Below are 72,089 nucleotides of genomic sequence, written 5' to 3'. Positions count from 1 at the left end.
AAGCCATCAGTCTAACTCCGTACTACAATAAACAAAAACATGGCCAAAACAAAAAAAACTTTTCGAAATCACCAAAATAAAAGCCATAAATCCAATGTAACAGTGATCATAGGGACTGTGACCGAATTTTTTACAATAAACTACATAAATTATAACACCAAAATCTAGAGCCATAATTTAGGCCACTGAATAGCAGTGGCAGCTAGGGTTGTACAACTCCTCTAGAGCACATTGACACGCGTGCATTGCAAATAATTCAAGTTTAAAACACGCAGCAAAGATTCGTTACAAAAGCCTAGCGGCAGCCTTCACGCATCCTTTGGAAGCTTGCTAACCCACAACATAACCTAGAGACCATCTTTCAGGTCTCTATGGAGACCATCGCATGACAGCGGCATCTGTAGCCGGCCAAAGTGCCGCCTCGGCCGGCTGGGCAATCTAGCCGAGACCGGTGACACTCCCGGAATAGGCCTCAACGCGGCACTCACCAGCGCAACGCTGCGTAGGTGTCGGGGGGGGGGGGTCTTGAGCTATATCCTCCTTCGTGGTGAGGTTATAAACAAAACAATGTCCTCGTGTGGTCGTGGTGGAGGAGGAGATTCGACGTTCCGTGCCTCGAATCACGGGCAGGCGACTCGGCGGGGCTGTTATCACGTGAGGCCTTAGCAGGGCACTTTTATAAATCGTAGTGCGGATAGGCGAACACGCAGTGCGAGCGAGGCTCAGATTCTGTAGAATTGATAAACACTGCCCATAGACTCAACACTGCCCATAGACTCAGCACTGCCCATAGACTCAACACTGCCCATAGACTCAGCACTGCCCATAGACTCAGCACTGCCCATAGACTCAACACTGCCCATAGACTCAACACTGCACCATAGACTCAACACTACACCATAATAGACTCAGCACTGCCCATAGACTCTACACTGCCCGTAGACTCAACACTGCCCGTAGACTCAACACTGCCCATATACTCAACACTGCACCATAGACTCAACACTGCCCGTAGACTCAACACTGCCCATAGACTCAACACTGCCCATAGACTCAACACTGCCCATAGACTCAACACTGCCCCATAGACTCACCACTGTGATCTCTACATTGGGTCAAACTTAACATCTCTTAATGTTCGACTGCTTGTGCACCAGATCTTATTTATTCACGATGTACTTACGAAAAATTCCGCAGACTACCTACTGGATCTCCTCTCTGTTTCAAAGAACAAATTTGACCTCAGGTCTTCGCTCATTTACCAGCTTTACATTCCATATTGCCGTACAAAAACTGGAGGAAGGGCCTTTGCTATTCATGACCCCAGGGTCTGGAATGCTATTGCCAATAAACTGCAACTTGAATCACTACCTATGAGATCTTCACTCAAAACTGCTCTAGAGGAGTTGTACACCCCTAGCTGCCACTGCTATTCAGTGGCCTAAAATATGGCTCTAGATTTTGGTGTTATAATTTATTTATGTAGTTTATTGTAAAAAATTCGGTCACACTCCCTATGATCACTGTTACATTGCATTTATGGCTTTTATTTTGGTGATTTCGAAAAGTTTTTTTGGTTTTGGCCATGTTAATGTTTATTGTAGTACGGAGTTAGACTGATGGCCTTAATCTTAGTTGTATTGTGGTTGTTGTTGTTATTTGACTTGCATCCCACTGGGATTTTTGCACACAGAGTTGGTGTACGGTGCTATTTCAGGAATATTTTGATATTTTTTTCCTGTATTTTCTGTTTGCACAGTCAAATAATCACTTTAAGATGTTTTCTTGTTCATGTTTTTTGTTTGTTGCGGTTGCACCCGATTCAAGAGCCGAATGGCTCACAGGGCTATACCAAATAAATGAACTAATGAACTAAAATGAACTAATATCGAAAGTACATTAACATAATTTATTCATACTATAATTTATTTATTTACGGAGACGCTCATTGTGGGAGGAGCGTGTCTCGCACCCCGAAAGTGACGTCATGTCACCTGCTTCCGCGTGACGTCACGAGATAACAGGAAGCTATCGCTTCCTGCACTGAAATCCGAGGTGAGAAATTCTCATTGCGATTGTGGTTGTTGTGGTGGTGGTTGTGGTGGTGGTTGTTGTTGTTTACCAAGGTAGAGCCTCTCTCTCGTAGGGATGTCAGTTGAGTAGCAGCGAGCGTGGGAATCGATGTCCAGGTTGGAACTTTACAACGCGGGGCCTAGCCACGCGGGGCCTTGCCTCCTGCCCTCGCCTGATTGCGTTCACTTTAATTATCTCGCTTAAGTTTAATTTGTCTTCACCCGGCTCGCCACTTTGTAACTTTGTTTTATTGTAAATATTCACGCAGTTTTTATTTTCTTTTGTTAGCAGGCCAAGCCCGCTTGAGCTGCTATACCGCTCTTGTTATCAGAAGCGACCTGCCCACAACAACACAAGGTGAGGCTTTGTCAACGTGTGTGAATGTTTTGACTTAAAACTTTGGTGACTGCAGGAATTAATATTCTTGGTTCTTTCGGTAAAGTCACGTAGATGGAAAATAAAATTAAAATAACAGATAATAATTTTTCTTTCTTTAAATGAAGCAAAACACCCCACAACGTTTCTATGGCAACATTAATGTTGAAGATGCGAGGGCTTACAGGAATATTTATGACATTTGCCCTCTCATTGCGTGCCATGACAGTGCTGTTTGCACAGTCACACATAGTCACTGTAAGATGATTTTCTTGGTCGTGTTTTTGTTTTGTTGCTTGTTGTGGTTGCACCCGATTCAAGAGCCGAATGGCTCACGGGACTATAACCAAAATAAATCAAACTGAAAATAAAAAAAACTGAAACCGCGTGATGAATTTTGGGAAAGTTTTTCACTGCATCTCCAAATATATATAAGGCAAAGTTGTGATTGTGTGTGTCTGTTCAAAATGTTTAGTGTACTTCCCGACATGCAACAAACTGGAAATTTACCATGTGGGTACTTTCCAGACTGTACACCATACAAACATTATACAAATACACTTTTGTGGTTTTTTTTTGGGGGGGGGGAGCTCAATAATGTATAGATTTTTTGCACGGCTAGTGAGCTGTGACGTCAAATCTGTCACGTGACCCGCGCATGTGGAAGCGTCACGCATTGTAGTGTAGCGGTTAGCGTTGTCTGTGTGTGTGTCTGTGTGCGTGTGTCTGTGTGTGTATCTGTGTCTGTGTGTGTGTCTGTGTGTGTATGTGTCTGTGTGTGTCTGTGTGTGTCTGTGTGTGTGTGTCTGTGTGTGTGTCTGTGTGTGTGTGTGTGTGGAAGCGTAACGCATTGTAGTGTATCGGTTAGCGCTACGCCGCGCTATGAACCCGGCGATCCGAGTTCGATTCCCGCTCACGGCCACCACCGGTGACGATTATTTGAACCGCTTCTGGGCCTCCCCTAGGTCGACTCAGCCTCAAACGAGTAACTGTTGTGGTGTGAACATCGCCACTGGGGAGACAAAGGCGGCCGGACGTGGTGGATCCAAGTCCCGGGTGAAGCCGGGTAGTACAGCTAGTCGTGAATGCATGAATGAATATAGACGTGTAAGTCACGTGTGACTGTATATATTCATTCCTCCATGGCTCGATACTGACGTGTAGATGGTGTGGATATTCTTATTTTCTGTCTGCAGCTGACGCTGGTCTGATGGAGCAAAGGCAGTCAGCGCAGCAGCTCGGTACGACAAGTCAACAATGCGACCAGCGTGCATACAGCACGGATCGGACTGGAAATTTGACACAGCACCAGAGAACTCACACAGGAGAGAAACCCTTCAAGTGCACTGTGTGTGACAAGGCATTTGCATGGCCATCAGTTCTTGAGACACACCAGAGAACACACACAGGAGAGAAACCCTTCAAGTGCACTGTGTGTGGGAAGGCATTTTCACAGTCATCTGCTTTTAAAATACACCAGAGAACACACACGGGAGAGAAACCCTTCAGGTGCAGTGTGTGTGGGAAGACATTTTCAGATTCATCTACTCTTAAAAAACACCAGAGAACACACACGGGAGAGAAATTCTTCAAGTGCAGTGTGTGTAGGAAGGCATTTTCAGATTCATTTGCTCTTAAAACACACCAGAGAACACACACCGGAGAGAAACCCTTAAAGTGCAATGTGTGTGGGAAGGCATTTTCAGATTCATCTCATCTTCAAAGACACCAGAGAACACACACGAGAGAGAAACCCTTCAAGTGCAGTGTGTGTGTGAAGACATTTTCACAGTCATTTGCTCTTAAAAAACACCAGAGAACACACACGGGAGAGAAACCCTTCAAATACACTGTGTGTGGGAAGACTTTTTCAGATTCATCTACTCTTAAAACACACCAGAGAACACACACGGGAGAGAAACTCTTCAAGTGCACTGTGTGTGGGAAGGCATTTTCAGATTCATCTACTCTTAAAAAACACCAGAGAACACACACGGGAGAGAAACCCTTCAGGTGCAGTGTGTGTCAGAAGACATTTTCAGGTTCATTTGCTCTTAAAACACACCAGAGAACACACACGGGAGAGAAACCCTTCAGGTGCAGTGTGTGTGGGAAGACATTTTCATGGTCATCTGCTCTTAAAACACACCAGAGAACACACACGGGAGAGAAACCCTTCAGGTGCAGTGTGTGTCGGAAGACATTTTCAGGTTCATTTGCTCTTAAAACACACCAGAGAACACACACGGGAGAGAAACCCTTCAAGTGCAGTGTGTGTGGGAAGGCATTTTCAGATTCATCTCATCTTCAAAGACACCAGAGAACGCACACGGGAGAGAAACCCTTCAAGTGCAGTGTGTGTGGGAAGGCATTTTCAGATTCGTCTCATCTTCAAAGACACCAGAGAACACACACGGGAGAGAAACCCTTCAAGTGCAGTGTGTGTGGAAAGGCATTTTCAGATTCATCTACTCTTAAAAAACACCAGAGAACACACACGGGAGAGAAACCCTTCAGGTGCAGTGTGTGTGGGAAGACATTTTCATGGTCATCTGCTCTTAAAACACACCAGAGAACACACACGGGAGAGAAACCCTTCAGGTGCAGTGTGTGTCGGAAGACATTTTCAGGTTCATTTGCTCTTAAAACACACCAGAGAACACACACGGGAGAGAAACCCTTCAAGTGCAGTGTGTGTGGGAAGGCATTTTCAGATTCATCTCATCTTCAAAGACACCAGAGAACGCACACGGGAGAGAAACCCTTCAAGTGCAGTGTGTGTGGGAAGACATTTTCAGATTCATTTGCTCTTAAAACACACCAGAGAACACACACGGGAGAGAAACCCTTCAAGTGCAGTGTGTGTGGAAAGGCATTTTCACAGTCATTTGCTCTTCAAAGACACCAGAGAACACACACGGGAGAGAAACCCTTCAAATGCACTGTGTGTGGGAAGACTTTTTCAGTTTCATCTGCTCTTAAAACACACCAGAGAATACACACGGGAGAGAAACCCTTCAAGTGCAGTGTGTGTGGGAAGGCATTTTCACGGTCATCTGCTCTTAAAACACACCAGAGAACACACACGGGAGAGAAACCCTTCAAGTGCAGTGTGTGTGGGAAGGCATTTTCACGGTCATCTGTTCTAAAAAAACACCAGAGAACACACATGGGAGAGAAACCCTTCAAGTGCAGTGTGTGTGGGAAGGCATTTGCAAATTCATCAAATCTTCAAGTACACCAGAGAACACAGAAGCATCAGAAGATCCACAAGCAGTGGAGTCTGAAATCAGCTTGTGAAAGTCAAAGTGCCGCAAATAGCCCATCCCTCATGAAACAGGAACCGGAAGAAAATCCCAGCTTGGACACTTTTAAAGGTATCGAGGTGAAATATGAAGAGGTGATGGTGAAATGTGAAGAAGTGATGGTGAAGAGCGAAGAAGTGAAGGTAAAATGTGAAGATGAAGATTCAACTCCAAAATGGGACCTGCACATCGATGGAGGCAACGTGAAGCAGGAGGAGAATTCTGACTGAGGCAGAGCGAGGCAACTCCCAGCAGTTTGTGGAAGTGGAGGTGTGGGTGGACGTGATCCTAAACAACACAAAGACAAGTGGAGACCCGGTAGATGTGTAAGCCAGAGACGATGTCACTACAATAGATGCACCTTTGTCACAGGCCTTTAATGACAAGAATGTGAAGTTGAACACTCATTTCCTAGGTTCAACCTGCAGAGTAAGAGCGGCCAGTCTTTGTGGACCTGTGGGTTGGGTAGATCTCTAACCAGGAGCGAGAGACAAGCCCCCAAGCATTCACTATATTATAATAATTGCATTTACACGGTGCTTGCTTAACCGCCTCAGCAACTCGGAGTTTTGTATCTCGTCTGAAGCACTCGAAGAGCATCCCCAAGTAGCAGCTGCCCCTGTGTGGCACAAGGTGGTGGCCCTGCACCAGCTTGCACGTGGACAAGAGCCTGTCAGTAGGGGGCGATGATTGATGCGTAATCTCAGTTGTGTAGTTTGTAGGCAATCTTGATTCGAAGCTTTCGTGACTGCAGGAATCCACACTCTTGAGTTATTTCGGTAAAGTCACCACGTGGGTAGAAACATAACAGATCACGGCGTTTAGATCACAACACAAGCAATCGTCATCAGGTGGGACAGCCACAGCAAGAGAAACTGCTGAAGTAGTAGGCGCCTACTCCAGTAGTTTCTTCTTGCTGCTGTGCTTGTCCCACCTGATGACGATTGCTTGTGTTGCCATCAAAACGCGGTGATCTATTATTTGTAGGTAATGTTTAGAATTTGCTACATTTTGACCCAGACGCCAGCATGCAACGGCCTACTCGTTTTGAATGCCACAATAGTACGTTGTACATACACTTTTGATTTAAAGCTTTCGTGACTGCAGGGATTCATATTCTTGTTTTTTTTGGTAAAGTCACGTAGAAGGGAAACAATAAAATAATAAAAATATAAAACAATAGAATTATATTCTACATGACTACCGAAAGAACCAAGATTATGTACATACACTGTTAAGCAGACGGTGCGTATTTTTAAAAATAGCTTCTTGTTAATACGATGTAACCTGATGCATATTTCACTGCAGTAATTCAATTTTGTTAATATGCCTGTCAATAATTAAGAATGAATACTTGTCTGATTGTGCGTGTACATGTAACATTTTTTCTATGAGTGTCAAACATTGATTAAGTGTTCAAATCTAGATTAAGTGATGTTAGGACAAAGTGTGTGTGTTTGAAAGTAACCTGTACAGATATCTCAAGTGAGACACGTTGTTCTTGTGATACAGGTCAAAGGGTACTTTTGTGTTTCACGAAGCGTCGGCCTCTGCAGCAACTCATTGTCTTTGAAATAGGGAGCACGCTCGGATCATTCATCAGTTACAAGGCATATCACTTGAAAGTTACATGTAGCGGAGGAGGTACATTCTCTACAACACGAATTGTAGTTTTGTCTTACGTGTTGACGTAGATTTTGTCTAACTGGGACTAGAAGTGCTCCATGCTGATTCACGTCTGGATGTTCGTACCTATCGGTTGAAGCAAACCCCACTGCTGTTGTTGAGACGCTGTGCACCAATAATGGTCCAACACATTGACGGCCTTTAGGCCAGGAAAGTCGCAACATTTGCACACGAAGGACGCATTCATGCAAGCACCCCATGCTCCGTTTTGAAGTTTTAAAATGAAACATCTTTGAATTGTGTTGTGTTTTGAATTAGATGATTTTATTTCTTCATTAAAAGCTTGTATAAATTTACATCTGGAAGACTTCATTGAAAAGGACATTTCGTGTGAATTTTCTCTCGTCATTAAGTAGATGGCCTTGCCGGGGGTTCGGTTGGATGCGGACACACACAGTGTACACACACAGTGTACACACACACAGTGTATACACACATAGTGTACACACAGTGTACACACACACAGTGTATACACACATAGTGTACACACACAGTGTACACACACACAGTGTACACACACACAGTATACACAGTGTACACACACAGTGTATACACACAGTGTACACACACAGTGTACACACACAGTGTATACACAATAATGTCCACGTTGTTGTAGCTGAGCCCACGCACCCAAGGGAGGGAGCAATGGAAAATGAATCTAAATCAACTTAAACTCCAACCACGCTCTGTGACGTCACCACTCAGCATTACTTCATCGGTGTGAAACGCCAGGGGGAGGTGTACCTCGCTAGTGACGTCATGTCACCCAGTTATTCCACCGCGCTCTTGAACACGACGTCACATACGCTGGGGTCACTGCCGATATCGGTCCAGTGTCACTCCTTATTTGGGCAAAGCCACGCCCAGTGACTGGCGGCTCATTAACATAATGTGTTCGTTAAAGCCGTCGCGAGTTTATTGCCACGGGTTCAGCACTCACGACATTTGGGCGGAACATTAACATAATTTATTCATTTTCTAATTTATTTAGTTACAGAGACGCTCATTGTGGGAGGAGCGTGTCTCGTACCCCGGATGTGACGTCACGTCACCTGCTGCTGCGTGACGTCACGAGGTAACAGGAAGCTATCGCTTCCTGCACTGGAATCCGAGGTGAGAAATTCTCATCGTTGTGGTTGTGGTGGTTGTTGTGGTGGTTGTTGTTTACCAAGGTAGAGCCTCGCTCTCTCGTAGGGATGTCAGTTGAGTAGCAGCGAGCATGGGAATCGATGTCCAGGTTGGAACTTTACAACGCGGGGCCTAGCCACGCGGGGCCTTGCCTCCTGCCCTCGCCTGATTGCGTTTACTTTAATAATCTCGCTTAAGTTTAATTTGTCTTCACCCGGCTCGCCACTTTGTAACTTTGTTTTATTGTAAATATTCACGCAGTTTTATTTTCTTTTGTTAGCAGGCCAAGCCCGCTTGAGCTGCTATACCGCTCTTGTTATCAGAAGCGACCTGCCCACAACAACACAAGGTGAGGCTTTGTCAACGTGTGTGAATGTTTTGACTTAAAACTTTGGTGACTGCAGGAATTAATATTCTTGGTTCTTTCGGTAAAGTCACGTAGATAGGAAATAAAATTAAAATAACATAATGAAAATAAATGAAAATTGTAAATAAAGTAAATAAACTCACTTTTTGATCGCAACACAAGTGGCCTTTATTTAATGTAATTGCATTATCAGTTATTGTTATTTTCTATCTACGTAACTTTACCGAAAGAAACAAGAATACGTGTGTCAATGTCTATCGGTCAAAGACGATAGACGGAGAGACGCGCAAACTCCAAATATACAGCAGGCGTCAGGGTTGTGATCGAACGCACGACTCCCTGTATACCAGGTGAGGTAGTTAACATCTCACCAGTTAGCCTCGGCTATGTTCATTAATCCTCAATTAATTACTTGGTGGAGTGAGGAAGCATTCATGCCAAGCAGATGAAGGTGGCCAGGCGTGATTCTAGACACGCCACCGCCTGTTTACCCAGTGATGGTGTACAGTTTTTTTTTTAGTAACGTCTATTAACTCTGTTGAACACGGAGGTTATAGCGTAACAGTAGTTTACTTTTGTTTTCCTCTGGAACTCTTTATATGAAGGAAACAGGAAGTCAACACAGCACACACATTCAGCTGAAGTCGGAACTGTTCATCCCAGCATTCAAGGACATCTGAGCCTGGATTCACACCTCTAAGTTGTGATTGAACATTAATTTATGCATTTCTGCCTAACACAAATAGTATTGTTTTCAACACCCTTTGCTATGTCAGCTGAATTTAGCTCTCATAAAAAAATGAATGGGTGAACATTCATTTTGAAGATACGAGGCTTCCAGGCATATTTATAACCATTTGCCCTCTCATTCTGTGCCATCACAGCCCTGTGATGAATTTGGGAAACGTTTTTATTACATCCTGAATATATGAATAAGTATAGACGTGTAAGTCACATGTGACTATATATGCATTCCTCTGTGCCTCGATACTGTCGTGTAGATGGTGTGGATATTATTTTTTTCTGTCTGCAGCTGACGATTCCTCTGACGCTTCCTCCGCAGAATTGGTCTGATGGAGCAAATGCACTCAGCGCAGCTCGGTATGACAAGTCAACAATGCGACCAACGTGCGTACAGCTCGGATCGGACTGGAAATTTGACACGGCACCAGAGAACTCACACACAAGAGAAACCCTTCAAGTGCACTTTGTGTGGGAAGGCATTTACTTGGCCATCTGTTCTTCAGACCCACCAGAGAACACACACAGGAGAGAAACCCTTCAAGTGCACTGTGTGTGGGAAGGCATTTTCACAGTCATCTGTTGTTAAAAAACACCAGAGAACACACACGGGAGAGAAACCCTTCAGGTGTACTCTGTGCGGGAAGGCGTTTGCACAGTCATCACATCTTCAAGTACACCAGAGAACACACACGGGAGAGAAACCCTTCAAGTGCAGTGTGTGTGGGAAGGCATTTGCACGGCCATTAGTTCTTCAGACCCACCAAAGAACACACACAGGAGAGAAACCCTTCAAGTGCACCGTGTGTGGGAAGGCATTTGCATGCCCATCAGTTCTTAAAAAACACCAGAGAACACACAAAGGAGAGAAACCCTTCAAGTGCACTGTGTGTGGGAACGCATTTTCAGATTCATGTAATCTTGTAACACACCAGAGAACACACACGGGAGTGAAACCCTTCAGGTGTATGATGTGCGGGAAGGCGTTTGCACATTCATCAAATCTGCAAAGACACCAGAGTACACACACGGGAGAGAAACCATTCAAGTGCACTGTGTGTGGGAAGGAATTTTCACGGTCATCTGCTCTTAAAAAACACCAGAGAACACACACAGGAGAGAAACCCTTCAGGTGCTTTTTGTGCGGGATGATGTTTTCGCAGTCACCACATCTTCAAGTACACCAGAGAACACACATGGGAGAGAAACCCTTCAGGTGCACTCTGCAGGAAGGCGTTTGCACATTCATAAAATCTTCAAGTACACCAGAGAACACAAAAGCATCAGAAGATCTGTAAGGAGTGGAGTCTGAAATCAGCTTGTGAAAGTCAAAGTGCCACAATAAGCCCATCCCTCGTGAAACACAAACCGGAAACAATCCCAGCTTTAACACTTTTAAAGTATCGAGGTGAAATATGAAGAGGTGATGGTGAAGAGGGAAGAAGTGATGGTGAATAGCGAAGAAGTGAAGGTGAAATGTGAAGATGAAGATTCAACTCCAAAATCGTACCTTCACATTGATGGAGGCAACGTGAAGCAGGAGGAGAATTCTGACTGTGTGGCAGAGCGAGGCAACTCCCAGCAGTTTGTGGAAGTGGAGGTGTGGGTGGACTTGTTCCTAGACAATACAAAGTCAAGTGGAGACCCGGTAGATGTGTAAGCCAGAGACGATGTCGCTCCAATAGATGCACCTTTGTCACAGGCCTTTAATGACAAGAATGTGAAGTTGAACACTCAGTTCCTAGGTTCATCCTGCAGAGTAAGGGCGGCTAATCTTTGTGGGCCCGTGGGTTGGGTAGATCTCTAACCAGGAACGAGAGACAATAAACCCCCAAGCATTCACTATGTTATCATAATAATTGCATTTACACGGTGCTTGCTTAACCGCCTCAGCAACTCGGGAGTTTTGTATCTCGTCTGAAGCACTCGAAGAGCATCCCCAAGTAGCAGCTGCCCCTGTGTGGCACAAGGTGGTGGCCCTGCACCGGCCTGCATGTGGACAAGAGCCTGTCAGTAGGGGGCGATGATTGATGCGTCATCTCAGTTGTGTAGTTTGTAGGTAATGTTTAGAATTTGCTACATTTTCACTCAGACGCCAGCATGCAATGGCCTACTCGTTTTGAATGACACAATAGTATGTTTTACATTCACTGTGAAGCAGACTGTGCAACTTTTTTTAAAAGCTTCTTGGTAATACGATGTAACGTGATGCAGTATATTTCACTGCAGTAATCCAATTTTGTTAATATGCCTGTCAATAATTTAGAATGTATGCTTGTCTGGTTTTGTGCATACTTGTAACATTTGATCTGTAAGGGTCAACCATTGAATAAGTGATGTTAGGACAAAGTGTGTGTGTGTGTTTGAAAGTAACCTGTACAGAGAACTCAGGTGAGACCCGTTGTTCTTGTGATACAGGTCAAACGGTGTTTTTGTGTCCCACGAAGCATCTGGAGCAACTCATTGTCTTTGAAATAGGTGGCACACTCGGATCATTCATCAGTTACAAGGCATACCACTTAAAAGTTACACGTATAGGAGGAGGTACATTCTCTACAACACGAATTGTAGTTTTGTCTTACGTGTTGAGGCCACGTGATGTGTCGAAGGCTCTCTGCCAGCTCACAGGACGGACCCAAGTTGCCATGTGCTCAATAAGATGACTGACAGAGGCACCACTGCACCGGCTTGGTGTGGCCGACGCTCCGCTCGTTGTCGTGAGCGTCGCTCATCCGCCCTCCGTTGTTACTGGAGGGCGACTGCCTCCAATTGCCCAGCAGCGTGCTTCACGAGCCTCCTCCACAGAGGCCGATCTTGACACCGCTGGTACCGGTCATCGGCAAGTCCACTCAGCTTCACATCCTCCTGTACAGCATCAGTCCATACATCTTTAAGAGGGTTATCGAAATGCCATGCTACAGACAGATGGGCAGATATGAACGAACAGAGCTAATGCATTAACATCTCAACCTTGGTTGGAAAGTGTTAAAAAGGAATGTCTTATTTGACCTGAACTGCATATTGTTTGTTGCAGTGGTGTGTAAAACTAATTATTACTGGCAAAGACTAATTAGAGAATCCATTGAAATTGAGAGGAACAAGAATAACTTTAATCGCTCTGACAGCTACCGGCTTAGTGCGGCCTGGAAGCGTATTATTAAATAATACACATTACATTTTGATTTAAAGAATTACTAATCTACAACTCATTACTAATCATAACCAATGACTGATTACTAATCGATTATATAATTACAATACCCCCCCCTCCGCCTCTAATCACTGCACCTGATATGAGTTAAGTGATGACGTCACCCTGCTGATCTATATAAAACCGGGAGCAAGCGAGGGCTTTACCATTCTGGCGAATTGCCCGATGATGCTGGATGTATTTACCAGCGAAACGTCGTACTCAAACTGTAAATGTGGATTCACTCTTCAACACACCGGTGGGCTAAAGTAGTGAATTATTTGTCTTTTGTCAACGTGACACTTTTTTTATTTGCTGATTGGCCGTGTCGGGTGGTGGAGGGTTACAACACATTTATAAATAAACGCGATCTAACCCAAAAATCTTTATTATGAATTGTTTGATTTGAGTTAAGGACAATAAAAAAACTAATACAGAGATCGTGCACTCACATCAGTCTGGGATAACGCGTGAGAGGACCTCCTGTAATACTTTGATCTTACCAGATACGGAGACAAATTGGCATTAATGCAGATTTGAGGCTATGCGGATGACTTTGAACCCAATGCACCCTTCAATGGTAATGGACATAATAGAGACATGCTTTGTTCACTTTTCTAAACCCATGCTTTTAAAATAATCTCAAGCAATTTTCTCTGCCAGTCATGTTGCCTGATCTTATTGCACTCACACACACACAAAGATCCCCCATATAGCCTTAACAGACTGTAGGGGCAAGTGCTGTTAGCGAGCACCTATGAAGGCCGGAACAGTACACGAGGGGGTAGGTGGCCAGCACAACGCCCGACCGCCTTTGTCTCTCTAGTGGCCATGTTTACACACCGTACCAGGTACTCACACACTCACACACAAAGATCCCCCGTATAGCCTTCAACAGACTGCTGGGGCAAGTGCTGTTGGTGAGCTCCTATAAACGCCGGCACGCACGGCACTCGAGGGGGAGAGTGGCCAACACCGCACCGGGCCGCCTTTGTCTCCCCTGGTATTTACACACCACACTAGGAAGTCATTCAAGACTACATCGGTGTAGGGAAAACCCAGGACTGGTTTAAATATCTGCCACTGTTGTGTGTCATGAGCAGGAATCCAATTTGGGTCACCGGGTTACGGAGTGCAGTGCTATAGCCACTAAATTACCGCTCCCCACTCGTACACAACAACAAGAACAAAGATCCCCGGTAGAGCATTAACAGACTCTAGGGGCAAGTGCTGTTAGCGAGCACTTATGAAGGCTGGCACGGCACACGGGGTGGGTAGCCAGCACCGCGCCCGGCCGCCTTTGTATCCCGAGTGGCGATGCTCACATCACACTGGGTACTCATCTTTAGGCTGAGTCGACCTAGGGAAGGCCCAGGACCGGTTCAGATAATCGTCACTGGCGGTGTTGGCCGTGAGCGGGAAACGAACCCGGGTCTCCGGGTTCGTAGCGCAGCGTAGCGCTAACCGCTGCCCTACCGCTCGTACAAAGATATGTTTAAACACGCGCACGCAAATACACATTCTGTTTGACTAACACTTCTTTCAAACCGTACGTAACCAAACATTTCCGTTGTAGAGTTTCTGGATAATGTTTGGAATTTCCACAATTTTGACCGTGACACCAACATGCAATGTGCGTTGTGAGTGACACAATACTCTGTTTTACATCCGCTGTGAAGCAGAACAGCGCATATTGTGGTGAATGTTACTGGGGTAGCCAGATGTGCCTGTCGGATTTGAACTTTGAACCTCTGCAACAAATAGAGAATGCGCTACCATATTCCTGTTTCTTCCGGTAAAGTCACGTAGATAGAAAACAAAAAATAAACAAAATAAAAGATTAAAAAATGAAAAAATGTAATACAAATAACAAATAAAAATAATACATTTAAAAAAATTAATTGATGATAAGATGCCATGGGTCTACTGACTCAGATGACTGGCCAATGCACCGCCTTTGCCCTCCACTACACACACACATACATACACACACAGTGTGTGTGTATGTACAGACACACACCGTGTGTGTACGTACACACACAGTGTATACACAATAATGTCCACGTTGTTGTTGCTGAGCTCACGCACCCAAGGGAGGGGGCAATGGAAAATGAAGCTAAATCAACTTAAACTCCATCCCCACTCTGTGACGTCACCACTTAGCATGACCTCATCGGCATGAAGTGCCAGCGGGAGGTGTACCTCGCTAGTGACGTCATGTCACCAAGGTATTCACACTCCCCCAACCCCGTCCACAGCGCTCTTGAGCGTGACGTCACCTCCGCTTGGGTCACTGCCGATATCAACCCAGTGGCAATCCTTATTTGGGCAAAGCTACTCCCAGTGACTGGCGGTTCATTAACATAATGTGTCCGTTGAAGCCGTCGAGAGTTTATTGCGACAGGTTCAGCAGCCACGCCCCATCCCTCGACATATGGGCCGGGCTCATTTACATAATTTATTCAGTTACGGAGCTGCTCATGGGAGGGGCGTGTCTCCTACCCTGGAAGTGACGTCATGTTACCTGCTACCACGTGATGTCGCGAGGTAACAGGAGGCTGCCGATCCGCGCTTGCACTGAAATCCGAGGTGAGAAATTCTCATGGTGGTAGTGGTTGTTGTTTACCAAGGTAGAGCCTCTCTCTCCCTCTCGTAGGGATGTCAGTTGAGTAGCAGCGAGCATGGGAATCGATGTCCAGGTTGGAACTTTACAACGCGGGGCCTAGCCACGCGGGGCCTTGCCTCCTGCCCTCGCCTGATTGCATTCACTTTAATTATCTCGCTTAAGTTTAATTTGTCTTCACCCGGCTCGCTACTTTGTAACTTTGTTTTATTGTAAATATTCACGCAGTTTTTATTTTCTTTTGTTAGGCCAAGCCCGCTTGAGCTGCTATACCGCTCTTGTTATCAGAAGCGACCTGCCCACAACAACACAAGGTGAGGCTTTGTCAACGTGTGTGAATGTTTTGACTTAAAACTTTGGTGACTGCAGGAATTAATATTCTTGGTTCGTTCGGTGAAGTCACGTAGATAGAAAATAAAATAAAAAATAACAGATAATAATTTTTCTTTTTTTAAATGAAGCAAAAAACCCCACAACGTGTCTATGGCAACATTAATGTTGAAGATGCGAGGGCTTACAGGAATATTTATGACATTTGCCCTCTCATTGCGTGCCATGACAGTGCTGTTTGCACAGTCACACATAGTCACTGTAAGATGTTTTTCTTGGTCGTGTTTTTGTTTTTTTGCTTGTTGTGGTTGCACCCGATTCAAGAGCCGAATGGCTCACGGGACTATAACCAAAATAAATCAAACTGAAAATAAAAAAACTGAAACCGTGTGATGAATTTTGGGAAAGTTTTTCACTGCATCTCCAAATATATATAAAAGGCAAAGTTGTGATTGTGTGTGTTGTCTGTTCAAAATGTTTAGCGTACTTCCTGACATGCAACAAACTGGAAATTTGTCATGTGGGTACTTTCCAGACTGTACACCGTGCAAACATTATACAAATACACTTTTGGTTTTTATTGGGGGGGGGAGCTCAATAATGTATAGATTTTTTGCACGGCAAGTGAGCTGTGACGTCAAATCTGTCACGTGACCCTCGCATGTGGAAGAGTAACGCATTGTAGTGTAGCGGTTAGCGTTGTCTGTGTGTTTGTGTCTGTGTGTGTCTGTGTGTCTGTGTGTGTGTGTGTCTGTGTGTGTCTGTGTGTGTGTGGAAAAGTAACGCATTGTAGTGTAGCGGTTAGCGCTACGCTACGCTACAAACCCGGCGACCCGAGTTCGATTCCCGCTCACGGCCACCACCGGCGACGATTATTTAAACCGCTTCTGGGCCTCCCCTACGTCGACTCAGCCTCAAACGAGTAACTGTTGTGGTGTGAACATCGCCACTGGGGAGACATAGGCGGCCGGACGTGGTGGATCAAAGTCCCGGGCGAAGCCGGGTAGTACAGCTAGTCGTGAATATATGAATGAATATAGACGTGTAAGTCACGTGTGACTGTATATAGTAATTCCTCCATGGCTGGATTCTGACGTGTAGATGGTGTGGATAATCTATATTTCTGTCTGCAGCTGACGCTGGTCTGATGGAGCAAAGGCCCTCAGCACACCAGCGCGGTACTACAATTCAACAATGCGACCAGCGTGCATACAGCACGGATCGGACTGGAAATTTGACACAGCACCAGAGAACTCACACAGGAGAGAAACCCTTCAAGTGCACTGTGTGTAACAAGCCATTTGCATGGCCATCAGTTGTTGAGGCCCACCAGAGAACACACACAGGAGAGAAACCCTTCAAGTGCACTGTGTGTGGGAAGGCATTTTCACAGTCATCTACTCTTAAAAAACACCAGAGAACACACACGGGAGAGAAACCCTTCAAGTGCACTGTGTGTGGGAAGACTTTTTCAGATTCATCTACTCTTAAAACACACCAGAGAACACACACGGGAGAGAAACCCTTCAAGTGCACTGTGTGTGGGAAGGCATTTGCACAGTCATCTGTTCTTAAAAAACACCAGAGAACACACACGGGAGAGAAACCCTTCAAGTGCACTGTGTGTGGGAAGACATTTTCAGATTCATCTGCTCTTAAAACACACCAGAGAACACACACGGGAGAGAAACCCTTCAGGTGCAGTGTGTGTGGGAAGACATTTTCAGATTCATCTACTCTTAAAAAACACCAGAGAACACACACGGGAGAGAAACCCTTTAGGTGCAGTGTGTGTGGGAAGGCATTTTCACAGTCATCTGCTGTTAAAACACACCAGAGAACACACACGGGAGAGAAACCTTTCAAGTGCAGTGTGTGTGGGAAGACATTTTCAGATTCATCTGCTCTTAAAACACACCAGAGTACACACACGGGAGAGAAACCCTTCAGGTGCAGTGTGTGTGGGAAGACATTTTCAGATTCATCTACTCTTAAAACACACCAGAGAACACACACGGGAGAGAAACCCTTTAGGTGCAGTGTGTGTGGGAAGGCATTTTCACAGTCATCTGCTCTTAAAACACACCAGAGAACACACACGGGAGAGAAACCTTTCAAGTGCAGTGTGTGTGGGAAGACATTTTCAGATTCATCTGCTCTTAAAACACACCAGAGTACACACACGGGAGAGAAACCCTTCAAGTGCAGTGTGTGCGGGAAGGCATTTGCACATTCATCAAATCTTCAAGTACACCAGAGAACACAGAAGCATCAGAAGATCCACAAGGAGCGGAGTCAGAGTCTGAAATCAGCTTGTGAAAGTCAAAGTGCCGCAATGAGCCCATCCCTCATGAAACACGAACCGGAAGAAAATCCCAGCTTGGACACTTGTAAAGGTATCGAGGTGAAATGTGAAGAGGTGATGGTGAAATGTGAAGAAATGATGGTGAAGAGTGAAGAAGTGATGGTGAAGAGCGAAGAAGTGATGGTGAAGAGCGAAGAAGTGATGGTGAAATGTGAAGAAGTGATGGTGAAGAGTGAAGAAGTGAAGGTGAAATGTGAAGAAGTGATGGTGAAGAGCGAAGAAGTGAAGGTAAAATGTGAAGATGAAGATTCAACTCCAAAATGGGACCTTCACATCGATGGAGGCAACGTGAAGCAGGAGGAGAATTCTGACTGTGAGGCAGAGCGAGGCAACTCCCAGCAGTTTGTGGAAGTGGAGGTGTGGGTGGACTTCTTCCGAGACAATACAAAGTCAAGTGGAGACCCGTTAGATGTGTAAGCTTGAGACAATGTCGCTCCAATAGATGCACCTTTGTCATAGGCCTTTAATTACAAGAATGTAATTAGTTGTAATGTGTGTTAGTGATTATATGCTATGTTAGTAATCCGTTAATTAGTATGTGTTTCCCCTATAAGGAATTGTAATGTGCATTAATATTCTTAGCTTCCTCGGCAAAGCCACGCCAAAGGGAAACAACAAAACAACACACATAGATATTCTATTATTTTATTGCTTCCCCCCCAACGTGACTCCACCGAAAGAGCCAAGAACATGAATCACTGCAGTCACGAAAGCTTTAAATCAAAGTGTAATGTGTATTATTTAATAATACGCTTCCAGGCCGCACTAAGCCTGTAGCTGTCAGAGCGATTAAAGTTATTCTTATCCCTCTCAATTTCAATGGATTCTCTAATTAGTCTTTCCCAGTAATAATTAGTTTTACACAACACTGCAACATTGTCAAAATCAATTGAGTGTCCTTGTTGACAAGCATGTTCTGCCACTGCCGACAGTTGTGTTTGAGATAATTTAATATTTCTCTGATGTTCTTTTAGTCTTACGCTGATGTTACATCCCGTCTGTCCAATGTAGCATCTGCCACATAAACAATCCGATATACACCTGTTGATAATTTAGGTAATGCTTCTTTAGTGCAAGATACTAGTTTTTGAATTTTGTGTACTGTACCAAATCTTACTGTAATGTTTTGCTTTTGCAAAACACGGACTAATTTGTCAGTTACTCCTGAGATATATGGAATTTTTATTGTTTTAACAATCTGGTCGCTTTCAGCAGTATTGCTTTGCGATCGTGATTTGGCATTCAGCGCTCTGTTAATTTGAGCATTATTGTAGCCATTCTGTCGTAGTGCGTCTTTAACGTGTTTAATCTCTCTCACTAGACTCTCACCATCTGACACTGTTTTAGCCCGATGTATGAGCGTCTTGATAAGAGAGGATTTCTGAGCTGGATGATGATGTGATTCTGCATTCAGATAGGCATCAGTGTGCGTTTGCTTTCTGTAAACGCTGTGTGTTATTTTACCGTTTAGGCCATGTCCAAGCAAAATATCTAGGAATGGGAGTGTGTTATTCACCTCCATTTCCATGGTGAACTGGATGGCCGGGTTTTGTGCATTGAGATGATTTAGAAAATCATTAAGTGTATCTTTACCATGTGGCCAGACAACCAAAGTGTCATCCACATATCTAAACCAAAAGGATGGTTTTAATGTGCTCGAGGCAAGTGCTCTTATTTCAAAGTTTTCCATGTACAAATTTGCTATAGCAGGGGATAATGGAGAACCCATTGCTGCTCCTTACTTTTGTTTAAAGAAATCCCCTCTCCATAAGAAGTAAGTGTTATTTAAACAATGGGCAGCAAGTTTCGGAATATCTTTTGGTAAACTGGTATTCTTTACTAGTGTATCAAGTAATTTAAGCGATTCGTCCACTGGAACCTTAGTGAATAGAGAAATCACATCAAAACTTACCAGAATATCATCAGGAGTAAGTTTAATATCTTTAATCACATTCACAAGATGTTCTGAATTTTTTATGAATGAAGATGTCCTACCGATGTAGGGCTGTATTTGTTTGGTTATATATTTTGCTAATTGATATGTGGAAGAGCCAATTGTACTGACTATGGGTCGTAATGGGATGCCGATTTTATGAATCTTTGGTAGCCCATAGAGTCTAAGTGGTTTTGAGGCCCTTGGCTTAATTTGGTATTGCTCATTTTTAGGGATTAATGAATTTGCAATTATTGCAGTGGTCTTACATTCTAAAGTATTAGTTGGATCTCGTTTAATTTTAATGAGGTACTTTCCTCTAGTAAATTTCTAATTTTATTATCATCGGCTCGTGACATCACTACAGTAGTGCGGCCTTTATCAGCTGCTAGGATTTGGATATCCTTGTTTACACGCAGCTCTATTAAGGCTTTTGCCTCGTTAGAGCTAATATTTACTTTTGGAACTTTGCTATTCTCAATTATTTTAGCAACCTCATGTCTAGTCATATCTGCCTCATTATGTTGAAGGAGTCTAACTGCTGATTCTACCTCAGTAATTATCTCATCCACTGGAATTGTGCGTGGGGTAATGGCAAAGTTAAGGCCTTTAGAAAGGACAGAGACCATGTCACCGGTTAATACAGTGTTAGTCAAGTTCAGTACGGTTTTGTTTTTTAAATTTTTGGTTTTTAGTAGGGATTTGTTTATTATGTAGTCTAGAAAATGTATTAATTGGGTTAGTTTTTGTTAGTTGAAACACATTATCAGCCGATTGTTGTGTTATGTTATCGATTATATTCCAATAATGCATAGATACACTATTGCTTATATCTAAGTGTAACTGCTTTAGCGATTCCGAAATGTAAGATAATTTACTCCTATTGTGCTGTATTTTCTCTATTAATAATTCGCTAGCTTTGTGTAGTATTTGGTTAGCTTTAGAAGACTTTATGTGATGTGTTATTTTAACTGCGTTTGGTCGCGAAAGCCTACGTGTTAAACTGAATGAATACTTGTCTGATTGTGCATGTAACATTTTATCTGAGGGTCACACATTGAATATGTGATGTTAGGACAAAGTGTGTGTGTCTTGGAAGCAGCCTGTACAGAGAACTCGGGTGAGACCCGTTGTTCTTGTGATACAGGTCAAAGACTACTTTTGTGTTTCACGAAGCGGCTGCCTCTGGAGCAACTCATCGTCTTTGAAATAGGTAGCACACTCGGATCATTCATCAGTCACAAGGCAAACCACTTAAAAGTTACACGTATAGGAGGAGGTACATTCTTTACAACACGAATTGTAGTTTTGTCTTACGTGTTGACGTAGATTTTGTCTAACTGGGACTAGAAGTGCTCCTTGCTGATTGACGTCTGGATGTTCGTACCTATTGAAGCAAACCCCACTGCTGTTGTTGAGACATTGTGCACCAATAAGGGTCCAACACATTGATGGCCTTCAGGCCAGGAAAGTCACAACATTTGCACACGAAGGACGCATTCACGCAAATACCCCATGCTCCGTTTTGAAGTTTTAAAATGAAACATCTTTGAATTGTGTTGTGTTTTGAATTAGATGATTTTATTTCTTCATTAAAAGCTTGTATCAATTTACATGTGGAAGACTTCATTGAAAAGGACATTTCGTGTGAATTTTCTCTCGTCATTAAATAGATGGCCTTGCCGGGGGTTCGGTTCAATGTGGACACAAACAGTGTACGCACAGTATACACACAGTGTATACTGTGTTAAATCTCTCTCGTAACGTTGAGCGTAGGGGATCAAACCGGCCTGCAACCACAGTCACCTGGGGTGGTTTACTCTCCCCCCACCCCCCGGTTGTTGCAGCCTTTCCAGAATTCCTGCCTAAATTAAAACGTCGAGTTTAAATTTCGCTTTAAAGCTTTCGTGACTGCAAGGATTCATCTTCTTTGGTTCTTTCGGTAAGGTCACGTAGACTGAGAATAAAATAATAAAATAACACAATAAAATTATCACGACGTTTCGGCCACAACGCAAGCGCCCGTCTTCAGGTGAAAGGTGCAGACCTGTCGGGACAACAGAGCTTCAATGTCTGTCATCCCGTTAGGTCTGTACCTTTCACCAGAAGACGGCCGCTTGCGTTGTGGCCGAAACGTCGTGAGACTTTTATTGTGTTATTTTGTTGTCGAGTTTGCATGCTAAGATTGGTCCACAGCCACACACCAAGATCCTACAGGGACGTCTCTCTCTTTAATGTGGAACACCGGAATGGAGTGAAATCACAGCTGACGCATCTGAAGGCATTCCTGTATTCCCCCGGGGAACGTTTCACCCCACACGTACGTGTGTGCGTATATACGTCACTTTATAAAATGAGTGCAAACCTGCAAGGGAGGAAATATTAATATAATTATGTGTAAGTTGAAATGGATTTTTGTTGTTGTCAAGGACAATGTATGCCATTTGAGCCTCTGATGCAGCCGGACGTCATCAGTAAATGTCAAAGCAGCCAGACGAACTTCCCTCAACACGAGCAGCAGAGAGATTGTCAACACCGCTGGCGTTTCCCTTCGTACCCCAACTCCCATCGCTCGCCTCTTTTATTTTTACGCACAATTAAAGAGTCATTGCCTGAAACGCCGCCGACTGCATACACGTTTAAACATTTTGATTTAAAGCTTTCGTGACTGCAGTGATTCATATTCTTAGCTCTTTCGGTAAAGTCACATAGAAGGGAAACAATAAAATAATAAAATAATATATCTTCTTTGGTTCTTTCGGTAAAGTCACGTAGAATGAGAATAAAATAATAAATTAATAAAATAACGCAATAAAATTATCATATATTTTATTATTTTGTTTCCCTTCAACGTGACTTTACCGAAAGAGCTAAGAATATATACGTTTAAACATTCTAAGGCCACGGTGTTGTTAAACGTTTTGCTGTCGTGGGTAATTATAACCGTCATCAGGTTGCGAGTTTGACATTTAAAATGTTTATTGCCGCATGAGCCGAGTGGAGCGGAGGCGCAGTGGTTAGCACACCGCCCAGGTTCGATTCACCGCCCACGGCGGCGCGCATCAGTGGCAATATTCGAACCGGTCCTGGACCGACCCACCTACCCTTCACTCCCCACACTTCACCAGCCCCCACTGGCCAGAGTGGTCAAATATGGTGAATCACCCCCCCACCACCACCATCACGACCGACAACAACGGCGTGCGGAAGGGGTGAAGTGACCGTGACCACCATCCAGCAGTGGGTCAATCAAGGACTGACTTCAATCTTTATTTAAAGATTTCGTGACTGCAGGAATCCATACGTAGTAGGTAGAAAATAAAAAATATATATTTTATTTTATACGTACGTATAAAATAAAATGTTCATTCGGTAAAGTCACGTAGTAGGTATAAAATAAAAAATATATGTTATTTTATACCTACGTATAAAATAAAATCTTCTTTCGGTAAAGTCACGTGGCTTTTCCGAAAGAACCAAAGCGTAAGGACTGACTTGGTCCTTACATTACGGAACACGTGACAAGCCACAGCAATGAGCATCACCCCCCCTGTCCCCCCCACCCCACACACACTTCCGCTCACACACATCACTTCCGCCCACGCCCCTCACTTTCACTTCCTGCCCACGCCCGTCACTTTCTGCCCACGCCTCACTTCCTGCCCACGCCTCACTTCCGCCCATTTACGTCACTTCCGCCCACGCCCATCAACTTTCACTTCCTGCCCACGCCTCACTTCCTGCCCACGCCTCACTTCCGCCCATGCCTCACTTCCTGCCCACGCCTCACTTCCTGCCCACGCCTCACTTCCTGCCCACGCCCGTCACTTCCGCCCACGCCCCTTGGCTCTGCTGTTCGGTGGCTGAGCACGTGGGTGGGGTGGGGGTGGTGGTGGGGATGGGGAGTTTCCCACAAGTCGACGAGAAGCGAGCGAGTGGCGAGCGGCACATCCGAAGGGCGACTCCACTCACAGTCGCCCGGGGCTCCGCACCGCCTCCACGCCCCCCGAGGTAAGAGACGGGACGCGGCGAGGATGGAGCGGTGGGGACGCCCGCGCCGTTCCTGGCCGTGCCCCCCGGTGGTCGACTCGGCCTCGAGTGAGCTCCTCGTCGGGTGCGGCCCTGGCGCTTGGTCCGCCCTCCCACCTCGTGCAACCTTTCCCCGGCCTTCGCGGCCCTGCTCGCCGGCAGCGCTTTGCCCCCGGCGGTCTTGCCGGAGGCTACCCGTGGGATCTTTGTCTTTGGGTACATCGAGCGTGACCTGAGACAGTGGGGGCCGAAGTTTGACTCCCTGCCGCGGTGAACGCGACGAGCGGAGAGAGCCTCGTGGCGTGTACACAAATCGATTAAAAAGCACCATATTCTTAGTTTTTTCGGTAAAGTCACGTTGAAGAGAAACAACAAAATAAAATAACAAAATATATATATTTTCTCTTCAACGTGACTTTACCGAAAAAACTAAGAATATGAATTACTGCAGTCACGAAAGCTTTAAATCAAAATTTAAAAAGCACCAGTCGGAATTTCGATTTAAAGCTTTCGTGACTGCAAGGATTCATCTTCTTTGGTTCTTTCGGTAAAGTCACCAACACGTAGAATGAGAATAAAAATAATAAATTGATTAAATAAAATAACACAATAAAATTCTCACGACGTTTCGGCCACAACACAAGCCGTTTCAATGCTAAATCCTATGCTAATTCCTTTGTCAAGGCGCTCTGTTTCTTCTCACACAGCTTAAAGGTCGCGGTCTGAGCTTGGCTTTGTTCGCTCCAGCGCTGTCCTCCAGACAGTCTCGTCCCTTCACCTGATGAAGGCCACTTGTGTTGTGGCCAAAACGTCGTGAGAATTTTATTGTGTTATTTTATTTTATCAATTTATTATTTTATTCTCATTCTACGTGGTGACTTTACACAATACCTCCAGTCAAAATGTAAACAAAAAACATACTATGATAATATATAATGCATTGACCTTGAAACTGGTTGGTCCACACCAAGGGACGGCTTTCTTTCTAAGGGACAATGCCACATATATTATCATAGTATGTTTTTTGTTTGCATTTTGGCTGCAGGTATTGTGGTTAATGCAGTAGACATGATTCCTTGTTAAAAGGTTTCAGTTTTGTTGCCAGAAAAAAAGGGGAAAAACCCTATTATTATTACAAATCGTGCGATTGATAAAGAGTTGGAGCCGTGATTGGAATACGTGATTGTAGCGTTTCGCCAAGGCGAAATGCCAAAGTCGCTCGCGACACTGCCCCAGGCTTGGGGCTTGAGTCCCCTGCTGATGTCTCTCTGTGCGGCAGGATGTGGCGATCCACTCGGCATACAACCTCGCACTCCCCACCAAACATTCCCCGTATCCCTCCCCCCACCTCGATGTCCCAAGATCCCCGTCCTCTCATCCACCCCCCCCACCACCACCACCACGATCCGATTGTGTCGAGAAGATTCCAGAAGAATGGATTATTTAATAAAGAATTAAAGCTTTCGTGACTGCATAAATTAGTTGCTGTTTTTTTCGGTAAAGTCACGTATGTAGGAATACCATAACGTTATATTAAAATAAATCAATCACGACGTAAAGGTAACTTCCCCGTAGAAGTGTGTTAATAAAGAATTAAAGCTTCTGTGACTGCATAAATTACTCATTGGTTTTTTCGGTAAAGTCACGTATGTAGGAATACCATAACGTTATATTAAAACAAATAAATCACGACGTTTCCTCCTGCCCCGTCCGTTCTCTCTGGCCCCTCCCCCAACCTTCACTTCTTATTTAAGGCTTCCGTTTCATCCGACCTCACTTCTCTGTCCGTCCTTGCCTCTTGGTGTCTCTCTATTTCTGACTTGTACCTCGTATTTGTTCACTCTGTCTATGCTGGTATGTTCAATCCAGAGGTTGAACACGAAATTTAACACTCTTCTGAAATTCGTGGTCCGCCAGGTAAGTGTCTGTGTTGTTGACCTGACTGGTTGTGTATCACGTAATTTTCCTTAGGTTTGTTGAATTCTCGTCTCTCCTTGTTGTATTTGCCTCCGTGATTCGTTTCTTACGCCTGATGAGGATCGCTTGTGTTGCGGTCGAAACGTGATTGATTTGTTTTAATATAATGTTATGGTATTCCTACACACGTGACTTTACCGAAAAAACACAATGAGTAATGTATAATTTGTCTCATTGTTTTATCCCCGTTGTCTGTGAACTCGCGTTTGAACTCTGCGGTTTTCCCTTCGTCTCGTTGCGCCCCCGCGCGGTCCGTCTCTTTGCCGAACAACAATTGTGGTGATCGCATCGGTGCCCATCGAATGGTCGGCGATGATACCGCCCCCCCCGCCTTGCTGATCTCGATGCGGCGGTCATCGTTGTCGTCAGCCACGCGGTCATCGTTGTCGTCAGCCACGCTCGATCCTTGGCGGAGATGAAGACCCTCCCGTCAACCCACGGCCGTCTCTCACCGGTCGCTGGTGACGACGCACCAGCGATGTAACGCGACGCACGGCATCTCCCGCCCGCCTGTGCTTAAACACAAAACGTGCGCGCTCCTCCCGCACCCCCCCCCCCTCGCAGATCGCATCGGGGCTACGCTAGCGATGACAATGATGACGACGATGACGACGACGATGTTGCTGCTGCTGCTGGTGGTGATGACGGGGGCGGCGGCGTCGGCAGACGTCTCGCCGATGCCTTCACCGTCCCAGCCGCCGTGCGGGCTGTGTCCCCCGGGCCACCACGTCTCGCTGCCGTGTTCCACCAAGGCCAGCGAGCAGCAGCAGCAACAGCTCCTCCTGGAGGACGCGTCCGACGTGGAGGCGCGTTGCACGCCGTGCCCGCCGCGCCACTACACGCAGTTCTGGAACTCCCTGGACCGGTGTCTCTACTGCGGCCCGCCGTGTAAGGAGGGCCAGCGGCTCGCAAAGGAGTGCAGCCCCACGCACGACCGCGTGTGCGAGTGCGAGCCGGGCACCTTCCTGATGCTGCCGCAGGAGTTCTGCGAGCGGCACAGCGGCTGTGCCGCCGGGCACGGCGTCGTCACCAAAGGCACGCGCGGGGTGGGGGGGCGGGGCGGGGTGGGCGGGGAGGGGCTGGGCTACACCACGTGTGTCGTTGCCATTCGTCCGGCGATCGATTCGCCCGTGACCAAAGACGCCGCTCAATCGTTGCGTCCGATTTAATTAGTTGAATCGATAAGGGTTCGTTCCGCGTGGCCTCCCCCGTCAACAGATCCCTGCGGCGAAAAACGCATGAACGCCCAAACTCCCCGTTCATGCATTCTTCATTCATTGGCTAGAGGTTAAATCGTTCGCGCATTATTCCTGTTGGGCGCTGGAGATTGTTCCAATCTCCAGCGCCCATCGGGATAGAGCTCCTTCGCGCGCAGCGCGAGATTTCTACCCCACTCAGAAATCAATTGGTTCCTACTTTCACTCCTTTGATGATCATTCATTTGTAAACGTATTTACTGTGCCCCGCCGGCCAGTGCTCGTCAAGTCGGGGGGAATCTTATCTCCACTCTCCTATCTCCCAGTTATCTCCCAGCACCAATTTATGCCTATTCTTCTTCTTTCGTTCTTTCAGTAAAGTCACGTAGAAAGAGAATAAAATGATAAAATAACACAATAAAATTCTCACAACGTTTCGGCCACAACGCAAGTGGCCTTCAGGTGAAAGGAACAAACCTGTCGGGACGACAGAGCTACAATGAAGAAGGCCACTTGTGTTGTGGCTGAAGCGTCGTGAGAATTTTATTGTGTTATTTTATTATTTTATTCTCATTCTACGTGGTGACTTTACCGAAAGAACCAAAGAAGATGAATCCTTGCAGTCACGAAAGCTTTAAATCGAAATCTATGCCTATTCTCTTCTCATCTTTCTCTCTCTCTACGCATCTCTACATTTTGTCCCGCGTCTCTGCCCGCCCGTGCGCCCCCCCCCCCCGTCTCGCGTCTCCGTTGTTCCGCAGGATCCCCGCGCGAAGACACGCGCTGCGCCCCATGCCCTCGGGGATTCTTCTCCCCCGAGGCGTCGGCGGACGCCCCGTGCCGCCCACACACAAACTGCTCCGGCCCGGGCTCCATGGAGCTGCTGCCCGGGGCCTCCACGCACGACGCGCTCTGCTGGTCGGGCGCCCGCGTGGAGTCGCGAGCGTGGGGACGCGGGGCCGGCAGGTGACCGCTCTCTCGCTCGCTTTTTTTTCCACACGGACGCGTCGTTTTAGCGGCAACCGTAGATCGACGGCGTCAAATGTTGATTTAAAGCTTTCGTGACGGCAGTGGATTCATATTCTTGATTCTTTCGGTAAAGTCACCACGTAGAAGGGAAACAATAAAATAATAAAATATATATTAAACAATAAAATTCTCACGACGTTGCGACCGTAACGCAAGCGGTCATCATCAGGTGTGAAAAAACCAACGGTCGTGAGAATTGTATTGTTTTATATATATTTTATTACTTTATTGTTTCCCTTCAACGTGGTGACTTTACCGAAAGAACCAACAATATCAACGGCATCGTCGGAGGACCGCGCTACTGGCCTCGGAGGGCAGCCGGTGCGGATGCCGCACGTGCCCACTGGGGAGAGTGCTCCGGGCTGGACACGCGTTCGCAATCTGGTCCACGGTCACGTATTTATCCGTTTAAAAAGACTACTACAACCGCAGTACATTTTGGATGTGTGTGTGCGTGTACGTCTTTGAGAAATTGTAACGTAATTGTGAAGAGGTCGCCGGTGCATTCTCCACGTTGCAGGAATAGAAAACGATAGGAATGTTCGCCACTTGAACGAGACGCTAAATTCCACGCGATGGCGCGTGACCGACCGGTAGCACAGCGAGAGGTACGCTGACGCGGTCTCGCTGGCTACAGAAGCATTTTCTGAGTCCATACTCTTTGGTTCTATTCGGTAAAGTCACGTAGGTAAAAATAAAACAACAAAAATCACGACGTTTCGGCCACAACACAAGCGGCCTTCATCAGGTGAAGGGACCGGGCTGTCTCGAGGACAGCGCTGGAGTGAAACACAGCCACGCTCAGACCGCGGACCTTTAAGCTGAGTATGGATCCTTGCAGTCACGAAAGCTTTAAATCTAGAATGTTCTGAGTCGCCAACCCGGAACGGATCTCGGTTGCCTGACTGCAAGCTGGCACGACGCCCGCGCCTCCCAATTAGCGAACGAGCTGGCTACGTGCAGTGCGAAATAAGTACGGTGAAAAGTCCACCTTGCGAAAGGTGATCCCGGAACAACGCGCTTTACATCTCCTTCCCTTCCTTCCGCTGCAGAGCCTCCGTCGCCGCCGCCGCCTCGTCCGCCGCCCCGGCCAGAGGGCCCGTGCGACGCCGCGACCCTGCGGTTCGCGGGCGGCGTCCGCCGCCTGCCTCTGTCGTGCCTGGCCCACCGCGGCGCAGGGAAGGCCGCCCACGTCCGGGAGCTGCTGCTCGGCGCCATGGGCGACGCGGGGCGGCGGCGCGGGCGCGGGCGCGGGAAGCAGGGGGGGAGGAGGCTGGAGAAGCACGTGAAGCTGCTGCTGCTGCTCCGGGTTTGCGCGAGGAGACCGCCCCGCCGGGAGGAGGGTCGGTGAGGATGCACGGTTCGCCGTTGCGGAGAAAGACGTGGTCGAACAAGATGGGGGTGGGGGGGGGAAGGGCCTTTTAAATGGTCGTGTTGTAGTAGTCACGAACCGAGCGTGAGGGCTCAGAAACATTGATATAGCAACCATTTAAATCAATGTTTCAGCTGCCCAGCCGTGATTATATTGGGTTAAGTTCGGCGAGTTGACCGCGCAAAATTGCCATCTTAAAAGGTGATTTGTTCGAATAATTCTGGGTTTCAGAATTTAAAATGTTGGTTTGATCGCCATGCGCGTAGGGAAGCCGTGGCTCCTGGTGGTAGTTCCGCGTGACATGCTGCTGTGGGCCGTTGGGCAAACTGCAGAAACATTTTTGGGAAAGAGATGACAGTTTTATATAAGCTGTAGCCGGAGTCTTTCAAGCCCGTCGATTGAAGCCCTCTAAATTATCCAATATAGAACACTCATCGCATTAATGAAATCGACTGTAGAGGGTTAAATAATTACACGATGAGTGGTGATGATGAGGTATGATTAATTAAATTACATTCCATAGCTTGTAACAGAGGACACACATTAAGGTTATCGCATGCCACAAACTGCTTTGGGGGCAACATAACAGTGACTAACTTTAATAAGCCCACATTATTAACAAACGCTTCCTCACGACTGAAACCTTTAATCGCTGAACATTTCAGACAATTTGCCCTGTTATAAGGTGCAGAAGAGTACGGCGTAGTTACGAACAGCGACCACCGTGACAGCTAAAATGTTACAAAAATCTCCGATTTGAAGAAGGTTCATCGATAAACACATTCTCCTGCGGAGGGAGCTGGTAGGAACGTTGGGTTGCTCGGTCAATGGCCAGGGTCAACGGCAGTGTGGTGTATTCCACAAATAGGTCCGACTGTGAGGGCGGGCACAAGCCGGCGTGAGTAGGTTAAACGTTGAGTTTTATAAGGGCACCACGGGGTGACCAGTCCCTCCCCACCCAGCCCCACCCCTCCCACCCCCCACCCAGCCCCTCCCCACCCTCCCCTCCTCACCCTCCCCACCCAGCCCCTCCCCTCCCATTTTTGGATGCACGACGGACGGACACAACAATAATCCCCTGTGGGCTGGTGGTGTAATAACCAGGAGGTTCCTGCCAGTACAAGCATGTGTTTTTCACGTGAAGAGAGAATGGAAATATATTTCAGCAGTATTCACAATCTCTCCTACAAGCAGGGCTCTCAACGTTTCCCTAGAATGCGTGCTGGCTTGGAGTTAGGAATTATTAGCAGAAGGCACTGCACCCAGAGAGTGTGAGATACACCCATCGTAAGAGTCCATGTTGTTGTGTAGGCCAATTAGTTTAAAGGGCAATGCATTACCGAAGGATATTTGTTTGAACAGTTTACCGCAAGTATGTGTGGTTAATGCAGACTGGATGCCTTGTAACAGGGGTCCGTTTCGTGTTTGAACATCTTAACACCTGCCGCCTTATTGCCAGTAAGGGTAAATCCTCCTTTTTGTATTATTCCATCGCTATGTTTATTGCTCCAAGTATCCTTACAATCAATCCAATGAGAGCTTTATACAAGAACAATAAGGATACACGAGGATATGGTTTGTCAAAGTTCCCAGAAGAGTGTTGATGTGAACAAAAATAACAAAAAAAGATTTCGTTGGTGAGATTTCTAGAGAAACATTTCTGGAGCAGAGCGTAATGTACCTCTAAGTACTGGGGGACTGGTTAACGCAGTTCCTCCACATGTTTGTTGACAGCACAGTATGTTTATAGTTGCGTGTGCACGCGCGTCACATGACGTGTGCACGCATGACTTTTTTGGAATGTTCAATGTGTTTTTGTAATTGTCACGGATGGTTACGTGTCGACTGTTGAAACCTATGAATAAAAGTTGCACGAAATGTCCGCGCGTTCAAAATTCCTCGCCAATTCGGAGCGGATCCGAAATCCGCAAATACGTCGTCAGCTACGATCTGTCGTTTGCCGGCTGAATGCCTCCCTTCAATCGTGGCTGCGGTGGCAAAAAAGCCACCGAGCTTTTTCTGCCCGTGAGCTGTGATCTTACCGCCCCGTCTGCGTTCATCGGTTATCGCCCCCTTATCGCCGTGCCGCCCTGAACAAACTCAACAGAAGGCCTCCACGGTAATATTATATTGTCCTGAGAGGAGTTACGGTCGTCCTGAAGCCAACTCTACCAGAGCGAGAGAGAGAGAGAGGAGGCAGTGTGCGTAGAGTTGTGGTGGGCCCCCGAAAGTTCACCGCGACAAGTCAGGGGCCCCGATGCTGATGGGAAGATCGCCAGTTGGGGTAGACACGTGGCTGCGCCTCACCACGTGACCTCTTGACCCGCACGACTGAATCCGCATTCCTAAGGCTACGCGAGCACCCCGCACCCTTCCCGTGCGCTTACAAGAACAGAACCCACATCCCCCAGTAGCCCCCCCCCCCCAGCCTTAACAGCATGTTAGGGCAAATACTAATAGGAATCCACTGGAGACAGAGCCGGATTAAGATTGTGTAAGCCCCCTGGGCTACAGGTACCGTGAGGCCCCCTGGTAAAAACTGTTGAAAAGGAAAACAAAGTTAAAGAAAAATAAAATGTTTTTTTTTTACAAGGCTAACAACGAATAAAATTCGGCATGCGCAACTGAAATCACTTTTCACTTCGTCTCTGGAGGCGCTTCAGCTGGACGAGGCCCCTGGGCTGCAGCCCCTGAAGCCCCCTGCCCCCACGCCCGAATCTGGCCCCGATGTTGGATGTTGGTGGATGAGTGAGCGAGTGAGGACGAGTGAGTGAGAGAGAGAGAGAGGGGAGTGTGAGTGAGGACGAGTGAGTGATGTAAGCGCTATCGGTTCATCCGGCGGTTGTTTATTTTAGCGTTTCGGCGGCAAACGTGCGACCGGGGCGACAAGCTCGTACGTGCGGAACGTTGCAAATTACGCGGCTGTGGAAACTTTAGCTGACGTGGAAATAAGTCGATAATCATTAACATTATGAGACCTCCTTTGCCAAAAACAAGATATAGGAATAGGTTTTACCCTTTTAACTGGCACAAAAACTGACACCTTTATTCAAGGCATCATGTTTGCAATGACCACAACACAAGCAGTCAAAATGCAAACAAAAAAGACAACTCTGATAATAATATGCACTGTCCTTGAATTTGATTGGTCCACACCCGAGACAGCTTTTCTTAGAGCCTAGTCTCCATTGGTGTTGGACCAGAAGACGCCAAAAGGCGTACAACTCAAAAACAGCGCACTATCAGAGTATTGAGGGCTCGGGGTGAGCATTAACATTACGAGACCTCCTTTGCCAGAAACAAGATATAGGAATAGGTTTTACCCTTTTAACTGGCACAAAAACTGACACCTTTATTCAAGGCATCATGTTTGCAATGCATTTCTGAAATGATCGTCTGATGATGAAAACTAATTCACTTACAACTGATTTAAAGCTTTCGTGACTGCAGTAATTCATATTCTTAGCTCTTTCGGTAAAGTCACGTTGAAAGGAAACAATAAAATAATAAATATATTATTGTTATATATTTTATTATTTTATTGTTTCCCTTCAACGTGACTTGACTGAAAGAGCTAAGAATATAATATTACTTAGAACTGTTTTTGTCCTTCCCCCCCCCCGCTCCCGCATCTCCGACTAGCGCACGGTTGGCATCGTGCTCACGCGCACCTACGTGTACGCACCTGGCCGAGTCGGTGGGACACCCTTCACCAAACACACACTGCTGCATTCCGAGGTGGGTTGACCGCCGCTCCCCCCTCCCTCCCCGCGCTGTCACACGCCACGCGGGGAGGAGCCGCGTGCCGCGGCGGTCTCCGCCAGCACGGCCTGCAGCAGGCCGATGTAGCGAACCGTCGCGCGCAGTGTCGCCGCCCGCGACGGCCGGAGGCGGTCCGGCGGCAGCAGGCGATGCAGGAGCAGGAACGCGCGGTTCAGGTTTCGCACCTGAGGGCACGGACACGCAGACGGACGGACGCGCGCGGACACGCCGTCAGTGCCGGGGATGGACGCCGCTTGGCCCTTGAGCGGCGGCGCTCGAGGGCCAAGCGGCGTCGAATTTAACTCGCTCCGCCACCCGTGGGCGAGGACTCGGTTCGACCAGACTTCAACCGTCTCGCGTCACCCCGTGCCGCGTTCCAACAACCGCATGGCAGGCCACGATAACGCAAAGTCATAGTAATAGGTTTTACCCTTTTAACTGGCACAAAAACTGACACCTTTATTCAAGGCATCATGTTTGCAATAACCACAACACAAGCAGTCAAAATGCAAACAAAAGAGACAACTCTGATAATAATATTATGCACTGTCCTTGAATTTGATTGGTCCACACGCGAGACGGCTTTTCTTAGAGCCTAGTCTCCACTGGTGTTGGACCAGATGACGCCAAAAGGCGTACAAGGGTAAAACCTATTACTATATCTTGTTACTGGCATAGGAGGTCTCATAATGTAAACGCGAAGTCACTCAAAAGCACGGGGAGAGAAACGGACGCATGGGAGGATGGGCACACGGACGGACGGATCCGAGTTTTAAGTTAAAAAATTATTTGTTTTACGCGGCGTCCTCGTCGCGGGCCATCTCTTCGCGCGACGATGAGCGACTTTACGTTTTACACCTCAGACGTTTGAAAGGGCACCCGCCAGCTCTCCCAGTGGCAGCTATCCTCGTGCTGCACCACGTGACGCCCGGCCTGCAAGTGGGGGCCAGTCGGGAGGAGACTGTTGCTGCTACGTGTGGTCCCAACTGATGTAGGTGCAGTGTCAATGTTTAAAACGTCACCCACATGGACCACGATGGGCTACTCTATTCACGTAATCGCTGGTGTGGCCTTCGAGATCCGAACTGAATCTGGAACGTGCCACCACTGGGCCATATCACCCCCCCTCCCCTCCCCCCCCAAGTTTTGTTTTAGTCTGAGTCAACCTAAGGGGATCGTGGCTTCTCACCCGGATCCTTTCGCGCACGTTCGCTTTGCTCTTCCGAGCTAACGCGGCAGCAGCCGCTGTCCTCGGGGAGGCGGAGGAGCTCCAGCGGGAGGAGCGCGAGGAGGTGGAGCAGACGGCGGTGGAGGAGGTGGAGCAGACGGCGGTGGAGGTGGTGGAGCAGACGGCGGTGGAGGTGGTGGAGCAGACGGCGGTGGAGGTGGTGGAGCAGACGGCGGTGGTGGAGCAGACGGCGGTGGAGGTGGTGGAGCAGACGACGGTGGAGGTGGTGGAGCAGACGGCGGTGGAGGTGGTGGAGCAGACGGCGGTGGAGGTGGTGGAGCAGACGGCGGTGGAGGTGGTGGAGGTGCTGGAGGTGCTGGAGGGACCCGTGAGAGTCCTGCAGAGCCCAGCTGGAATCTGAGACCCCTTGAGAACCACGCTGGACGACCCCCCTTGCAGCATCCGCTGCTGCTGTGGCTGCTGGTGGTGGTGGACCTGCTGCTGGTGGTGGACCTGCTGCTGCTGGTGGACCTGCTGCTGCTGGTGGTGGTGGACCTGCTGCTGGTGGTGGTGGTGGACCTGCTGCTGCTGGTGGTGGTGGACCTGCTGCTGCTGCTGCTGCTGGTGGTGGTGGTGGACCTGCTGCTGCTGCTGCTGTTGGGGGTAGTGGACCTGCTGCTGCTGGTGGTGGTGGTGGTGGACCTGCTGCTGCTGCTGGTGGTGGTAGTCGACCTGCTGCTGCTGCTGCTGGTGGAGGAGGACCTGCTGCTGCTGGTGGTAGTGGACCTGCTGCTGCTGGTGGTAGTGGTGCTGCAGGAGGACGATATCGACGAGACTTGGCTGGGAGTTGTCTCGCAGCTCGCCGCGCTGCACGGCAGAGAAGAGCTCCGGTGCCGGGGTGCGGAACAACCGGGGTGGCGGCGCCGGGGTGCCCCCCCGGTGGCCCGGTGCTCGGCGCTGCGGAAGGAGAAGCGCAGGGCGAGAGCGAGCGACCCCCTCTCGATGGGGGGGGGGGGTAAATTCGTTGGCCTGCTCTTCCACGCTGGCCAAGACGACTCGGGGAGAGGCGGCGGCCACCCCCACACCTCGGCCCGCCGCACGCGACCTGCCCCGTTGGGCTTCGACTGCCGCACCACAGAGACCGCCACAGAGACCGCGAGTCTCGTGGCAAACAGCAAATACAACACAGCCAACACAATGAACACAGCACAGCGAACACAGCGAACACAACACAGCGAACACAGCCAACACAGTGAACACAGCACAGCGAACACAACACAGCCAACACAGCAAACACAGCGAACACAGTGAACACAACACAGCGAACACAGCACAGCCAACACAGCACAGCGAACACAGCACAGCCAACACAGCAAACACAGCGAACACAGCGAACACAACACAGCCAACACAGCACAACACAGCCAACACAGCGAACACAACACAGCCAACATAGCACAGCGAACACAGCGAACACAACACAGCCAAAACAGCACAACACAGCGAACACAGCCAACACAACACAGCGAACACAACACAGCGAACACAGCACAGCCAACACAACACAGCGAACACAGCACAGCCAACACAACACAGCCAACACAGCGAACACAGCACAGCGAACACAACACAGCGATCACAGCACAGCGAACACAGCACAGTGAACACAGCACAGCGAACACAGCACAGTGAACACAACACAGCGAACACAACACAGCCAACACAGCACAGCGAACACAACACAGCGAACACAGCACAGCGAACACAGCACAGTGAACACAACACAGCGAACACAACACAGCCAACACAGCACAGCGAACACAACACAGCCAACACAATACAGCGAACACAACACAGCGAACACAGCACAGCCAACACAGCGAACACAGCACAGCGAACACAGCACAGCCAACACAGCACAGCGAACACAACACAGCGAACACAACACAGCGAACACAACACAGCCAACACAGCACAGCGAACACAACACAGCCAACACAACACAGCGAACACAACACAGCCAACACAACACAGCGAACACAACACAGCCAACACAACACAGCGAACACAACACAGCCAACACAGCACAGCGAACAGCACAGCGAACACAGCACAGTGAACACAACACAGCGAACACAACACAGCCAACACAGCACAGCGAACACAACACAGCCAACACAACACAGCGAACACAACACAGCGAACACAGCACAGCCAACACAACACAGCGAACACAGCACAGCGAACACAACACAGCCAACACAGCACAGCCAACACAGCACAGCGAACACAACACAGCCAACACAACACAGCGAACACAACACAGCCAACACAACACAGCGAACACAACACAGCCAACACAACACAACACAGCGAACACAACACAGCCAACACAACACAGCGAACACAGCACAACCAACACAACACAGCGAACACAGCACAGCCAACACAACACAGCAAATACAACACAGCCCACACAACACAGCACAGCGAACACAACACAGCCAACACAACACAGCGAACACAACACAGCCAACACAGCGAACACAGCACAGCGAACACAACACAGCGATCACAGCACAGCGAACACAGCACAGTGAACACAGCACAGCGAACACAGCACAGTGAACACAACACAGCGAACACAGCACAGCCAACACAGCACAGCGAACACAACACAGCGAACACAGCACAGCGAACACAGCACAGTGAACACAACACAGCGAACACAACACAGCCAACACAGCACAGCGAACACAACACAGCCAACACAACACAGCGAACACAACACAGCGAACACAGCACAGCCAACACAGCGAACACAGCACAGTGAACACAGCACAGCCAACACAGCACAGCGAACACAACACAGCGAACACAACACAGCGAACACAACACAGCCAACACAGCACAGCGAACACAACACAGCCAACACAACACAGCGAACACAACACAGCCAACACAACACAGCGAACACAACACAGCCAACACAACACAGCGAACACAACACAGCCAACACAGCACAGCGAACAGCACAGCGAACACAGCACAGTGAACACAACACAGCGAACACAACACAGCCAACACAGCACAGCGAACACAACACAGCCAACACAACACAGCGAACACAACACAGCGAACACAGCACAGCCAACACAACACAGCGAACACAGCACAGCGAACACAACACAGCCAACACAGCACAGCCAACACAGCACAGCGAACACAACACAGCCAACACAACACAGCGAACACAACACAGCCAACACAACACAGCGAACACAACACAGCCAACACAACACAACACAGCGAACACAACACAGCCAACACAACACAGCGAACACAGCACAACCAACACAACACAGCGAACACAGCACAGCCAACACAACACAGCAAATACAACACAGCCCACACAACACAGCACAGCGAACACAACACAGCCAACACAACACAGCGAACACAACACAGCCAACACAACACAGCCAACACAACACAGCCAACACAGCACAGCGAACACAACACAGCCAACACAACACAGCGAACACAGCACAGCGAACACAACACAGCCAACACAACACAGCGAACACAGCACAGCGAACACAACACAGCCAACACAGCACAGCGAACACAACACAGCCAACACAACACAGCGAATACAACACAGCCAACACAACACAGCACAGCGAACACAACACAGCCAACACAACACAGCGAACACAACACAGCCAACACAGCACAGCGAACACAACACAGCCAACATAACACAGCGAACACAACACAGCCAACACAACACAGCACAGCGAACACAACACAGCCAACACAACACAGCGAACACAGCACAGCGAACACAACACAGCCAACACAGCACAGCGAACACAACACAGCCAACACAACACAGCGAATACAACACAGCCAACACAACACAGCACAGCGAACACAACACAGCCAACACAACACAGCGAACACAACACAGCCAACACAGCACAGCGAACACAACACAGCCAACATAACACAGCGAACACAACACAGCCAACACAACACAGCACAGCGAACACAACACAGCCAACACAGCACAGCCAACACAACACAGCCAACACAACACAGCGAACACAGCACAGCCAACACAACACAGCGAACACAGCACAGCGAACACAACACAGTGAACACAACACAGCGAACACAACACAGCAAACACAGTGAACACAACACAGCCAACACAACACAGCGAACACAACACAGCGAACACAGCACAGCCAACACAACACAGCGAACACAACACAGCCAACACAACACAGCGAACACAGCACAGCGAACACAGCACAGCCAACACAACACAGCCAACACAACACAGCGAACACAGCGAACACAACACAGCCAACACAACACAGCCAACACAACACAGCGAACACAACACAGCCAACACAACACAGCCAAAACAGCACAGCCAACACAACACAGCCAACACAACACAGCGAACACAACACAGCCAACACAACACAGCGAACACAACACAGCCAACACAACACAGCGAACACAACACAGCCAACACAACACAGCGAACACAGCACAGCCAACACAACACAGCGAACACAGCACAGCCAACACCGCCCCTCACCGGCTGGCCAGGCCAGGGGTGCCCCGGGGGTCGACCCGGCTCCAAAGGCCCCGCGGGTCCCGGAGGCCACTGCCGGAGTCTCGCCGGGTCCGCGGAGGCCACGGGTCCCGGAGTGGTCACGGGGCCCCATGGGTCACGTGACCCCCGGGAGCCGGCGTGCAGCCGCTCCGTGGCGCAGGGGGCGACGGGGCTCTGTGGTGCATCAGAGACGTTCACAAGGCACTGTGGTGCATCAGAGGCGTTCACAAGGCACTGTGGTGCATCAGAGGCGTTCACAAGGCACTTTGGTGCATCAGAGGCGTTCACAAGGCACTGTAGTACATCAGAGGCGTTCACAAGGCACCGTGGCGCATCAGAGGCGTTCACAAGGCACGTCACGTGCATCAGAGGCGTTCACAAGGCACTGTGGTGCATCAGAGGCGTTCACAAGGCACCGTGGTGCATCAGAGGCGTTCACAATGCACGTCACGTGCATCAGAGGCGTTCACAAGGCACCGTGGTGCATCAGAGACGTTCACAAGGCACGTCACGTGCATCAGACACGTTCACAAGGCACAGTGGCGCATCAGAGGCGTTCACAAGGCACGTGGTGCATCAGAGGCGTTCACAAGGCACTGTGGTGCATCAGAGGCGTTCACAAGGCACCGTGGTGCATCAGAGGCATTCACAAGGTACTGTGGTGCATCAGAGGCGTTCACAAGGCACGGCACGTGCATCAGAGGCGTTCACAGGGCACGTGGTGCATCAGAGGCGTTCACAAGGCTCTGTGGTGCATCAGAGGCGTTCACAAAGCACTGTGGTGCATCAGAGGCGTTCACAAGGCACTGTGGTGCATCAGAGGCGTTCACAAGGCACTGTGGTGCATCAGAGGCGTTCACAAGGCACCGTGGTGCATCAGAGGCGTTCACAGGGCACGTCACGTGCATCAGAGGCGTTCACAAGGCACTGTGGTGCATCAGAGGCGTTCACAGGGCACGTGGCGCATCAGAGGCGTTCACAAGGCACTGTGGTGCATCAGAGACGTTCACAAGGCACTGTGGTGCATCAGAGGCGTTCACAAGGCACGTCACGTGATTTTGTTTCTGCTGAAGGTCAACTCGAGGTCAAAGTGATTTGCCGATCAGGTGAGCGGCGGTGCTCATGTCCGGTTTCACAGCCCTGAGCCGATGGTGGAAATTCCATATTCCTCTGGCGGGGGCGATCCCTTTCAACTCCTCCCCCCCCCCCTAACAAAGTGGTCGTTATTTTATCGACCCTGGCAGGACTGGAAAGGCGGCGGAATTAATCTCCTGAAATGTCGGAGATAGGCGCACGCGAATGAAGATGCATACACACACACACGTGCATTCATTCGTTTGCACTACAGATCGGTGAAATAAATGTGCGGTCTTAATGAGGACCTACTGTGCAATGTGTGTTGACGTTCGCGACATCGCGGGGGGGGGGAGGGAGGGGGGGTGGCGAGGGAGCTCCGTTACCTGTGAGCGTTGTGGGATGGCACGGCCGTGCGAGGCGTTGCGCGCCGCCACGCAGCAGATCACCCCGGCCGGGGGTGCCGGCGGGGCGCGCCTGGTGCCTGCCTGGCTCACAGCGGCAGCAGCAGCAGCGCCAAGGGCTTTCACGCCATGCCACAACACCCCACTGCTACCACCACCACCACCACCACCACCGTCACTACCGCTACTACCATCGCCACCATCGCCACCATCAATATTACAACCAGCACTATCACTACCAACACCACCGTCAATACCACTACTACCATCGTCACCATTGCCACCATCAATATTACAACCAGCACTACCACTACCAACACCACCGTCACTACCACTACTACCATCACCACCATCGCCACCGTCAATATTACAACCAGCACTACCACTACCAGCACCACCGTCACTACCACTACTACCATCACCACCATTGCCACCATCAATATTACAACCAGCACTACCACTACCAACACCACCGTCAATACCACCACTATCATCACCACCATTGCCACCATCAATATTACAACCAGCACTATCACTACCAACACCACCGTCAATACCACTACCATTGCCACCATCAATATTACAACCAGCACTACCAACACCACCACTACCACCACCACCATCATCAATACAACCACTACCATCACCACCAATGTCATAACCACCACTGCCACCGTAATCAATACCACCACTGCCATCACCGCCGCCGGCACGTGGAATAAGCCGCCCTACCTGCGGCACGCCCGCACGACTCGCAGCGCCTGGCTGGGGCTCACCGGACCGAGTCTCACCTGGAGGACTCGGGTCTACCCGTGCGGCGACTCGCACCTGGGCTGCCGACACTTGTGTGAGAGGCGCCCCGCAGATTGGCGTCCGACCGTGGCACGCCAGACCGCGCCTCCGCGTCGCCTCCGCTCCTCGCGCCCGCACGAGTCCCGGCGGCGTCTTCGCCGTCGCCCGCACCGCGACCCGCGAGCTCGCCGCCCGCCCGCCCGGCTTGCCAACCGGGCGAACGCGACTCCGGCTTCGGGCGGGGCGCCCGCCGCTCGCCCGCCGCCCACGCCGGCGTCGACACCGGCCGCACGCCCGTCGTGAACCTCCAACGAGCGTGGCCCTTCTGAGAGCCTGGCTGGCACTCAGCCACGCCTGGCTGGCACTCAGACACACCTGGCTGGTATTCACCCACACCTGGCTGATACACAGCCACACCTGGCTGGTACTTATCTACACCTGGCCGATACACAGACACACCTGGCTGATACACAGACACACCTGGCTGATACACAGACACACCTGGCTGATACACAGACACACCTGGCCGATACTCAGCCATGCCTGGCCGATACACAGACACACCTGGCTGATACACAGGCACACCTGGCTGATACACAGGCACACCTGGCTGGTATTCACCCACACCTGGCTGGTACACAGACACACCTGGCTGATACACAGGGACACCTGGCTGTCACTCACCCACACCTGGCCGATACACAGGCACACCTGGCTGGTACACAGACACACCTGGCTGGTACACAGGCACACCTGGCTGGTACACAGACACACCTGGCTGATACACAGACACACCTGGCTGATACACAGACACACCTGGCCAAGGCACATCTAGAGCTACGCGCAGGTAACCCTGCGATAGTGAGACTAGCCCGGTGCCGACACCACGTGACGCAGCGCCTGCGAGTGGCCACGTGGTGCTCGCGGCTGCGGCCTCTCCTCCTCCTCCTCCTGCTAAGGAGTTGGAGTTGGGAAGAGTCTCGCTGGCAGCGCTGCACTGCATGGCGGTCGTGACGCTGCTGCTGCTGCCTCTGTTGCCGATGATGATGCTGTCAGATAGCGACAAGGGCAGTGATGATGATGCTGCTGCTGCTGTTGAGGGCCGATGATGATGCTGCTGCTGATGATGATTGAACTGATGATGCCACTTAATGCTATCGCAGCTGATGATGATGATTGACAAACATGATTGTTATATTCTTTGGGTCTTTCTGTAAAGCCACGTAGATAAAAAATATATATAAAAATAATAACAATATCATATAGCGGGAGAGCTGCTGAGGCAGTAAACATAAATGTGATTCCTGCAGTCACGAAAGCTTTAAGTCATTAATATTATGGTCATCGCAAAAAATCCAAACGGCTCGGCATTGTACGAAATGCATAACGTAACCCAAGAGCTACAGTATTATTACTACTACCACTGCTTAACGCGGTGTTTGTTGTTGTTGTTGAAATTAAGAATGGTCACATTCTCCAGAAAGTGCGTCTATGAATCTGGAGACTACGGTAGAGAACGCACAGAGTTGGGGGTCTGCCACGCGTCCACACCCCACCCCCCACTCGGCTATTTGTAGCTCGAATAACAAACGTAAACGCGAGACAACAGACCGTCCTGCTGGCCTGGTGAAGCTTCACTTTGTGCCCCAACTCCTTACAACATCACCACCACCACCAATGTCGAGTCCAGTGAACGATCATTAACAAGCCCTCCACAGCGCCGGCGGTAGCCACCGCTCCACACACGCACCGAGTGAACAATTCACTATTCACTAGGCGCACTCCTCCTTCAGCCTGCCCGCCTTGATTCATCAATCAGTGGGATTGCGACACTAATTTGCATAATTGATTGGCCGATGCCTTGACGGCCACGTGACGCTGGGAAGCCACGCGCGTGGATGTCAATGATTGCCAATCGGGTTAATGAGTTAATTGCGAGAGCACGTGACGTAGACGCGTGTTTACAATGCATTATTGGCACTTATCTATTATATTCATCACTCGCACGAGTGGGTGGAGGTTTATACATTGTGTCCGTGTGTGTGTGTCTGTGTGTGTGTCTGTGTGTGTGTCTGTGTGTGTTTGTGTGTGTCTGTGTGTGTGTGTGTCTGTGTGTGTGTCTGTGTGTGACTGTCTGTGTGTGTGTGTCTGTGTGTGTGTCTGTGTGTGTGACTGTGTGTGACTGTGTGTGTGTCTGTGTGTGTGTCTGTGTGTGACTGTCTGTGTGTGTATGTCTGTGTGTGTCTGTGTGTGTGTGTCTGTGTGTGTGTCTGTGTCTGTGTGTGTGTCTCTGTGTGTGTCTGTGTGTCCGTGTGTCCGTGTGTGTCTGTGTGTGTGTATGCGTGTGTGCGTGTCTGTGTGTCTGTGTGTGTGTCTGTATGTGTGTCTGTGTGTGACTGTGTGTGTGTCTATGTGTGCGTGTCTGTGTGTGTCTGTGTGTGTGTCTGTGTGTCTGTGTGTGTGTCCGTGTGTGTGTCTGTGTGTGTCCATGTGTGTGTGTCTGTGTGTGTGTCTGTGTGTGTGTCTGTGTGTGTGTGGAAGCGTAACACATTGTAGTGTAGTGGTTAGCGCTACGCTGCGCTACGAACCCGGCGACCCGAGTTCGATTCCCGCTCACGGCCACCACCGGTGACGATTATTTTAACCGGTCCTGGGCCTCCCCTAGGTCGTCTCAGCCTCAAACGAGTAACTGCTGTGGTGTGTGAACATCCCCACTGGGGAGACAAAGGCGGCCGGGCGTTGTGGATCCAAGTCCTGGGCGAAGCCGGGTAGTACAGCTAGTATTTTATAATCAAGGCCATCTGTCACACTTATAACGTACTCGGTACATGCTGTCAGCTCCACTGAAACAAATTACGTAATTATCTTCATTATGAAAATCATGCAGGTCAATCACCGTGGCGTCAATTATTTTGAAAAATATTGCAGAGCATTAATGTAATGGACGATGCCCATTTATTAACGACGTTAACGAACCTATTTGTTATTGATGTTTTAGTTTTTCCCGGTCAGGAAATAAAACAAATTTAAACCAGCTACAACAATCACGGGGATATGACGGTATCTAGCAGATGGATTGTACGATCATCACGGATCGTACGATTGTCGTTGATACGGCGTAGTATCACCACGTCGCGAGGACCCTGTGTAGCGTCGGACATACACAGCACGTGCTGCCCGGTGTCTACTTACCTGTGGTTGGGGGCACAGTCAAATTGGGGGTGCCACCCTGCGCTGGGGAGAGACAGGGAGCCGGGACGTTGAGGGGCCGGGTTCTCCCCCCACCGACCCCGGGTGAGGGGTTGGGGATTTCTTCCAGAGCCATGATGATAAACAAAGGCAGGCCAAGCCCACTTTACCACGCCATTTGCTTAATCGGGACAGTTGCACGCACGCCTCTTAACTATGCTCAGATATATTATTGGTTCTTTCGGTAAAGTCACGTTGAAGGGAAACAATAAAATAATAGAATATATATAAAACAATAAAATTCTCACGACGTTTCGACCGCAACACAAGCAATCATCATCAGGTGTGAAAACCTGATGATGACTGCTCGTGTTGCGGTCGAAACGTCGTGAGAATTTATTGTTTTATATATTTGATTATTTGATTGTTTCCCTTCTACGTGGTGACTTTACCGAAAGAACCAAGAATATGAATCACTGCAGTCACGAAAGCTTCAAATCAAAATTCATGCTCAGATGTGTTTTTGGCATCTTTTTTTCCCCCCAAACGTTATTCCAGAAACGTGCGTTCCGTATGACGTCACGTGACGAAGTGTCCGTCTGGAACTCTCGCGAAGCGGAGCGGCGGCCTCCACCACCCCTCCCCCCGCTCGCGAGGCGGATTTCGCAAGCGTTTCTGAGATTCCCTTCAAATGACCTTCGATTGACACACACACCCACCAGGAGGAGGGGGCACAACACTTCACGTCGATGCCCTGCGACGAGGCGAACAAACAGCATGTTGATTGGACGAGTCGAATTATGGTGAGAAAAAAAATATTTATTTGTGTAGAGCTGGAACTTGGCCCAAATTAAGTGAGAACTATTTTTAGCATGATGGTTAGCGTAGTCGTTGGTGATTTGGCCGACATCAAATGTACACATTTAAGGGTACGGTTTAAACATTAGGCGGTTGTTGCTTGGATTCAAACCCAGGGTCTCGGCGATTCTGGCTCAATGCCCTCGCTGCAGATCCGTCCATCCGTCCGTCCCAACGACACTCAAGATAAACAACTGGAGCTGCTCAGAAATCCATCAGCAAAAAAAGGCATTTTGAGATGAAATTGGGTTTCAAATAGATTTCAGTGAGGAGCCTAAAGGATATCAGTCCATTGTACAACGTCAGTCTCTTAGAAACTCAACCGCATCGGCTTGAAAACAGTAATTGAGGTGCTGCTCAGTTAGTCCTGAAATTTGCGGATAAAATAAAAACCAAACAGACGAATACATGATCATAGGGGTTTTCCCCTTTTCTTCTGGCAACGAAACAGCAGCGTTAAGATGTTAAAACACCAAAACTGAAACCTTTTAACAAGGAATCACGTTGCTGCATTAACCACAATGCTTGTGGTCAGAATGCAAACAAAAACAACACACTCTGATAATATTTGATGATGCATTGTCTTTGAAAACTGATTGGCCCACACCAGAGACAGCTTTCTTAGGAGCCTCGTCTCAGACGGTGTTAGACCAGAGGACGCCAAAAGGCCAAAAATGCGTCTCTGGTGTAGACCCAAGCAGTTTCAAAGACAATGCATCATCATATATGATCAGAGTACGTTTTTTGTTTGCATTTTGACCACAAGCATTGTGGTGAATGCAGCAACGTGATTCCTTGTAAAAGGTTTCAGTTTGGCGTTTTAACATCTTGACGCCGCTGTTTCGTTGCCAGACAAAAAGGTGGACAAACCTACCATCACTTTTTGGCGCTGGCAACAGGAGGTCCCAGGATAAAGACAAATGTTGTCTGACCATTGTCGCGCGTGGCAGGACTTGTAACACACAAACTACATTCCGCTGCAAATCATGAATTACCTCCGTGATAGAGGTGTTTTTTGTGTTAGATCGCGTAAATATATAAATGTGTCGTTAAACCCGCCACCACCCGACGCAGCCAGTTAGTTTGTCCCGTGAACAGAACGTGGCCCAATTCGTCACTAGCACGGCAACAGCGGTGCGCTGGAGAGCAAAGCCCAAACATGAACAACGTGAACACGACGTTTCGTCAGTAATCACAACAAGCAGCTTCACCGACGTTCGGTGCTTCTCGGCTATCGGCCGTCAGAGGGGCCTGGCCGGATTTCCCTTGCCGCCCCTCTGGGCATCACCGACCGAGACCCCCAGCCGACGTGACTCTTGCGTCACGTGCTGCGCCGCCCCCGGCCGTTCGTTCGTCCGGCCCGGGGAATGAATCTCGTCACTTGGGGACCGCGACAGTCACCAGGGGCCCTTCTTGATGACGGAGTGGCCTTGGCAAATCCCCCCAAGCCTCTACAATCAGCGGTGCAGATTTGTTGTGTGGTAACACCGCAGTGCCGCTGCAATGCCAGCGCTTTTAAAGCGTAGGCCGATCAATGATTTTACTTTCGTCGGAGGATGTCTCTGTTTAAGACAACATCATGGTTTATAATGGCTGCTGTGAATTATACGAAGCATTTCTGAACGGTTTAACACGTAGCAGGCTGTAACGAACATTATCATCCACGAGAGGTTTTTGTGGGGTCAGATCGCGTACAAATATAAATGTTGTGTCGTTAAAACCCGCCACCACCCGACACAGCCAACCAGTAAGGGTTGTCACATGAACAGAACGTGGCCGATTCGTCACTAGCACAGCACGAGTGTGTAGTGTAGTGTATAGTGTAGTGTATATTAGTGTATAGTGTAGTGTATAGGGTAGTGTATATTAGTTTATAGTGTAGTGTATATTAGTGTATAGTGTAGTGTATAGTGTAGTGTGTACTAGTGTATAGCGCAGTGTATAGTGTAGTGTATAGTAGTGTATAGTGTAGTGTATAGTGTAGTGTATAGTGTAGTGTATAATAGTGCAGTGTATAGTGTAGTGTATAGTAGTGTATATTAGTGTATAGTGTAGTGTATATTAGTGTATAGTGTAGTGTATAGTGTAGTGTATAGTAGTGTATAGTGTAGTGTATTGTGTAGTGTATATTAGTGTATAGTGTCGTGTATGTCAGTGTATAGTGCAGTGTATAGTGTAGTGTATAGTAGTGTATAGTGTAGTGTATAGTGTAGTGTATATTAGTGCATAGTGTAGTGTATAGTGTAGTGTATAGTGTAGTGTATAGTGTAGTGTATATTGGTGTATAGTAGTGTATAGTAGTGTATAGTGTAGTGTATAGTAGTGTATAGTGTAGTGTATATTAGTGTATAGTGTAGTGTATAGTGTAGTGTATAGTGTAGTGTATATTAGTGTATAGTAGTGTAGTGTATAGTGTAGTGTATAGTGTAGTGTATAGTGTAGTATACTAGTACAGAACACCGGTTGTGTGTTGGACAGCCAAGCCACGACATTAACAAACTGAGTACCATGACGTTTCGCCATTAATCACAACGAGCTTCAGGTGACAGCTAGCCAGCTCTCCAACACACAACCGGCGTGCTGTACCAGTGACGAATTGGCCACGTTCTGTTTACGTGACAACCCTCACTGGTTGGCTGTCTCGGGTGGCGGCGGGTTCAACAACACAACATTTACACATTTACGCGATCTGACCCCAAAAAACCTCCGTTATTGATGAATTTGTTAACACATTCGCGGGCTTCCGTTGACTTCTGTTCTTCACCGTATGGCTCTGCCTTGAATAACTCACCCACGAGCGAGGAGGGCCTTTGACAGACCGCGCGGTGTTGTACGGTAGAGCGTAGTGACCCGTGAGAGTGCAGCGATCACTCAACATAGACGTTGGACTTCTTTCGCGCCGTACGTGGCAATCCAAACAATTCCTTACATGGGAAAAAAACCAATGAATAACGATTGAATGATTACCAATCTATTATATAATTACAATACCCGCTCCGCCTCAAATCACCGCACCAGACTGGGTTAAATGATGACGTCACCCTGCTGCTGCTCTATTTAAGACCGGGAGCAAGTGGAGAGGGCTTCACCATTCTGGCAAATCGCCCGTTGATACTGAATGTAATTACCAGCGAAACGTCGTACTACTCAAAAAATGTAAATGATGTTGATTCACTCTTCAACACACCGATTGGCTAAAGCAGTGAACTATTTGTCTTTTTTAAACGTGACACTTTTTTTACTGTTTGGCCGTGTCGGGTGGTGGAGAGTTAAAACACATTAAATAACACGATCTAACCCAAAAACCTTGATTGTGAATAATATTGGTCGCGAAAGCCACGTGTTAAACTCAACATAAATAATATGTCGAGAAAACCACGTTTACGCATCTGCGTGAACGTGGACACAACGTTGCGGACATAACCCACCCCCCAAGTCTATCACTGTGGCAGTCAGAGTGATGGCGTTGGGGGCAGGGTGTCTCTTGATTGATGAGGAGCGAGGGACGCACGTGGGGAGGGGGGCAGGGCTTTGTGGAAAGTGGCTGCAGGTGTGTGTGGGATGAGATCATCTCGGGAGCACGTGGACTCGTGATGAGCACGCCGTGATGACTAATTTGACAAACAACAAGATCTATAAAAGGGCCCTCCGCTGACACTGCGGGGGTGTGGATTCCACTGCCTGCCTGCCCGCCTACCTGCCCGCCTGCCTGCCTGCCTACCCGCCTGCCTGCCTGCCCCACCTGCCTGCCCTGCCTTCCTGCCTGCCAGCCTACCTACCTGCCTGCCAGGCTGTGTACCTGCCTGTGCACCTGCCAGGTGAGACTGCCGACGACGGGGAAACTCGTCCACGGCCCGTGGAGCACGTCCCGAAGTGTCGCACCGTTTGCAATCGGAATGGCGCCACATTGCGGGCGAGTTTTTTTTCGTCTTCACGCGAAAGGATTTCGCTCCTTAGCCGCTTCGCCCCGAAGGGAGCGAGCGAGTGGTCAAACTTCCGGCCTTAAAAATATAAATCTGATGAACGTAGGTGGAGTCAATTCTTGACCCGATTTCAGTTCCCTCGCTCACGGCCAACGCCAGTGACGATTATCTGAACCGGTCCTGGGCCTCCCCTAGGTATACTCGGCCTCAAATGAGCACACCTGGTGCGATGGGTAGACCTCGCCACAGGGGAGACAAAGGCGGCCGAGCGTGGCGCCGCTACTCGCTAACGGTACTTGCCTCGACGGTCTAAGGCTTGCACGGGGGACCTTTGTCTTTGTGTGTGCGTGTGCAAGTGTTTCACGGTGGGGAGCATGAAACTCCCCGGCCCATCGCGCTCTTCAGACGATACCGGGGAGACTCATCATCCTCACATGCCCTCACCCCCCTCCACCAGCAGCCACGCTCCATTGAGACTACCGTAGTTTCAAGCATGTAACCCGCAGAAATTCAGATAGCCCGCACCTCCATATACCCCGCATGCATTCATAGATTTAACGTCGTTACCGCAGCTTAATTCCATCGTACCCACCAGAGTGACGGCAGTCGAGTTGGTCACGATCACTGTGGCTAGGAGATGTTAACTCCCTCGCCTGGTACGCAAGCGGTCGTGGGTTCGATCCCGCGTACCACGCGAGGTAATGAACATCTCCCAGCCACCATGGTGGTGATGATGATGATGAGCGAGACGTGAAAACTCAAAACATACGGCAGCGGGCATCGTCAGGGTCGAACCCACGACCTCTTGTGTACCAGGCGAGGGAGTTAACATCGTCACCACCGGGCCGCTTCTCTTCTGCGCAGCGCCGCTGACCACGAGGATTTCGATGGATCCCCTGCGACGTGTGGACTGGTTCCCGCTGGGGCTCTGCGCCTTGGCACAGCTGTGGGCAGTCGCCAGCGCCTCCTTGTGGTGACCGCAAGCCGCCGCCACTGCCGCTGTCTTCGTCCTCACTGCTGCGATGAGAGCTCACAAGTTTCGACGTCGATTTGAGCACCCTTCTTACCTTGCCTCTATTTTGCACACTCAATACGGTTGTTGTACGGGATTTTTTTTATCGTGTGCGTGTATATACATCACATATACAGTATCTAGCGCGGTATATTGGGGCACCATGGTGGCTAGGAGATGTTGACGACCTCGGCTGTTATGCAGGAGGTCGTGGGTTCAATCGCGACCTTGACACATGCCGTATATTTGGAGTTGCTATATTTTCCCCGTGGTCGTCTTAAGAATTTTTATTCCGGGGTCCTCCGATTATTCCCTCCACATTTAGAAGCACGCGTTGAGAGTGTTTGCCTACTGCTGTAAGTGTCAGCGTGATGATCGCCAGGTCGCCGCTGAGGAAAGAGTCACTTGGCTCGGCCGGGGTCTTGCGCGCTAAAAGACAATCGCTTGTTTCCCATCCTGCGCCCATGTAGCGTCCTCCTCCGGCGTGCGGCACGCACACGCACAGTCGGAGACGATGCAGTCGCAGGAGGCACCGTCTCTTATTTCCGTTACACCAACTCCGGCCTCTCTCTCTCGACCACGCTGCCGTACAGCCGCGGCCCAGACACGACCCTGAACCGCGTTGCGTCGACCGAGACGACCAACCGCTGTCCGGCCGCACAATTACCGGTGAAGGCGACAATGAGAAGAAGAGTCCATTCCCAGTACCGGCAGCCCGGAGCGCTCTCACCGCTGCTTTTATATTGCCCCTGGCCCCTGGCCTGGCCTGGCCCCGCCCCTGGCCCTGCCCTGGCCCCGCCCCTGGCCCCACCTCCCTTCTCAAACCAACCAGAGGGTTCCAGGGGCCTCCCTCCCTGTGAGGTCTTCCGTGACCCTTGCCCCGGTTCCTCCGCCCTGCCGGCACGCAGCGGCCGTGTGTAGACTCTCGACGGCGTGAGTGCACTTGCTGTCCACAGCAGTTGCCGCCGCTGGACAGCGGTCGGCGCTGTGTCACTACACAACTTCAGAGAAGAATAACTCGTGTGTGTGTGTGTACATCGTGTAATATTCAAATTTACAAACCTGTAGAAATTCCACAGATATTTGCTCTATTTAACTTTTTATCATGTAGCACTTTTTCAGGAGAGGCCTGGCTATCGCACTTTATAGCTCAAGAAAGTGGCCGATATCATCATCACGTGCTGATTTATAGCAGCAGCCAAATCACTCCAAACGCGTAGAGACGTTGATTCTAAACCAGAGGGACCTGGAGATGAATCCACGCAACCACGGGGAGAGACATGCAAACTCAAAACGTACATGCAGCAGCAGGCATTTTTTAAGGGGTTGGGATCGAACCCACAACTGCCTGCGTACCAGGCGAGGTAGTCAACATCCCCCGGCCACCGTGACTTCCGCCCCCATCCCTCTGCAGGTCGCTCGCACTGTGGGCCCCCAACTTTGACCCCTCCGAGTATCGGCCGCTGTGCATTTGGGTGCCGGGGCTGTCTCCCGCACAGCGCAGAATATGCCTGCGGCACCGGGACCACGTGGCGCACGTGGCCGAGGGCGTCCACCTGGCGCTGTCCGAGTGCCGGCACCAGTTCCAGGGCAAACGGTGGAACTGCACCGTGCCTGGCGCGGAGGACGCACTGGACCTCGTGGCCGAGTCGGGTAAGGGGTCAGAGCGAGCCCGCCACATCCACTCGCACCTAAGGTGCCCGACCGCTTCCCCGAGACACGCACACAGAAGCTTTTTTTGGGGGGGAAAGGGGGTGGGGTCGCCCACCTCCCACCCCTACGCGACTCTGCTTCGGAGTTCCCGCGTTCCTCCTCCAGGGGTTTCCCCCTCCCCTACGCGACTCTGCTTCGCAGAGTTCCCGTCCTCGGGCAGCGGGAGATGTCCGCGGGCGGCCCAAGCGGCCGCCCCGTTATCCCGATGGCAACCGCCTTCGCTCTGGGCCAGTGCCAGGCTGCGGCTCGCTCGCTTCACTGCTCCTGACGCTCCTGGCACGCCTCTTGGGGGTCCCGGACGTCCCACCGGCCCTAGTTCGCTCCCCAGGTTGGCCGCTGTAAAAGCAGCGATCGTAATACCCGTCACCTGATCGTTTCCCTGTCCCGAGATCTATTCCGCGGAGTTGGAGACGGCGCTCGGCTCCTACCCGCGGCGACGATCCCCCTGGTCCCCACTCGTGTCGGTCCTTGAGGGTGGGAGCTCTCCCCAGCCGCTCGTGCTGCTGCCGCTTCTGAGCTGCGCGCCCCCACGCCGCCGATTCGGGGGCTCTCCTTTCGCAGGGCCGCGGAGCCCATTGTTCAGTCCCCGGGCAAATCCCGTGAGAGGGGTCTGTCTCTAAATAGGCGACGTTTTCCCTACCACCTGCTTGGCGTGTTCTCCCCCAAAACCCCTTCCCACACCGGTCTGGCCGCACCGTCTCCAGCTGACGAGAGGCTTCACGCACGACGCCCCCCTGGGAGTCTCCCCAGGCTCGCGCGAGGCCGCGTTCGTCTCCGCCGTCACCGCTGCCGGAGTGGCCCACGTGGTGGCGCGCGCCTGCCGCCAGGGGGCCCTGCAGGGTGCTTGCTCCTGGGTCGTTCCCCACGCCATGAAGCTACCGCCGGATGCTCGGCGGGGCGGCTCCGGAGACGACGTCGAATACGGATACCAATTCGCCAAGTGGTTCGTGGATGCGGGCGATCACAATCGTGGCAGCGGGCAAGGAGGGGAGTCTTTGGCGATGAATTTGCACAACAACGAGGCCGGCCGGCTGGTGAGTGGGTGAACAGGTGGGTTGTGCATGTGTGTGTATTGTCATTAAAAAAACAAATGTAATGGAAAAAAGTTATTTTATGCGATCAATGCAAATTAGGTTCGGCTTTGTCGGCTCGGGTTGTATTACCAATCGTGATTGATGCAATGATTCTCGCTTTAACTTTCACCGGTTATATTCTTGGTTCTTTCGGTGAAGTCATGTAGAAGGGAAACAATAAAATAATAAAATAATAAAAATATGAACATTAAAATTCTCACGACGTTTCGACTGCAACACAAACAATCATCATCAAAATTTGAAGAAAAAAACACAACTTTTTTCAAATTTTCTTGCTGTGGTTTTCACACCTGATGATTGCTTGTGTTGCAGTCAAAACATCGTGAGAATTGAATTGGCTTATATATTTATTTATTATTTCATTTTTCCCTTCTACGTGACTTTACCGAAAAAACCAAGAATATGAATCCCTGCAATCACGAAAGCTTTAAATCAAAATTTTACCGGTTTATGTTTCAAGTACAATAACGTCTGGTCGCAGGATACAGTTCTTACATTTAAGATTATTGTTATGCATGAATCTTGATTTGAAGCTTTCGCGACTGCAGGAATCCACACCCCTTTGGGTTCTTTCGGTAAAGTCATCACGGAGGTAGAAAAAATAAAACGTCCACGCTGCTTTGATCGCAACACCACAAAGCGGTCGTCTTTAGGGCGAAAAAGCATACCCCAGCAGTTGAACTGCTGGAGCAGCGAGAGAGCCGTTACACACAGCAAGAGGTATTGTTGTGGTGAAGGGCACGCTGGGTCTGAGCTGGAAAGGAATTCCATCCCCGGACGCAGGCACAGGTGCCGTCGTGACGTCACCGCCACTTGTTAGCGAACGGCGGTTGGTAGTGGCGATTATGATGGTGGCGGTGAGTGTGGTGGTGGTGGTGGTGACGATGATGACGGTGGTGGTGGTGGTGCTGCAGGCGGTGTACAATCTGGCGTACATGGGCTGCAAGTGCCACGTGTTATTTGGCACCTGCATGCTGAAAATCTGCTGGCAGCAGCTCGCCGACTTTCGCAGCGTTGGGAACTTTCTGAAGGTGAGCTCACGGCTGCAGGTGATGAGACTGCACCCAGAGGAGGTGAGTGTGGGGTGGGAGTGACGAGGATGAAGCCTTCTAGATTTGAAGTTTCATGACCGCAAGGATATTTCGGTAAAGTCACGGAGGTAAAGAAAATAAAAAATAAAAATATTTAAAAAATCACGACGTTTCGATTGCAACACAAGCAATCGTCATCAGGTGTGACAACCACAGCAAGAAATTTTGCTGAAGTGGGAAAGAAGCCGGAGTCAAGGGGTTTATACTGGGCATGGTGGGGGTGGGGGAACCATCACGTCACCATACATAGCAGGCGTTACCAAAAAGATTTCCAAAATCTTAAAAACAAGCACAAGATCCAGGTCCGATTCAGTACAGTACACAACCCCTGATCTAATCCCATCTGTGAAGGATGTCATTCCTGACATGCAATACCCTGGAGTTTACAAACTGAGTTGCATTTGTTTCGATTGTTACATTGGGGAAATGAAATGTCATGTCTCAGACCGTATCCGCGAGATTTGAAATACGGCAGGACTAAATTTTCCGCCGTGGCTGATCACTGCTACAACGCCGTGGGCTCCCATGATATTGTTTTCTCCGAGACCAAAGTGCTCTGCAAGCCGTCTGGCTACCATCAAAGATTTGTTCATGAAGCCATCCAAATATACAAACACAGACATAACTTCAACCCAGAGGACAGATACAAACTGAGCAATCATTAAAATGTGTTATTAACCAAGTAAAATTGAACAGTTCATAGTTGTTCCCTCTTATTTACCGGATACTAGTTTATTTTACAGAGTTAATTACATCGTCAGCGCTTGGCAGTGCGGCTATTTTGTTGCGAGTGCCACCATCCGTGTTGGCGGCAATCGTTGTAGATGCGTGGCTCTCTCCCCACTGGCCCCTCTTCCTGCACCTACAGCCCCGCCCACTCCCCCCCCCCCTACCATGGCCAGTATAAACCCCTTGACTCCGGTTTCTCTCCCACTTCAGTAAAATGTTCTTGCTGTGGTTGTCACACCTGATGATGATTGCTTGTGTTGCAATCGAAACGTCGTGATTACATTTTTTTATCTTTTATTTTCTTTACCTACGTGACTTTACCGAAAGAACCAAGAGTGAGGATGAATCCATAGGAGGGTTACAGACGGGGGTGGGGGGTGGGGGAGGGGGGGGTCCCTCACAGCTAAGGGAGCTCCCCGCATTCACTCAACAACCACCACATCCCCTGATGACGACGATTATGGTTGCCGCAGGAAAAGTACGACAGAAGTTCCGCCGTGCAGCTGGTAAGCCACAACGGTGGGGGCAGTGCCGGAGGCGCCAACGGCGGCAGGGGCGGCGCCGCCCGCTGGCCCCGCCGGCGTCTGGAGGCGGTGAACGAGCGGTTGACGGCGCCCACGGCGAGCGACCTGGTTCACGTGAACGCCAGCCCGGAGTATTGCGAGCGCGACGAGACTCACGGCGTCCCCGGCACGGTGGGGCCGCAGTACAGCATCACCTCGGAGGGGGCCACCGAGGGACGCTCCGTCACGTGCTGTGACAGAGGATACGACACCTCTCAAGGTGCACACCTCACCCCACCCACCCCCCCTCCCCTCCCCGAAAATAAACTAAAACTATTCATTAAAAAGCGGCAACTATTTCATATTACATAAAATCCGTGATCTAATCCCATCTGTGAAGGATGTCATTCCTGACCTGCAATGCCCTGGAGTCTACAAACGAAGTTGCACATGTGGTGATTGTTACGTTGGGTAAACGAAACATCACGTCTCTGACCAGATCCGCGAGCACAAGGCAGATCTGAAACGCTCCAAACATACAACAGCGGTCATTGTCAGAGTTGGGATTGAACCCACGACCCCTGCATATCAGGCGAGATAGTTAACATCTACTAGCCACCGTGATGATGATGAGACGCAGACTCCAAATATGCAGCAGCAGGGGCAGGCATCGAACCCACAACCTCTGATGTCTCTCTCTACATGTGTGTCACATTTCAGTGAAAGGACATTTTCGGAATTTTTCTAATCTGGTATCGAGCAAAAATGTACAACTCAAACGTAGCAGCATTTATTGTTGAAATTACGGACGGCCGAAACACGGAATTGGGAGCCCGCGATCTGAAACGGAGTCAGCCATTTTGATTCCGCTCAGCCACTCGGCTTTCCACAAATAAACCACGGTAAAAAAAATGATCTCGTCCAGGAGCGTGAACCGTTGGAACAAACTCCGGTCATCTTGGTAGCAACGGCTTTTTGGCTCGGCCATCGAACAAAGGCGGTGGTCACTGCATCATTGCGCAGCGCTCTCGGATGTGCTTCTGTGGCCGTCTGGAATGCTCTTCCGATATTAGAAGGCGCTTAGATTTAAAGCTCTTCTTTAGAAGCACTTTTAGTGTTTGCCCTTCCCCCGCACCTCCTGAGCATGGTTAGCTACGTACGGTGTGAAGAAGTTCAGCACGCACACTATACACTGCAATGCACGACTACACATCACACACTATACCAGTGGTTCTTAACCTTGTTGGAGGTACCAAACCCCACCAGTTTCATATGCGCATTCACCGAACCCCTCTTTAGTGAAAAATAAAATGTGATTTTTTTCAAATTCAAGACATAGATATATTTTTTACTGGTACACAAAATGAGCCGTGCATGAACATTACCTTGTTCAAAGAATAAAACCAACACAATGCATAAACTCACAACAAATTACATACCTGGAAATCAATGTGACTTCTGCTGTTGCCTTTGAGAGATCAGTTCAGATATGCGTGGCTTCACCTTGGCAAGTGCCACTCTCATGTCATTTTCACAGCAAAGTCTGTTCCTTTTCTTCGTTTTTATGTCCAGCATCCTCGAAAAGGATTGCTCACAAAGATATGTTGTAACAAATGGTATAAAAAATCCAGGGCTTTCTTAGCAATAACTGGATACTTGTTCATTTGTCGACACCAAAACGTTGAGAGCGTTGTTGTTCTGAAGAGTTGCTGTTGAACCTGGCTCTGCTGAATTTCAATGATTTCGTCGAGGAATTCATCATTGACATCTGCTGTTTCAACAGCAAACGTGAACGGCTGTCTCACCCATGCTGGATATGACTCTCTTGTAGGGAAATATCCGTCGAGAGACTTTGCAAGCTCATCTAAGTGCGTGGCAATTGTTTGCTTCAGTTCCGTGGATACAGAAATATCTCCGATTCCAGACACATCTTCGATCTTACTTGCACAGTCGTCCAGAAGCGGGAAGTTTGCGAAGTTATTGTTCTATGTTCGTCGTTTCCATAACGGTAGCTTTTTTTGAAAAGCCTTCAGGTGTTCTTCCGCTTCCATGATATTGACTCCACCACCCTGCATCTGCTGATTGAGATGATTGAGAGCTGCGAATATATCAGCCATGTACGCTAAAATGAGAATGAACTCAGGATTTTTTAAGCAATCTGCATGGCAGTGTTGGTGCTCTTGCAAAAACAGGGCTAATTCCACACGCATGGCAAAAACACGATTCAGCACCTGTCCCCGGGATAACCACCGAATATTAGAATGGAGCAGAAGTACCTCAAATTCAGAGCCCATTTCTTTACACAGCTCACTGAAGATGCGGTGCCTCAGAGCACTTTTTCGCACATAGTTCACACATTCCACCACAGTTTTTAATACTTCTGCCATTTTTGGAGGTAAGTTTTTTGTTGCCAACGCATGCCTGTGCAGAATACAATGCGTCACAATGATGTGTGGTGCATCGGCCTTTACTAGCGCACCAAAACCAGACTTTCTTCCCAGCATGACTGGAGCTCCGTCCGTACAAACTGCAGAAACCATATCCCATGAAAGATTGTTGTCTCTGAAGAAGTCATCCACAAGCTTCTTCACATCGGCTGCCTTCGTTGTTGTTGTAAGAGGCTTACAAAATAAAAACTCTTCTTTAATCATGTCGTCTTTCACATAGCGTACAAAAACAGCAAGCTGGCTTAGATCAGAAACGTCTGTGGTTTCGTCGAGTTGAAGGCTGAATTTTGCCGGGCTTGAAATCAGATCCGCGACTACTTGAGCCAAGATGTCTTTACTCATGTCTTCTATTCTGTCACTGATGGTGTCATTTGAAAGGGGAATTTGGGATAATTTACCTTCGGCCGCTGTTCCGAGTATCAGATTCGCCATCTTTAATGCAGCTGGTTTCACAAGTGTTTCACCAATGGTGTGTGGCTTGCCCTGCTTTGCGATCAGGTAAGCAACTTCGTACGATGCTGTCAGGATCGGTTTGTTAACAGGTACAAATCCAAGAGCAGGCAGAGAGGCCCTTTCATCGAATCTGGCTCTCTTCACCCTGAATTCAGCAAGTGTTGTGTTCTTGTATTCCCCGTCTCCATGCAGCTTCAAGAAGTGTTCCTTTAGTTTTGCCGGTGCAAGACTAGAGTTGCTCAACTTGGCGTTGCAAATCATGCAGATAGGACGCTCACTCCCATCACGTTCCGTGATACATGAGAATCCATGTTGTACATATTCGTCCGACCACTTTCTTCTTTTGCCCGACATAGTATGGATAAAATATTAAAGAAATCACACGACGTACGACAACAACAGTCACATGTTGACTACTGAGTACGCACTAAATTCCCCGCAGCGCTGATTGGCAAAGCAGTGTTGCATGATCATCTGCAGCCAGTGATGGCCAAGCGGGCCGTGTGTGTCATCACAAATTTACACAATAATTCAAGTGTGTCCGGACCTCCGTGGCGGGGGCTCTGCCGAACCCCTGAGATCGACTCACCGAACCCCTGGGGTTCGATCGAACCCAGGTTAAGAACCACTGCACTATACACTACGCTGCATGCTACACTATACAACTATACACCAATCTACACTATTCTACACTACTGTAATGTCCCTCGGAAAACTTGCCTTTGTTCTTTTTTTTATTAGGGCGCATCGTGCAGATAACATACTTTCATATCCTACGGTACTTCGCTATGACCAGCATATACAGCGCTTGGGCTAGGATAGAAACAAATACTTGGGCTAGGATAGAAACAAAAACTTGGGCTAGGACAGCCACCCAAGCAACGCCGGCACGGAGACGGCGGCGTCAACGGCGATCGCAAGATTGCGATGAAAAAAATCTCGCGGTCAAAAAAAAATATCTCGCGGTCAAAACGACGACGCTTCTCGCGTTCGTTTCGCACTCTCGCCCCATGCTGTTCCCCCCCCCCCCCCAGTCACGGTGGAGAAGCAATGCGGATGCAAGGAACAACTCCACTGGAACGTCGATTGCGAGCTGTGCCCATGGACCGATCAATTCTTGTGCAAGTAGCCTCAAGCCGCAGCCTAGGGGTGGCCTCGGCTGAAATCGGACTCCATCTGGTTTCAGCCCCAGGTCCTGCGGGTGTTTGGTGACCCCCACGAAGTTTGTTTGGGGCACCACGGCATCCAGCATGCCCATCGCTACGAGCCGCGTCACACTATACATTACACTACTACAAACGCTACACGTTGATACGCTACACTTCACTACCCTACTATACACTTGTCAACATCCGCACATGGTGAATTTCCACAATGCAGAAGCACCGTTGTTTTTGACCGTCACCACTTGAATGCGGTTAGTGACTAAGTGGCCTTGTTGTTCCTTTTAACTCCGTTCTTGTTAACGCCGCGTTTTGCCAAATGTTAGAAACATTCACTCGGTACACTGAGGGTTCACAGTGCGGTTCGGTGACCCCTACAAAGTTGTTTAGGGAGCCGCCCCTGCAGCATCCGTCATACCCTTCACTGAGCCGCGTTGCACTGTATACACTTCACGCTACACTTGTAGACAACCTTGCCTATAAAAGTAATTTTCTGTGTGTCTATCTGTGTGTGTGGACGTCGGGGATGCGTTCCTGAGTATCGAAACGGCGTTATACCGAAGCGATTGATAGTGTGATGGTGGTGGTGGTAGTGGTAGTAGTAGGTGGTGGTGGTAGTGGTGGTAGTAGTAAGTGGTGATGGTGGTAGTAGGTGGTGGTGGTGGAGGCGAAGGGGCTGAGAGGCGATGGATAACGAGAGAGGACGAACGGTGATGCTGTCAGCGACGTGAGTGTGGGGGTTGAGGCGACGCAAATCGGGTGGCGAGGTTAATAAAGTGACCACGTAATTTGTGAAGCGACGTTAAATCAGAGTATCACTGTAATTTCTGTGCGTTTTGGATCTCGATTAAGTCGGCTGTAGTGTTCATGATGGCGTATAGTGGTGCACTAGTTCTGCATTGATTGCAAATGATTACCAAGGGGGGGGGGGGAGAGTGGGCGTCATGATGGATACCGTAACGCTCTCCAGCAACGCCTTATCCCACTGGAACAGTTTCATTATCGATAAACTAGAATCGCGCAACATTCACGAGTTTCCGCTCCATCTGTCCACACGCGCAGGGGCGGAGCCATGATTTTGACTTTGGGGGGTTGCTGACTTCAACATTCTGCGATATCCAGTTTATGTTTTCCAATGGGCGCCACAAATGTATGAAACACATTTTATTGGATTTGAACGCGGAGTTTATTATTAGGTCGGAGCCGCTGACGTGGCCGATAAGTTCGAAAGGCTGCCGCTCAAGCAGCCTGCAGGGCAGCACACAGGGTGGCAGCACAAGGTGGCAGCCTGCAGGGCAGCACGAGGTGGTAGCCTGCAGGGCAGCACTAGGTGGCAGCCTGCAGGGCAGCACAAGATGGCAGCACAAGGTGGCAGCCTGCAGCATTTTGCAGCAGCCAGATATCGGGTTATCCCGATTACCGACTTTCCCAAAATTTCAGGGGGGGCTAAGCCCCCCCCCAGCCCCCCCCCCCTGTGGCTCTGCCCCTGCACGCGCGTGATGCCTCCCCAAATCGGTACATCAGATGACAGCAAAAATAACAACTGGGTGCGGAGTGTAAATGATGATAATTTAATTATCCAGGAAGTTACACAGAATGAGCAATGCCTGAATCCTTACCCTTGGGGTTCCTCTAGAAATGGCAAAAAGCCACTGAGAGTGGCCACGTGGAGGAGAGGCTGCTACTCTGTACAGAGCTGGACCGGTACCGCCTGGATCTCTGTGGCATTCGGGAGATCCAGTGGACTGGCTCTGACTCCAATCATCATGAGGGGTGCAGAGTCCTCCACTCAGGGCAGGAGAATGCCAAACAACAAGGAGTGGCTCTTATTCTGAAAAAAAGTAATAAGCCTATTTAATAAGTATTTAATGAGCCTATTTAATAAGTCTATTTATTGAGCCTATTTAATAGGCCTATTTAATAAGTCTAAGTTGCAGAAATAAGCCTATTTAAGAGGCCTATTTAATAGGCCTATTTAATAAGCCTAAGTTGCTGAAATAAGCCTATTTAATAAGCCTAAGTTGCTGAAATAAGGCTGTTTAATAAGTCTAAGTTGCTGAAATAAGCCTATTTAATAAGCCTAAGTTGCTGAAATAAGTATATTTAATAAGCATAATTGCTGAAATAAGCCTATTTAATAAGTCTAAGTTGCTGAAATAAGGCTTTTTAATAAGTCTAAGTTGCTGAAATAAGCCTTTTAAATATGCGTAAGTTGCTGAAAAAAGCCTATTTAATAAGCGTAAGTTGCTGAAATAAGTATATTTAATAAGCATAAGTTGCTGAAATAAGCCTATTTAATAAGTCTAAGTTGCTGAAATAAGCCTTTTTAATCAGCGTAAGTTGCTGAAATAAGCCTATTTAATAAGCCCAAGTTGCTGAAATAAGCCTACTTAATTAGGCTATTTAATAAGCCTAAGTTGCTGAAATAAGCCTATTTAATAAGCGTAAGTTGCTGAAATAAGGCTATTTAATAAGTCTAAGTTGCTGAAATAAGCCTATTTAATAAGCCTAAGTTGCTGAAATAAGCTTATTTAATAAGCCTATTTAATAAGCCTAAGTTGCTGAAGTAAGCCTAATTAATAAGCCTATTTAATAGGCATATTTAATAAGTCTAAGTTGCTGAAATAAGCCTATTTAATAAGGCTATTTAATAAGCCTAAGTTGCTGAAATAAGCCTATTTAATAAGCCTATTTAATGAGCCTATTTAATAAGCCTATTTATTGAGCCTATTTAATAAGCCTATTTATTGAGCCTATTCAATAAGCCTATTTATTGAGCCTATTTAATAAGCCTATTTATTGAGCCTATTTAATAAGCCTATTTCATAAGCCTATTTAATAAGCCTATTTAATAAGCCTATTTAATAAGCCTATTTATTGAGCCTATTTAATAAGCCTATTTAATAAGCCTATTTATTGAGCCTATTTAATAAGTCTATTTAATAAGCCTATTTAATAAGCCTATTTAATACGTATTTAATGAGCCTATTTAATAAGTCTATTTAATAAGCCTATTTAATAGGCCTATTTAAAAAGTCTAAGTTGCTGAAATAAGCCTATTTAATAAGCCTATTTAATAGGCCTATTTAATAAGTCTAAGTTGCTGAAATAAGCCTATTTAATAAGCCTAAGTTTCTGAATGATCCTATTTAATAAGCCTAAGTTGCTGAAATAAGCCTATTTAATAAGCCTAAGTTGCTGAATAAGCCTATTTAATAAGCCTAAGTTGCTGAATAAACCTATTTAATAAGTCTAAGTTGCTGAAATAAGCCTATTTAATAAGGCTATTTAATAAGCCTAAGTTGCTGAAATAAGCCTATTTAATAAGCCTATTTAATAAGCCTATTTAATAAGTATTTAATGAGGCTATTTAATAAGCTTATTTAATAAGCCTATTTAATAAGCCTATTTAATAAGCCTATTTAATAAGTATTTAATGAGCCTATTTAATAAGTCTATTTAATAAGCCTGTTTAATAAGCCTATTTAATAAGTCTAAGTTGCTGAAATAAGCCTATTTAATAAACCTATTTAATAAGTCTAAGTTGCTGAAATAAGCCTATTTAATAAGGCTATTTAATAAGCCTAAGTTGCTGAAATAAGCCTATTTAATAAGCCTATTTAATAAGCCTATTTAATAAGTATTTAATGAGGTTATTTAATAAGCCTATTTAATAAGTCTATTTAATAAGCCTATTTAATAAGCCTATTTAATAAGTATTTAATGAGCCTATTTAATAAGTCTATTTAATAAGCCTGTTTAATAAGCCTATTTAATAAGTCTAAGTTGCTGAAATAAGCCTATTTAATAAGCCTATTTAATAGGCCTATTTAATAAGTCTAAGTTGCTGAAATAAGCCTATTTAATAAGCCTAAGTTTCTGAATGATCCTATTTAATAAGCCTAAGTTGCTGAAATAAGCCTATTTAATAAGCCTAAGTTGCTGAATAAGCCTATTTAATAAGCCTAAGTTGCTGAATAAACCTATTTAATAAGTCTAAGTTGCTGAAATAAGCCTATTTAATAAGGCTATTTAATAAGCCTAAGTTGCTGAAATAAGCCTATTTAATAAGCCTATTTAATAAGCCTATTTAATAAGTATTTAATGAGGCTATTTAATAAGCCTATTTAATAAGCCTATTTAATAAGCCTATTTAATAAGCCTATTTAATAAGCCTATTTAATACGCCTAGTTAATAAACATATTTAATAAGTATTTAATGAGCCTATTTAATAAGTCTATTTAATAAGCCTGTTTAATAAGCCTATTTAATAAGTCTATTTAATAAGCCTATTTAATAAGTCTATTTAAGAAGTCTATTTAATAAGCCTATTTAATAAGTATTTAATGAGCCAATTTAATAAGTCTATTTATTGAGCCTTTTTAATTAGTCTATTTAATAAGCCTATTTAATAAGCCTATTTAATAAGTATTTAATGAGCCTATTTAATAAGTCTATTTAATAAGCCTATTTAATAGGCCTATTTAATAAGTCTAAGTTGCTGAAATAAGCCTATTTAATAAGCCTATTTAATAGGCCTATTTAATAAGTCTAAATTGCTGAAATAAGCCTATTTAATAAGCCTAAGTTTGTGAATGAGCCTATTTAATAAGCCTAAGTTGCTGAAGTAAGCCTATTTAATAAGCCTAAGTTGCTGAATAAGCCTATTTAATAAACCTAAGTTGCTGAATAAACCTATCTAATAAGTCTAAGTTGCTGAAATAAGCCTATTTAATAAGGCTATTTAATAAGCCTAAGTTGCTGAATAAGCCTATTTAATAAGGCTATTTAATAAGCCTAAGTTGCTGAAATAAGACTATTTAATAAGCCTTTTTAATAAGCCTATTTAATAAGTCTATTTAATAAGCCTTTTTAATAAGCCTATTTAATAAGTCTATTTAATAAGCCTATTTAATAAGCCTATTTAATAAGTCTATTTAATACGTCTATTTAATAAGCCTATTTAATAAGTATTTAATGAGCCTATTTAATAAGTCTATTTATTGAGCCTATTTAATAGGCCTATTTAATAAGCCTAAGTTGCTGAAATAAGCCTATTTAATAAGCCTAAGTTGCTGAAATAAGGCTGTTTAATAAGTCTAAGTTGCTGAAATAAGCCTATTTAATAAGCCTAAGTTGCTGAAATAAGTATATTTAATAAGCATAAGTTGCTGAAATAAGCCTATTTAATAAGTCTAAGTTGCTGAAATAAGGCTTTTTAATAAGTCTAAGTTGCTGAAATAAGCCTTTTAAATATGCGTAAGTTGCTGAAAAAAGCCTATTTAATAAGCCTAAGTTGCTGAAATAAGTATATTTAATAAGCATAAGTTGCTGAAATAAGCCTATTTAATAAGTCTAAGTTGCTGAAATAAGCCTTTTTAATCAGCGTAAGTTGCTGAAATAAGCCTATTTAATAAGCCCAAGTTGCTGAAATAAGCCTACTTAATTAGGCTATTTAATAAGCCTAAGTTGCTGAAATAAGCCTATTTAATAAGCGTAAGTTGCTGAAATAAGGCTATTTAATAAGTCTAAGTTGCTGAAATAAGCCTATTTAATAAGCCTAAGTTGCTGAAATAAGCTTATTTAATAAGCCTATTTAATAAGCCTAAGTTGCTGAAGTAAGCCTAATTAATAAGCCTATTTAATAGGCATATTTAATAAGTCTAAGTTGCTGAAATAAGCCTATTTAATAAGCATATTTAATAGGCCTATTTAATAAGTCTAAGTTGCTGAAATAAGACTATTTAATAAGCCTAAGTTGCTGAATGAGCCCATTTAATAAGCCTAAGTTGCTGAAATAAGCCTATTTAATAAGCCTACGTTGCTGAATAAGCCTATTTAATAAGCCTAAGTTGCTGAATAAACCTATTTAATAAGTCTAAGTTTCTGAAATAAGAATATTTAATAAGGCTATTTAATAAGCCTAAGTTGCTGATTAAGCCTATTTAATAAGTCTAAGTTGCTGAAATAAGGCTATTTAATAAGTTTAAGTTGCTGAAATAAGCCTATTTAATAAGGCTATTTAATGAGCCTAAGTTGCTGAAATAAGCCTATTTAATAAGCCTAAGTTTCTGAACTAAGCCTATTTAATAAGCCTAAGTTGCTAAAATAAGCCTATTTAATGAGGCTATTTAATAAGTCTATTTAATAAGCCTATTTAATAAGCCTATTTAATAAGCCTATTTAATAAGCCTATTTAATAAGCCTATTTAATAGGCCTATTTAATAAGTCTAAGTTGCTGAAATAAGCCTATTTAATAAGCCTAAGTTTCTGAATGATCCTATTTAATAAGCCTAAGTTGCTGAAATAAGCCTATTTAATAAGCCTAAGTTGCTGAATAAGCCTATTTAATAAGCCTAAGTTGCTGAAATAAGCCTATTTAATAAGCCTATTTAATAAACATATTTGATAAGTATTTAATGAGCCTATTTAATGAGTCTATTTAATAAGCCTTTTTAATAAGTATTTAATGAGCCTATTTAATAAGCCTATTTATTGAGCCTATTTAATAAGCCTATTTATTGAGCCTATTCAATAAGCCTATTTATTGAGCCTATTTAATAAGCCTATTTATTGAGCCTATTTAATAAGCCTATTTCATAAGCCTATTTAATAAGCCTATTTAATAAGCCTATTTAATAAGCCTATTTATTGAGCCTATTTAATAAACCTATTTAATAAGCCTATTTATTGAGCCTATTTAATAAGTCTATTTAATAAGCCTATTTAATAAGCCTATTTAATAAGTATTTAATGAGCCTATTTAATAAGTCTATTTAATAAGCCTATTTAATAGGCCTATTTAAAAAGTCTAAGTTGCTGAAATAAGCCTATTTAATAAGCCTATTTAATAGGCCTATTTAATAAGTCTAAGTTGCTGAAATAAGCCTATTTAATAAGCCCAAGTTTCTGAATGATCCTATTTAATAAGCCTAAGTTGCTGAAATAAGCCTATTTAATAAACCTAAGTTGCTGAATAAGCCTATTTAATAAGCCTAAGTTGCTGAATAAACCTATTTAATAAGTCTAAGTTGCTGAAATAAGCCTATTTAATAAGGCTATTTAATAAGCCTAAGTTGCTGAAATAAGCCTATTTAATAAGCCTATTTAATAAGCCTATTTAATAAGAATTTAATGAGGCTATTTAATGAGGCTATTTAATAAGCCTATTTAATACGCCTATTTAATAAGCCTATTTAATACGCCTATTTAATAAACATATTTAATAAGTATTTAATGAGCCTATTTAATAAGTCTATTTAATAAGCCTGTTTAATAAGCCTATTTAATAAGTCTATTTAATAAGCCTATTTAATAAGTCTATTTAAGAAGTCTATTTAATAAGCCTATTTAATAAGTATTTAATGAGCCTATTTAATAAGCCTATTTATTGAGCCTATTTAATGAGCCTATTCATTGAGCCTATTTAATAAGCCTGTTTATTGAGCCTATTTAATAAGCCTATTTATTGAGCCTATTTAATAAGCCTATTTAATAAGTCTATTTAATAAGCCTATTTAATAAGCCTATTTAATAAGCCAATTTATTGAGCCTATTTAATAAGCCAATTTAATAAGTCTATTTATTGAGCCTTTTTAATAAGTCTATTTAATAAGCCTATTTAATAAGCCTATTTAATAAGTATTTAATGAGCCTATTTAATAAGTCTATTTAATAAGCCTATTTAATAGGCCTATTTAATAAGTCTAAGTTGCTGAAATAAGCCTATTTAATAAGCCTATTTAATAGGCCTATTTAATAAGTCTAAGTTGCTGAAATAAGCCTATTTAATAAGCCTAAGTTTGTGAATGAGCCTATTTAATAAGCCTAAGTTGCTGAAATAAGCCTATTTAATAAGCCTAAGTTGCTAAATAAACCTATTTAATAAGCCTAAGTTGCTGAAATAAGCCTATTTAATAAGGCTATTTAATAAGCCTAAGTTGCTGAATAAGCCTATTTAATAAGGCTATTTAATGAGCCTAAGTTGCTGAAATAAGACTATTTAATAAGCCTAAGTTTCTGAACTAAGCCTATTTAAAAATGTATATTTAATACGTCTAAGTTGCTGAAATAAACCTATTTAAAAATGCTATTTAATAAGCCTAAGTTTGTGAAATTAACCTGTTTAATAAGGCTATTTAATAAGCATAAGTTGCTGAAATAAGGTTATTTAATAAGCCTAAGTTGCTGAAATAAGCCTATTTAATAAGGCTCTTTAATAAGTCTAAGTTGCTGACATAAACCTATTTAATAAGCCTATGTTGCTAAAATAAGCCTATTTAATGAGGCTATTTAATAAGTCTATTTAATAAGCCTATTTAATAAGCCTATTTAATGAGTCTATTTAATAAGTCTATTTAATAAGCCTATTTAATAAGTATTTAATGAGCCTATTTAATAAGCCTATTTAATAAGCCTATTTAATAAGCCTATTTAATAAGCCTATTTAATACGCCTATTTAATAAACATATTTAATAAGTATTTAATGAGCCTATTTAATAAGTCTATTTAATAAGCCTTTTTAATAAGTATTTAATGAGCCTATTTAATAAGCCTATTTATTGAGCCTATTTAATAAGCCTATTTATTGAGCCTATTCAATAAGCCTATTTATTGAGCCTATTTAATAAGCCTATTTATTGAGCCTATTTAATAAGCCTATTTCATAAGCCTATTTCATAAGCCTATTTAATAAGCCTATTTAATAAGCCTATTTAATAAGCCTATTTATTGAGCCTATTTAATAAGCCTATTTAATAAGCCTATTTATTGAGCCTATTTAATAAGTCTATTTAATAAGCCTATTTAATAAGCCTATTTAATAAGTATTTAATGAGCCTATTTAATAAGTCTATTTAATAAGCCTATTTAATAGGCCTATTTAAAAAGTCTAAGTTGCTGAAATAAGCCTATTTAATAAGCCTATTTAATAGGCCTATTTAATAAGTCTAAGTTGCTGAAATAAGCCTATTTAATAAGCCTAAGTTTCTGAATGATCCTATTTAATAAGCCTAAGTTGCTGAAATAAGCCTATTTAATAAGCCTAAGTTGCTGAATAAGCCTATTTAATAAGCCTAAGTTGCTGAATAAACCTATTTAATAAGTCTAAGTTGCTGAAATAAGCCTATTTAATAAGGCTATTTAATAAGCCTAAGTTGCTGAAATAAGCCTATTTAATAAGCCTATTTAATAAGCCTATTTAATAAGTATTTAATGAGGCTATTTAATAAGCCTATTTAATAAGCCTATTTAATAAGCCTATTTAATAAGCCTATTTAATACGCCTATTTAATAAACATATTTAATAATTATTTAATGAGCCTATTTAATAAGTCTATTTAATAAGCCTGTTTAATAAGCCTATTTAATAAGTCTATTTAATAAGCCTATTTAATAAGTCTATTTAAGAAGTCTATTTAATAAGCCTATTTAATAAGTATTTAATGAGCCAATTTAATAAGTCTATTTATTGAGCCTTTTTAATAAGTCTATTTAATAAGCCTATTTAATAAGCCTATTTAATAAGTATTTAATGAGCCTATTTAATAAGTCTATTTAATAAGCCTATTTAATAGGCCTATTTAATAGGCCTATTTAATAAGTCTAAATTGCTGAAATAAGCCTATTTAATAAGCCTAAGTTTGTGAATGAGCCTATTTAATAAGCCTAAGTTGCTGAAATAAGCCTATTTAATAAGCCTAAGTTGCTGAATAAGCCTATTTAATAAGCCTAAGTTGCTGAATAAACCTATCTAATAAGTCTAAGTTGCTGAAATAAGCCTATTTAATAAGGCTATTTAATAAGCCTAAGTTGCTGAATAAGCCTATTTAATAAGGCTATTTAATGAGCCTAAGTTGCTGAAATAAGACTATTTAATAAGCCTAAGTTTCTGAACTAAGCCTATTTAAAAAGGTATATTTAATAAGTCTAAGTTGCTGAAATAAACCTATTTAAAAATGCTATTTAATAAGCCTAAGTTTGTGAAATTAACCTGTTTAATAAGGCTATTTAATAAGCATAAGTTGCTGAAATAAGGTTATTTAATAAGCCTAAGTTGCTGAAATAAGCCTATTTAATAAGGCTCTTTAATAAGTCTAAGTTGCTGAAATAAACCTATTTAATAAGCCTATGTTGCTAAAATAAGCCTATTTAATAAGTCTATTTAATAAGCCTATTTAATAAGGCTATTTAATGAGTCTATTTAATAAGTCTATTTAATAAGCCTATTTAATAAGTATTTAATGAGCCTATTTAATAAGCCTATTTATTGAGCCTATTTAATAAGCCTATTTAATAAGCCTAAGTTGCTGAAATAAGGCTGTTTAATAAGTCTAAGTTGCTGAAATAAGCCTATTTAATAAGCCTAAGTTGCTGAAATAAGTATATTTAATAAGCATAAGTTGCTGAAATAAGCCTATTTAATAAGTCTAAGTTGCTGAAATAAGGCTTTTTAATAAGTCTAAGTTGCTGAAATAAGCCTTTTAAATATGCGTAAGTTGCTGAAAAAAGCCTATTTAATAAGCCTAAGTTGCTGAAATAAGTATATTTAATAAGCATAAGTTGCTGAAATAAGCCTATTTAATAAGTCTAAGTTGCTGAAATAAGCCTTTTTAATCAGCGTAAGTTGCTGAAATAAGCCTATTTAATAAGCCCAAGTTGCTGAAATAAGCCTACTTAATTAGGCTATTTAATAAGCCTAAGTTGCTGAAATAAGCCTATTTAATAAGCGTAAGTTGCTGAAATAAGGCTATTTAATAAGTCTAAGTTGCTGAAATAAGCCTATTTAATAAGCCTAAGTTGCTGAAATAAGCTTATTTAATAAGCCTATTTAATAAGCCTAAGTTGCTGAAGTAAGCCTAATTAATAAGCCTATTTAATAGGCATATTTAATAAGTCTAAGTTGCTGAAATAAGCCTATTTAATAAGCATATTTAATAGGCCTATTTAATAAGTCTAAGTTGCTGAAATAAGACTATTTAATAAGCCTAAGTTGCTGAATGAGCCCATTTAATAAGCCTAAGTTGCTGAAATAAGCCTATTTAATAAGCCTACGTTGCTGAATAAGCCTATTTAATAAGCCTAAGTTGCTGAATAAACCTATTTAATAAGTCTAAGTTTCTGAAATAAGAATATTTAATAAGGCTATTTAATAAGCCTAAGTTGCTGATTAAGCCTATTTAATAAGTCTAAGTTGCTGAAATAAGGCTATTTAATAAGTTTAAGTTGCTGAAATAAGCCTATTTAATAAGGCTATTTAATGAGCCTAAGTTGCTGAAATAAGCCTATTTAATAAGCCTAAGTTTCTGAACTAAGCCTATTTAATAAGCCTAAGTTGCTAAAATAAGCCTATTTAATGAGGCTATTTAATAAGTCTATTTAATAAGCCTATTTAATAAGCCTATTTAATAAGCCTATTTAATAAGCCTATTTAATAAGCCTATTTAATAGGCCTATTTAATAAGTCTAAGTTGCTGAAATAAGCCTATTTAATAAGCCTAAGTTTCTGAATGATCCTATTTAATAAGCCTAAGTTGCTGAAATAAGCCTATTTAATAAGCCTAAGTTGCTGAATAAGCCTATTTAATAAGCCTAAGTTGCTGAAATAAGCCTATTTAATAAGCCTATTTAATAAACATATTTGATAAGTATTTAATGAGCCTATTTAATGAGTCTATTTAATAAGCCTTTTTAATAAGTATTTAATGAGCCTATTTAATAAGCCTATTTATTGAGCCTATTTAATAAGCCTATTTATTGAGCCTATTCAATAAGCCTATTTATTGAGCCTATTTAATAAGCCTATTTATTGAGCCTATTTAATAAGCCTATTTCATAAGCCTATTTAATAAGCCTATTTAATAAGCCTATTTAATAAGCCTATTTATTGAGCCTATTTAATAAACCTATTTAATAAGCCTATTTATTGAGCCTATTTAATAAGTCTATTTAATAAGCCTATTTAATAAGCCTATTTAATAAGTATTTAATGAGCCTATTTAATAAGTCTATTTAATAAGCCTATTTAATAGGCCTATTTAAAAAGTCTAAGTTGCTGAAATAAGCCTATTTAATAAGCCTATTTAATAGGCCTATTTAATAAGTCTAAGTTGCTGAAATAAGCCTATTTAATAAGCCCAAGTTTCTGAATGATCCTATTTAATAAGCCTAAGTTGCTGAAATAAGCCTATTTAATAAACCTAAGTTGCTGAATAAGCCTATTTAATAAGCCTAAGTTGCTGAATAAACCTATTTAATAAGTCTAAGTTGCTGAAATAAGCCTATTTAATAAGGCTATTTAATAAGCCTAAGTTGCTGAAATAAGCCTATTTAATAAGCCTATTTAATAAGCCTATTTAATA

At 45.8% G+C, this 72,089-nt stretch overlaps 3 protein-coding genes across 3 annotated transcripts; 2 read left to right on the top strand and 1 right to left on the bottom strand.

Annotated features, from left to right (window-relative positions):
- The first annotated feature begins 24,021 nt into the window (after window positions 1–24,021).
- Window positions 24,022–31,601, top strand: LOC142915386 (uncharacterized). The gene is made up of 4 exons (XM_076061219.1): window positions 24,022–24,127; window positions 26,687–27,157; window positions 28,080–28,284; window positions 29,400–31,601. Exons 2-4 carry the CDS (start codon window positions 26,710–26,712, stop codon window positions 29,770–29,772), a joined length of 1,026 nt encoding a protein of 341 aa, XP_075917334.1. The 5' UTR covers window positions 24,022–24,127; window positions 26,687–26,709; the 3' UTR covers window positions 29,773–31,601.
- Window positions 31,602–33,370: 1,769 nt separating this feature from the next.
- Window positions 33,371–44,877, bottom strand: LOC142915368 (uncharacterized). Its single transcript, XM_076061202.1, has 5 exons — window positions 44,745–44,877; window positions 41,602–41,906; window positions 39,265–39,456; window positions 34,671–35,606; window positions 33,371–33,666 (listed from the first exon to the last, which is right to left on the bottom strand). Exons 1-5 carry the CDS (start codon window positions 44,875–44,877, stop codon window positions 33,496–33,498), a joined length of 1,737 nt encoding a protein of 578 aa, XP_075917317.1. The 3' UTR covers window positions 33,371–33,495.
- Window positions 44,878–45,736: 859 nt separating this feature from the next.
- On the top strand, window positions 45,737–60,231 carry LOC142915367 (protein Wnt-5b-like). The gene is made up of 8 exons (XM_076061201.1): window positions 45,737–45,827; window positions 49,370–49,417; window positions 50,403–50,495; window positions 51,949–52,187; window positions 52,952–53,281; window positions 54,256–54,372; window positions 55,635–55,944; window positions 59,599–60,231. The coding sequence occupies exons 1-8, from the start codon at window positions 45,737–45,739 to the stop codon at window positions 59,691–59,693; spliced, it is 1,323 nt and encodes a 440-aa protein (XP_075917316.1). The 3' UTR covers window positions 59,694–60,231.
- The last annotated feature ends 11,858 nt before the right edge of the window (window positions 60,232–72,089 follow it).

Source organism: Petromyzon marinus, unplaced genomic scaffold, assembly GCF_048934315.1.
Source record: "Petromyzon marinus isolate PM22_M1 ecotype Great Lakes invasive population unplaced genomic scaffold, UKy_Petmar_22M1.pri1.0 PM_G_Scaffold_30, whole genome shotgun sequence".
Taxonomy (NCBI): domain Eukaryota; kingdom Metazoa; phylum Chordata; class Hyperoartia; order Petromyzontiformes; family Petromyzontidae; genus Petromyzon; species Petromyzon marinus.
The sequence above is the reverse complement of the archived record's forward strand: the minus strand, read 5'-3'. Positions and strand labels throughout refer to the sequence as shown.

What these genes read in the sequence shown, in the direction of transcription:
- LOC142915386 (XM_076061219.1), top strand. Translation starts at nt 26,710, where the DNA reads ATGACAATGATGACGACGATGACGACGACGATGTTGCTGCTGCTGCTG. An exon ending in GCACGGCGTCGTCACCAAAG is followed by an intron (nt 27,158 to 28,079) that starts GCACGCGCGGGG and finishes GTTGTTCCGCAG; the next exon opens with GATCCCCGCGCGAAGACACG. An exon ending in TGGGGACGCGGGGCCGGCAG is followed by an intron (nt 28,285 to 29,399) that starts GTGACCGCTCTC and finishes CTTCCGCTGCAG; the next exon opens with AGCCTCCGTCGCCGCCGCCG.
- LOC142915368 (XM_076061202.1), bottom strand. Translation starts at nt 44,877, where the DNA reads ATGGCTCTGGAAGAAATCCCCAACCCCTCACCCGGGGTCGGTGGGGGG. An exon ending in GGGGCGCCTCTCACACAAGT is followed by an intron (nt 39,457 to 41,601) that starts GTCGGCAGCCCA and finishes GATGCACCACAG; the next exon opens with AGCCCCGTCGCCCCCTGCGC. An exon ending in ACGTGCGCGAAAGGATCCGG is followed by an intron (nt 33,667 to 34,670) that starts GTGAGAAGCCAC and finishes CCGTGCCCTCAG; the next exon opens with GTGCGAAACCTGAACCGCGC.
- LOC142915367 (XM_076061201.1), top strand. Translation starts at nt 45,737, where the DNA reads ATGCCCTCGCTGCAGATCCGTCCATCCGTCCGTCCCAACGACACTCAA. An exon ending in GTCGCCAGCGCCTCCTTGTG is followed by an intron (nt 50,496 to 51,948) that starts GTGACCGCAAGC and finishes ATCCCTCTGCAG; the next exon opens with GTCGCTCGCACTGTGGGCCC. An exon ending in GCGTTGGGAACTTTCTGAAG is followed by an intron (nt 54,373 to 55,634) that starts GTGAGCTCACGG and finishes TGGTTGCCGCAG; the next exon opens with GAAAAGTACGACAGAAGTTC.